The 57,810-nt window shown below is 37.3% G+C and overlaps 2 protein-coding genes across 3 annotated transcripts; both read left to right on the top strand.

Annotated features, from left to right (window-relative positions):
- The first annotated feature begins 7,584 nt into the window (after window positions 1–7,584).
- LOC116190482 (antifungal protein ginkbilobin-like protein) lies at window positions 7,585–8,708 on the top strand. 2 transcript variants are annotated; one of them, XM_031520166.1, is made up of 3 exons: window positions 7,585–7,759; window positions 7,871–7,997; window positions 8,252–8,708. In XM_031520166.1, the coding sequence occupies exons 1-3, from the start codon at window positions 7,612–7,614 to the stop codon at window positions 8,286–8,288; spliced, it is 312 nt and encodes a 103-aa protein (XP_031376026.1). In that variant the 5' UTR covers window positions 7,585–7,611; the 3' UTR covers window positions 8,289–8,708. The 2 variants fall into 2 exon arrangements, with proteins under 2 accessions (XP_031376026.1, XP_031376025.1); XM_031520165.1 differs by having other exon boundaries at window positions 7,585–7,997.
- A 10,206-nt stretch (window positions 8,709–18,914) lies between these two features.
- On the top strand, window positions 18,915–20,141 carry LOC116208028 (antifungal protein ginkbilobin-like protein). The gene is made up of 2 exons (XM_031541252.1): window positions 18,915–19,294; window positions 20,069–20,141. Exons 1-2 carry the CDS (start codon window positions 18,915–18,917, stop codon window positions 20,139–20,141), a joined length of 453 nt encoding a protein of 150 aa, XP_031397112.1.
- The last annotated feature ends 37,669 nt before the right edge of the window (window positions 20,142–57,810 follow it).

Here is a 57,810-nt window from a genome sequence, read left to right as displayed (position 1 = left end):
TTAAACGAGGTTAAAATAATCTTTTCAAGTTTATAATGTTTTAGTTGTTTCCTTTCCTTCCAAATCCTTCCAAATTGGGAGAATTAAGATCTTAATAAGAAAAGGCAAATGAAAGGATTATGTTTCTTTCCGTCTTCTTCCCATTTTCTAAAATTAGCCTATACAAACAAGGGAAAGTGCATCCCTCCCCTCCCCCCTTTCCCTCAATTTTTGGGAAACCAAACATAGTGTTAAAGTTAGCAAGGCCACTTACGACCTATTATATTCCGATTATAAGATTCTAATTAGAAATATTGAAAATTCAAATTAAGATTAGTAAGTAGAAAATAGCTTTTATATCACATGACATATCAATTAGTATTATTTTTTAGAAAATTTATATCATATAGAGCAACTTCGAGTTCATAATCTTTACATATAGAGTTTTTTTTTTTTGTATAAGCAACATATAAGTAGTTATTATTATAAGTTTCAACTATACTTTTTCATTATTATATAAACTAATACGAGAAATCAAAAGATTGATGAAATATCTTTTCGTCCCGTGTGGTGTTGCGTGGCTTGCGTCCTAGTACTAGTAATTTCTGTATCTCTTGTCTTTTATTATTATTAACAAACAAACATATACAGATAACACTTTTCTAGGAATCCATACCTACTTAAAAACTTTAGAGTTAAATGCACTTTGCCCCGAATTATTAGCTGAGTTTGGGTTTGCCCCTCCAACCTTTAAATTTTTGTAGAGTACCCACATCCTTATCAAGAAATAAATAAGGTATCCCATCAACCAAATTTCGACCAAAGTTTTGGCCAAAAGATGGCACTTGCCAGTCACATGTCATACTAGAAAGGGAAAAATCGTCTCGCCATGGACCATCACTTGAAAAACAAAAAAGAATAGAACAACGTGAAGAGGTATAAAACTTTGTGCAGAGTTAAGGTCAAGCACTTATGGGCCTTTTTGATAGATGGATATTGCCACTGGAAAACTGAAGGAGCACATAAAGCAACCTCATTGCAAGCTGGGAATTAGGCAAACGAGGAAATAATTAATTAAGCGACCCCGGACAAACATCACTTCAATGAAATTGTGATGACCTTCTCCTCGGTTTCAACTGACTGAGCAATAATTCGAAGAACGATTGAGCTAAAATCAACTCTGTTTGACGCATTATGCAACCTCAAATCAAGAGCAGCCATTGTCACTACGACCATGGAAAAGAAAGAAACAATGTAAAAAGATCAAGCATCGAGAAACCTGGAATCTTTGATAGAGCAATCGGAGCATCGGGAGAGAAGAAGAGTAAGGTGAGAACAGAGATCAGCGGACTTCACTCACTTGATACTAATTACCAGCTTGCACCTTGTTCTGCTCTTTTCGGTTTTTCAGGTGATAATCAATGGAGAGACGATATCGCCCTTTTAAATCTTACATTTGACTAGTATGTGACATATATTGGCCAGAATTTTGGTTGGAATTCGGTTGAAGGGGCATCTTGCTTATTTCCCTGTATGGTCGGGGAGTACTCCGCAAAAATTTTAAGGTCGGGGGGCAAACCTAAACTCAGCTCATAGGTCGGAAAGTAAAGTGTATTTAACTCGTAACTTTAATTCTTCTCTAGCATCAGTGAGATTAACCATCAGCACATTACCCATTTCCTCGCCGGGTTGGCATATAATTTTTTTTCCCCATTTTTAAATCTTAAAAACAAATTGGTAATCAATTGCTGGACAATTGACATAAATCCAAGGATAAAGCTTGAAATTAAACAAACAAAAGTTGGAGCATATCTCTATAATATCCACCTCCCTCCTCCTCTCATATATATATATATATATATATATATATATATCATATTTCTACCTCAAAAGCTCGAACTGTCCGGTGGGTATATATGTGTTTTTAGGTTCCATCACCTAAGAACTTAAGCCGGTGTCAACTTGCAGATATATTCACCAAGAGTTTGTCTTCTTATCCAAAGCCTGCCGACTGTGTTGAGTCGACCAACAACATATACAGAAAACATTTGAAATGAAACAAACAAAAGTCGGAGCAAATCTCAATAAAAATCGTATTGGACCGACGTGGTTTCCCCCTCCATATATAAAATTTAAAAGCATCAATATCTAACTCAAAGAGACTTAAAGGTACGGGAGAAAGAAAGAGGAAAAGGCGTGCCATGGGGTATTCTTCTAAGACCTGCAGCAATCATAATCGGATTACTCTGTATCTTGAACCGTGCTAGATATTCACTTGCAAAAAGACCGGATAATACATTCCTGTCTGGCATCTGCAATGGACGTCGATTTTCAGATAAGCAGTGGGGCAAGAATCGGGGCTATGTCCTCAAGCAATTAGAAAACGTCACCCCACAAGTTGGCTTCAGTTATTATGTGCAGTCCCCAGCATCCGACCATGTTGTCTACGGGCATGCAGCGTGCAATGGAGAACTTTCAAAGGATGAATGCTACGCGTGCCTAGACACCGCTTCATTAAGAGTAAAATTTCTGTGCCATAAAAAATGCACAGGGGCTCAAACTCATCTCCAGGATTGTAGATTGAGGTACGAGTTTTATGAGTTTGTCGATTCAAACTTAAGGTTGAACGGCCAATTAGAGAATGACATCAACTAGGGTGTGTTTGTTTTTTGAAAATTTTTCAACTCAACTCAACTTAACTCAACTCTATTTATCTTCAAGTCAACATCACAATCATTATTTTTTTATTTTTAAAATTTTTTAACCATTCAATTCAAATTATCTCAACTATTCATTACTTTTTCACAATTTAACAACACAATCATTACTTAATCATTACTTTCTCTCAATTATTTATTACTTTTTCATACTTTTTCTCATAATTCAACAATACAATCATTATAAATTAATTAAAATCAAAACTCAACTCAACTCAACTCTAAATTCAAACGCACTCCTAGTGTTCTTCTCCGTAGAAGTTACATCCTCTGTATGTACTCTTATTGAGCTTGAGCCCAGACAGAGCAGTCATCAAGTCTCGATGTATCATATTGCGTATCTGCATGCACGCATTAACTCTGTGGTGATGTATTCTCGATGAAGTTAATAAAGGGTATGAGTGCATTTCTTTTTTACAATGTACAAGTAAGAAGGGCAAGCCAAATGAAAATCTAATGAAAACGCATGTATCCATACTTATAATTACTAAATTTGCTATGTGCCGACGTTGGATCCGGCACTTGGGGTGCGAATATAATCGGGTTAGATTTGCCACTACCCATTTTATATTTGAGGAATCTAAGACCGGTTAGTGCCGATATTTTCTAATTCCAAAAACTTTCACAGACTTTTCATTATTTTTTGTTCGTATCATTCTCAAAATCTTTTCGTTATTATATCGGTGAATCATGAATTACCTCTATTGACCGAGACTAATCATTACTTGGATATTGCATTGGCTGTGACCTTTTCATGAATCGCAAACCCTTGCCCTATACGTACACTTCGCCCACTTATAGTTTGTCTGGATATCACTTTGCAAGGGAAAGGGAGAGGAGGGAAGGGGAGGCAAATGGGGGATTAAATTTTTATTGTTTGGGTAGACTAATAAAGGAGGAAAAGAGAGTAAAAGGAAAATTTACTTTGATCAATTGACTAATAATATGTCCTTTTTTTTAAAAAAATAGTCTTTTATATTAAACCAGGTTAAAATAATCTTTTTAAATTTATAATGTTTTAGTTGTCTCCTTTCCTTCCGAATCCTCCCAAATTGGGAAAATTAAGACCTTAATAAGAAAAAGGCAAATGAAAGATTATTTTTCCTTCCATCTTCTTCCCATTTTCTAAAATTAGCCTATACAAACATGGTTTCGTGCATCCTTCTCCTCCCCTCCCTTTCCCTCATTTCTTTTGCAAAACCAAACATAATGTTAAAGTTAGTGAGGCCACTTACGACCTATTATATTCCAATTATGGGATTCTAATTAGAAATATTTAAGGGTTAATTGCACTGGTGGTTCAAAAAAGTTTCATGAATATTTCAGGCTGGTCCAAAATATTTTTTTGGTAACTTGTTGGTACAAAAAGTTTCAAAACCGTTTCAATGTAATGCATTCCGTTAATTGCTCCTGACACCGTTAACATTTTGCTGACGTGGCGCGTCATCTGTGTCACTTTTATTACATGGAATCAATCATAGTGTGCCACGTCATTTAAAAAAACATAAAATTTGAAAAAGTCCAATAAAAATACAGAAAATAATAAAAAATACAAAAAAAAATATAGAAAAAAAAAAAATTATTTTTAAAATTTCTAAGTTTTGAAAATTTTAAAAATATTTTTTTATTATTTTAAAAGTTTTTAAAATAATTTTAAATTTTAAATTTAAAATGATTAAAATTATTTTAAATTTTAAAATTAAAAGTTTAAAATTGTTTTTAAAAGTTTTTAAAAGTTTTTAAAAGTTTTAAAAATAATTTTTTATTATTTTTACTTTTTTTGTATTTTTTTGTATTTTCTATATTTTTATTGGACTTTTTCAGATTTTATGTCATCTTAAATGACGTGGCGCACTATGATTGGTTCCACGAAAGAAAAGTGACACATAGGACGCGCTATGTTAGCAAAATATTAACGGCGTCATGGACAATTGACGGAATGCACTACATTGAAACGGTTTTGAAACTTTTTGTACCAACAAGTTACTAAAAAAACATTTTGGACCAACCCGAGATATTTATGAAACTTTTTGGACCACCGGTGCAATTAACCCAATATTTAAAATTCAAATTGAGACTAGAGAGTAGAAAATAGCTTTTATATCACATGACGTATCAATTAATTATTATTTTTTAGAATATTTTTACCATATATGGCAACTTCGAGTTCATAATCTTTACATATAAGTTTTTTTTCCTCTTTTTGTATAAGCAACATATAAGTAGTTTTTATTATAAATTTCAACTATAATTATTCGTTATTATATAAACTAATATGAGAAATCAAAAGATTGATGAAATATCTTTTCGTCCCGTGTGATGTTGCGCGGGTTGCATCCTAGTACTAGTAAGTTCTATATCTCTCGTCTTTTATTATTATCAACAAACAAGCATATACAGATAACACTTGTTTAGGAATCCATTCCTACTTAAAACCTTCAATTCTTCTCTAGCATCAACAAGATTACCCATCAGCACATTAACCATTTCCTCGACGGGTTGGCATATAATTTTTTTTTCGCATTTTTAAACCTTAAAAACAAATTGGTAATCAATTGCCGAACAATTGACAGAAAATCCAAGGATAAAGCTTGATTTTTTTTTGATAAGTAGGATAAAGCTTGAAATTACATTAAACAAACACAAGTTGGAGCATATCTCTATAAACATGACATTGGACCCACCGCCTTCCTCCTCCCATATATATATATATATATGTATGTAGGTCATATTTCTACCGCAAAAGAGACTAAAAGGTGCCGGAGAAAGAAAGAAGGTGGGGTTGCATTGCCATGGGTATGCTTGTGAGAGCTGCAGCAATCATAATCGGATTACTCTGTATCTTTGCTAGATGTGCACCTGCAAGAAAACCGGATCTTACTCCCCTGTCCCACGTCTGCAACGGACAACTATTTTCAAATAAGCAGTGGAGTAAGAATCGGGCCTATGTCATCAACCAATTAACAGACGTTACCCCAGAAGTCGGCTTCAATTATTATGTGCGGTCTCAAGCATCCGACCATATTGTTTACGGGCATGCAGCCTGCAATGGAGAACTTTCAAAGCATGACTGCCGCATTTGCCTAGAGTTCACTTTTGACCAGATATTTGATTACTGTTCTCAAAAATCCATAGGAGCTCAAGCTCATCTCAAGGATTGTAGATTAAGGTACGAGATTTATGAGTTTGTTGATTGAATTTTAAGCTCGAACGACCAATAAGAGAATGACATCACCTACCTGATGATGTTCTCCATTCTGTGTATGTAATTTGTATTGAGCTTGAGCCCAGACCGAGTGGCACAATCAAGCCTCGATGTATCGATTCGCATATGCGCACGTGCACGTTAACTATATGAAGTTAATAAAGGGTATGCGACTTTGCTAGTGAGAAGGGTACGTGCATTGCATGCGGACCTTTTATACAACTAAATAGTTATACGAGTTGAATGAGTATGTAATGAAGACGCATGTATTCATATTGATAATTATTAAATTTGCTACGTGCGGACGTTGGATCCAACACTTGGGACACGAATACTAATTGGGATGGAGTCGCCACAACTTATTTAATGTTTGAGGAACCTAAGGCCGGTTAGTCCGCTAAGACTAAGGTACCTGATACTATGCCCCCTAGATTTGAAAAAAAATAAATATCAAATTGGTCTCAAAATCAAAGAGATGGGCTGTTCTATTATGGGCGAGCTTCCCTCGGTCACCCGAGATTGGTACTCAGCTCGCCTAAAGTTTGCACTTTTTAATCATTGGTTGAGTTCACATCTCTCCTGTTCCTTTTCGACAGCGTGCGTGACTAAATCTCGAGTCTTTGTAAATGGACCCAAAATATGCACAATAAATATTTTTATATTAATTTTGTAGGTAGAATCTCTAATAAGTAACAGTAATCTTTTCAAGTTTATAATGTTTTAGTTGTTTCCTTTCCTTCCAAATCCTCCCAAATTGGGAGAATTAAGACCTTAATAAGAAAAGGCAAACGAAAGGATTATGTTTCCTTTCATCTTCTTCCCATTTTCTAAAATTAGCCTATACAAACAAGGGAAAGTGCATCCCTCCCCTTCCCTCTCTTTCCCTCAAAATTTTTTTTTTGGGGCAAAACCAAACATAACATTAAAGTTAGCAAGGCCACTTACGACCTATTATATTCCGATTACGGGATTCTAATTAGAAATATTTAAAATTCAAATTAAGACTAGTGAGTAGAAAATAGATTTTATATCACATGACGTATCAATTAGTATTATTTTTTAGAAAATTGATATCATATATAGCAACTTCGAGTTCATAATCTTTACATATAATTGTTTTTTTTCCTTTTTGTATAAGCAACATATATGTAGTTTTTATTATAAGTTTCAACTATAATTATTCGTTACTATATAAACTAATATGAGAAATCAAAAGATTGATGAAATATCTTTTTGTCCCGTGTGGCGTTGAGCAGGTTGCATCCTAGTACTAGTAAGTTCTATATCTCTTGTCTTTTATTATTATCAACAAACAAACATATACAGATAACACTTGTCTAGGAATCCATTCCCACTTAAAAACTTCAATTCTTCTCTAGCATCAGCGAGATTACCCATCAGCACATTGCCCATTTCCTCGCTGGGTTGGCATATAATTTTTTTCACATTTTTAAACCTTAAAAACAAATTGGTAATCAGTTGCCGAACAATTGACAGAAAATCCAAGGATAAAGCTTGAATTTTTTTTTGATAAGTAGAATTAAGCTTGAAATTAAACAAACAAAAGTTGGAGCCTATCTCTATAAACATGACATTGGACCCACCGCCTCCCTCCTCTCATATATATATATATATAATATATGTCATATTTCTACCGCAAAAGAGACTAAAAGGTGCCGGAGAAAGAAAGAAGGGCGGGGTTGCCTTGCCATGGGTATGCTTGTGAGAGCTGCAGCAATCATAATCGGATTACTCTGGTGTATCTTTAACGGTGCTAGATGTGCCCCTGCAAGAAGGCTGGATGAAACACTCCTGTCCTGCATCTGCAATGGACAACAATTTTCAGATGAGCAGTGGGGTAAGAATCGGGCCTATGTCCTCAAGCAATTAGTGAAAGTTACCCCAGAAGTCGGCTTCAATTATTATGTGCGGTCTCAAGCATCCGACCATATTGTTTACGGGCATGCAGCATGCAATGGAGAACGTTCAAAGCAATATTGCCAGGCTTGCCTAGACTTCTCTGTTGACCAGATACGTAATCAGTGTTCTCAAAAATCCATAGGAGCTCAAGTTCATCTCCGGGATTGTAGATTAAGGTACGAGATTTATGAGTTCGTTGATTGAAGGTTAAGCTCGAACGACCAATAAGAGAATGACATCACCTACTGATGTTCTCCATCCTCTGTATGTACTTTGTATTGAGCTTGAGCCCAGAGCGGCATAATCAAGTCTCGATGTATCGATTTGCGTATGTGCATGATAAGAGAGGATTTGTCCATGAAATGGGTAAAATTTAGACTCGGTTTTATGTTGTTTTCATGGTATCTGATGATTGGATGACGATTTCTAGGAAAACTTGTGCAAGAAAAGAATTGAAGGCAATTTGATGCATGTTCGGAATGAATTGGAGACCATTGAAGTATCAAGATGGAACTTGCAAGGATACAAGGACTTCTGGTTAGTGGTGCACCACGTGCACAACCGATTCGAGGGGGAGTTTAGAATCAATTCTCGATTTATTTGCAAATCTTAGGATTCCCTTTCAGTTACAATGGGAGTTTTTTAGAAAATCTTTTAAGATATGTCCATTATTTGTTTCCTATTTTTGAGGGAGATATAAAAACCTATGGATCATCTAGGTTTAGGGTCTTCTAGAAGTTTAGTTTTTCTGTGGAGAGAAACTTGGAGAGGAGGCTGGAGGCTGCGGAGTGTTCCTCCAACGATCATCAGTTTTCATGGATTCTTGTATAGCCATGCGTGGCTAATTCGTTTCGTTTGACATGAGAACGGAAACCTCACGGTTTGGTTGTGAGGAGCAGGTTTTAATATTTCGATTTCAACACTTATTTATTCTTGGATGTCATCGTTACAAGTATTCTCTCATGGTTGTGAATAGGATATTTGTAAATTAGCTTATCGACGACTACTATGGTGTTAGTAGAAATCGATTTGAAGCAAGACTAATTAGGAACAAACAGTAGTTACTGCCCTAATTGGTTAGAGAATAATAGGACGAGTCAATTAATTGATGAATCGATTAATCGCTCGGGTTAAGGCATCCTTGCGCTTAAAGCTGTCGCTTAGTTAATTAGGGAATCGGTTGATACCTTGTTAACTAGTTGATGAACTTACTAGTTAGACGGTATTTTGACTAGTTAGAATTTAGATGCTAGTTGATTCATTGTGGTCGCGGGAATCGAATCTTAGCTGCTGAAATTTACATTCTGATGCTTCTATGATCAACCAAACGCTAGGTGGTTTTTGAACTCAAGTCATATGTCTCTCGATTATTGATTACTCAATCTCCCTTGCACTTTTAAATTGTTTTTGTTGCAATTTAGTTTCTTAATTATCAAAATTCCCCTATCGTTACTTTGCAAGCTCATTGGTTTAGAGAATCTTTTAGCCTCCTTTGGGATTTCGACTCGGCTCTCATCCTTTTCTTACTACAAGTTTTGGGGAAACCGATATTATTTTGGGGGATTCGACAGGCCTTGCCAGTGCACGTGCGTGTTAACTATATGAAGTTAATAAAGGGTATGTGACTTTTGCTAGTGAGAAGGGTACGATCATTGCACGGTGACCTTTTATACGTCTAAATAGTTATACGAGTTGAAAGAATATCTAATGAAGACGCATGTATTCATATTGGTAATTATTAAATTTGCTACCTGCGGACATTGGATCTGGCACTTGGGACACGAATACTAATCGGGATGGAGTCGCCACAACCTATTTAATGTTTGAGGAACCTAAGGCCGATATAGTCCGCTGAGACTAAGGTACCTGATACTACGCCCCCTAAATATCAAATTGGTCTCCAAATCAAGGAGATAGGCAGTTCTATTATGGCCGGGCTTCCCTCGGTCACCCGAGATTGGTACTCAGCTTGCCTAAAGTTTGCACTTTTTAATCATTAGTTGAGTTGTTCACTTTTACATCTCTCACGTTCATAAATTCAGACTTTACGACGGCGTGCGTGGCTAAATCTCGAGTCTTTGTAAATGGACCCGAAATATGCACAATAAATATTTTTATATTAATTTTGTGGGTACAATCTCTAATAAATAATAGTAAAGCAAATATGTTCTAATAGTGAAAATAAAAATAAAAATTTGATTTCGAATTAATTATTAAATCAGAATATTTTTACAAAATTCATCACGTTAATACATTTTCAAATTAATTATTACCAAAAAGAGTGGAAATATATAAGATGAAATTGATAAAAATATTTAATATAAGAAATATTAGTTTAAAAATTAATTAAAAATATAGATGGGGTGATGGACGATGAAGTCAGGAGAAATGTTGGGAAGGGAGAGAGTGGGTTAGTGGGGGAGGGAAATTAGGATCAACTGGCCTATCAGCACGCGCGTTGCGCGAGACCTATTCTTAGTCATTTCGAAGAAATTTCTCTATCTTTAATTTGCAATGGTACTTGTTAAATCTTATTTTTAAAATTATTTCTTAATTAAACTGTAACTTAAAAGCAAAACTATTTTACCTAGTATTGAGAAGTTAAAATTGAATCATATTAAACAATTTTTCAAAAAATTTTCTGAAAATTAAAATGACTTCTTGTAATGAAGTTTTGATTTAAAATTTTGAAATTTTTTAATATTTATATTTTCAGAATCATAATTTTTTATGTAATATATGTATAATATCTATGATTTTCGTCCCTAGCAATTATCTCATAAAGTGAAGGTTACATAAACATTTGATGATGATGATGGTGATGATGGTGATAATATTGATAATAATATTATTATCTTGGGGCTGACAGCACCATTGACTGATACAAAGCTCGGTTGGTGGCTCAGGGGTTTCGGGGCTGTAGTCGGGTATTGATTACCGTGAGACTTTTAGCTCGGTTGTTAAGCCTTCGAGTATTCGTCTCATTCTTTCCTTTGTTCGCTCTTAACTCTTGAGATATTCAACAGTTGGATGTCAAAAACATGCGTTTCTCCATGGTCATTTACAGGAAGAGTGGCTACAAGAACCACGTAGTTCTGCTCCCTGTTCCCCACACACAATCATAAGATATTCGGGAGTATAAACCGGTAATTTCAGAAACTAAGCGGAGCGATCTCATTGGCAACAACAATCTCCACGAGCATTTGGGAACCTGATAAGCAGTATTCTCGAACTGCTCCTGAAAGCATAAATTCAGCAGGGACAAAATTCGTAGGACCATCTAGACTACTGCTATCACTCTGTTTTTCAGAATTTCTTGACATGTACCCTTCATGGCTGATTTTTCATTCCTCAAGTAGTGGACTAAAAGGCCATTTTTAAACCTTAAAAACAAATTAGTAATACTTTTTCAGGCCTTTCATGCTTAGAAAATCATTCATGAAGCGTATAAATCAAGTTCTGCAAAAAAAAGCTATAGCATAAGAGAAATTGATGCGTTTCACTGTCGACGACAGCAAGCTGCATTTCAAACCTTCGGGGACTCTCAACAAGAAAACAGATCTTGCACCGCAGAGTGCACTGACTTTTCCATCGCATAATCCATGGAAGATAATGATATGCTTATCCGTGAGAAGTACCGCCTGAGGTGTTCTAGTCCGGCTTATATATTTTACAATAAGCTGCAAGATATATCTCTTAATCGAGTAAACAGATTCACAGAATCTGTACATGATCCATGCACATTGATTAATTATAGTAATAATTGGCTGCAACGTGCGGAATGAGCAGAGCAGGTTAAGCTCATTGTTGTGATTCGCAGTTAGGCCAACTGCTTTGTATGTATTCAACTACCGAATACTTGAACCTCAAAGAGACTAAAAGGTACCCGATGAAGAAATTAAGAAGAAGGGTTTGCTATGGACATTCTTGCAAGAGCTGCAGCAATCGTAATCGGATTACTCTGTATCTTTAACCGTGCTCAATGTTTACCTGCAAGAAGACTGGATACCACACTGCTGTCCATAATCTGCAATGGACAGCAATTTTCAGATAAGCAGTGGGGTAAGAATCGGGACTATGTCCTCAAGCAATTAATAAATGTTACCCAGAAATTGGATTCAATTATTACGAGCGGCCTCAAGCATCCGACCATATTGTTTACGGGCATGCAGCATGCAATGGAGAACTTCCAAAGGGTGTATGCAACATTTGCCTAGACGACACCTTAGAAGAGTTACTATATCACTGTTCTGAAAAAAGCATAGGGGCTCAAGTTCATTACACTGATTGTAGATTAGGCTACGAGATTTATGAGTTTGTTGATTGAAACTTATGCTCGAACGATCGCCATTAAGAGAATGACATCACCATATGATGTTCTCCAAATAGAAGGCACATTGACGCAGCGTCCGCGCGAGGAACCTGTCACAGATCCGTTGATTTCGCAGAATATTAGAACTACGACATTGAATCTCCTATTGATTCTTCGAATACCTAGGAAATCGGCATCCAACTCGAATCAAATCCGAGAATGGGCGAAAGAAGAAGGTATCAGCAACAACGGGTTTTATTGCGGGACAGCTCATGATGTTCATATCGATCTATTATGCGCCTCTGCATCTAGCAGTGGGTAGACCTCATACAATAACTGTCCTAGCTCTACCCTATCTTTTGTTTCATTTCTTCTGGAACAATCACAAACACTTTTTTGATTATGGATCTACTACCAGAAATTCAATGTGTAATCTTAGCATTCAATGGATATTCCTGAATAATTCTCATAATTTCTATATCGAAAATATTTATACGTATTATTGTTTGGAATATTTTGAGTTTCTTTATGCTTAAGAATATTGAATTAATTCTTCTAGTAGCCCTTGGAATCTTGACTATGATTATTTATGTATCAAAGCCTGCCAACTGTGTTGAGTCGAGCAAGGATAATTATTCCTCAAAATTCTTCTTTGACTTATATCATTCTCTTGGTATCAGAGGGGGTTACATATCCGCGTGCATATGTGTAGACTCACACCATGCCATGACAAGAGTCGAGAGCAGACCAAAAGTGCGCCTCGTGTTAGTCCCCTCTCGCCCAATAACGGAAGAGCTGGAAGCTCGCTTGAGGCCAATTTTGAGGACAAGAGAGTTTAAGGGCACGTGAGATTTGTATGTCATTTGCCAGTGAAATTGACCACACGTTGCCACGTGCATGATGGCGGGTGTTGAGAGCTAATGGAGAAGTAGTCTCACACCGGAAAAACTAAAGCAATATAATCGGGCATATATGTGTGTGTGTGTGTGTTTTTTTTCGGTGGGTATATATGTGTTTTTAGGTTTCATCACCTACAACTTAAGATCGTGTCAACTTGCGGATATCTTCACCAAGAGTTTGTCTTCTTATCCAAAGCCTGCCGACTGTGTTGAGTCGACCAACAACATATACAGAAAACATTTGAAATGAAACAAACAAAACTCGGAGCAGATCTCAATAAACATCATATTGGACCAACGTGGTTGCCCCTTCCATATCTAAACTTTAAAAGCATCAGTTTCTAACAGAAAAGAGACTTAAAGGTACCGGAGAAAGAAAGAAGAAAAGGCGTGCCATGGGTATTCTTCTAAGACCTGCAGCAATTATAATCGGATTACTCTGTATCTTGAGCCGTGCTAGATATTCACTTGCAACAAGACCAGATATTACATACCTGTCCAGCATCTGCAATGGACAACTCTTTCCAAATAAGCACTGGGGTAAGAATAGGGGCTATGTCCTCAAGCAATTAGTAAAAGTTACCCCAGAAGTCGGCTTCAATTATTATGTGCGGTCTCAAGCATCCGACCATATTGTTTACGGGCATGCAGCATGCAATGGAGAACTTTCAAAGGATGAGTGCCATAGTTGCCTAGACAGCGCTTTTGAACATATACATCTTCGGTGTTCCAAAAAATCCATAGGAGCTCAAGCTCATCTCCAGGATTGCAGAATAAGGTACGAGATTTATGAGTTTGTTGATTGAAGCTTAAGCTTGAACGACCAATAAGAGAATGACATCACCTGATGATGTTCTCCATCCTCTGTATGTACTATGTATTGAGCTTGAGCCCAGACAGAGTGGCATAATCAAGTCTCGATGTATCAATTCGTGTAAGCGCACGCGCACATTAACTATATGAAGTTAATAAAGTGTATGTGACTTTTGCTAGTGAGAAGGGTACGTGCATTGCACGCGGACCTTTTATACGACTAAATAGTTATACGAGTTGAATGAATATCTAATGAAGATGCATGTATTCATATTGATAATTATTAAATTTGCTACCTGCGGACGTTGGATCCGACACTTGGGACACGAATACAAATCGGGATGGAGTCGACGCTTGGGACATGTAGCCTTTATGGTTGATTTTTCATTCCTCAAGTAGAGAATTAAAAGGCCATTTTTAAACCTTAAAAACAAAGTAGTAACCTTTTTTCTGGCCTTTCAGGCTTAGAAAATCATTCGTGAAGAGTATAAATCAAGTTCTGAAAAACAAAGCGATAACATAAGAGAAATTGATGCATTTCACTGTCGACAACGGCAAGCTGCATTTCAAACCTTCGGGGACTCTCAACAAGAAAACAGATCTTGCACCGCAGAGTGCACTGACTTTTCCATCGCATAATCCATGGAAGATAATGATATGCTTATCCGTGAGAAGTACCGCCTGAGGTGTTCTAGTCCGGCTTATATATTTTACAATAAGCTGCAAGATATATCCCTTAATCGAGTAAACAGATGCACAGAATCTGTACATGATCCTTGCACATTGATTAATTATAGTAATAATTGGCTGCAACGTGCAGAACGAGCAGAGCGGGATAAGCTCATTGTTTTGATTCGCAGTTAGGCAAATCTCTTTGTGTGTATTCAACTGCCGAATACTTGACAGAAAATCCAAGGATAAAGCTTGACATGAAACAAACAAAACTCGAAGCAAATCTCTATAAACATCATATTGGACCGACGTGGTTCCCGTTCCATAAATAAACTTCAAAGCATTAATTTCTACCTCAAAGAGACTAAAGGACACCTGAGGAAGAAATTAAGAAGGGTTTGCTATGGATATTCTTGTAAGAGATGCAGCAATCGTAATTGGATTGATCTGTATCTTTAACCGTGCTAGATGTTCACCTGCAAGAAGACCGGATACCACACTGCTGTCCATAATCTGCAATGGACAGCAATTTTCAGATAAGCAGTGGGGTAAGAATCGGGACTATGTCCTCAAGCAATTAATAAATGTTACCCAGAAGTTGGATTCAATTATTACGAGCAGCCTCAAGCATCCGACCATATTGTTTACGGGCATGCAGCATGCAATGGAGAACTTCCAAAGGATGCGTGCTACATTTGCCTAGACGACACCTTAGAAGAGTTACTATATCACTGTTCTGAAAAAAGTATAGGGGCTCAAGTTCATTACCCTGCTTGTAGATTAAGCTACGAGATTTATGAGTTTGTTGATTGAAACTTATGCTCGAACGATCGCCAGTAAGAGAATGACATCACCAGATGATGTTCTCCAAATAGAAGGCACATCCTCTGTATGTACTTTGTACTGAGCTCGAGCCCAGGCAGAGCGGTAATCAAGTCTCGATGATTTCGTGGAAGAAATTCTCATGAAATAAGAGCAGTCGGTCTATCTTGTTATTTACCTTTATAAAGGTTTTTTTTTTCTTTCACATTGAGTAGTATAGATATATGATCAAATTGAAGTGTATATATCAGATTCATAATAAGGGAAAAAGACTACGGCAGCTCACCCCAACTCTCTCAACCAATGAATCGTCCATGAGATCGACCTGAAGTGCTTCTCTTATTATTTTGGACATTCACTGGAAATATCTCATGAACAAGGACCAAATCAACGCTTCGGTAATTCTCAATACTCACCTGCATTCCCTCGAGATGGCTTTAGCTATATAATGGTAACTGATTTTACTGCGGGCTACAGATTTAGATTCTCCTCTGGTCATGGAGCCATTGGAATGTATGCCGGTGATTAGGAGAATGAGAACCAGCAACCAAGTTCCCGACAGAAACAGCAAGCGAAAAGCCCTTTAAACGAACATAAAGTTCACCAAAAATGAAATCTGGCCGATTGAACTAAAATGTAGCAGACTCATACACCCTTCTCATAATTTCTATATCGAAAATATTTCGACGTATCATTGTTTGGAATATTTTGAGTTTCTTTATGCTTAAGAATATTGAATTAATTCTTCTAGTAGCCCTTGGAATCTTGACTATGATTATTTATGTATCAAAGCCTGCCAACTGTGTTGAGTCGAGCAAGGATAATTATTCCTCAAAAATCTTCTTTGACTTATATTATTCTCCGGGTAGTAGAGAGGTTACACATCCGTGTGCACATGTGTAGACTCACACCATGCCATGACAAGAGTCGAGAGCGGGCCAAAAGGGTGCCTCGTGTTGGTCCTCTTTCACCCAATAATGGAAGAGTTGGAAGCTCGCAAGAGGCCAGTTTTGAGGACGAGAGTTTAAGAGCACGTGACATTTGTATGTCACTTGCCAGTGAAATTGATCACACGTTGCCACGTGCATGATGGCGGGTGTTGAGAGCTAATGGAGAAGTAGTCTCACAATGGAAAAACTAAAGCAATATAATCGGGCATATGTGTGTGTGTGTGTGTTTTTTTGGTGGGTATATATGTGTTTTTAGGTTCCATCACCTAACAACTTGAAGATATCGTGTCAACTTGCGGATATCTTCACCAAGAGTTTGTCTTCTTATCCAAAGCCTGCCGACTGTGTTGAGTCGACCAACAACATATACAGAAAACATTTGAAATGAAACGAACAAAACTCGGAGCAAATCTCAATAAACATCATATTGGACCGACGAGGTTTCCCCTTCCATATCTAAACTTTAAAAGCATCAATTTCTAACTGAAAAGAGACTTAAAGGTACCGGAGAAAGAAAGAAGAAAAGGCATGCCGTGGGTATTCTTCTAAGACCTGCAGCAATTGTAATCGGATTACTCTGTATCTTGAGCCGTGCTAGATATTCACTTGCAAAAAGACCGGATATTACAGTGCAGTCCAGCATCTGCAATGGACAGCGATTTTCTGATAAGCAGTGGAGGCAAGAATTGGGGCTATGTCCTCAAGCAATTAGAAAACGTCACCCCACAAGTTGGCTTCAATTATTACGCATGGTCTCTAGCATCCGACCATGTTGTCTACGGGCATGCAGCATGCAATGGAGAACTTTTAAAGGATGAATGCTTCGCGTGCCTAGACACCGTTGCAGATATTGTACTTCTCTGCCATAAAAAATGCGCAGGGGCTCAAACTCATCTCCAGGATTGTAGATTGAGGTACGAGTTTTATGAGTTTGTTGATTGAAACTTAAGGTTGAATGATCAATAAGAGAATGACATCACCTAATGTTCTTCTCCATAGAAGGCACATCCTCTGTATGTACTCTGTATTGAGCTTGAGCCCCGACAGAGAAGTGATCAAGTCTCGATGTATCATATTGTGTATGTGCACGCACGCGTTAACCATGTGATGATGTATTCTCGATGAAGTTAATGAAGGGTATGAGTATATTTCTTTTTTACAATGTACAAGTAAGAAGGGCAAACCAAATGAAAATCTAATGAAAACGCATGTATCCATACTAATAATTACTAAATCTGCTATGTGCCGACCTTGGATCCGGCACTTGAGGTGCGCATATAATCAGGTTGGAGTTGCCACTATCTATTATATGTTCGAGGAATCTAAGACCGGTTAGTCCTGAAGACTAAATAGTACGCGACTTCGCCCCCCTAGGTTTGAAAAAATCATCGAATCGGTCTCGAAATCAGAGAGATGGGTTCAACGGTTCTGTTACGGCTGGGATTTCCTCGGTTGGCTTGAGATTGGTACTTCGCTGGCCTAAGGTTATTCATTAGTTGAGTTATTCACTTTCACATCTCTCATGTTCACGAATTCAGACTTTTCGACGGTGTGCGTGGCTAAATCTCGAGTCTATATGAATGGACCAGAAATATATGCAATAAATAAATATTTTATATTAATTTTGTGGGTACAATCGTTAACAGAAAACTTGTAAATAAAAATACAAGTAAATGATTATCCTCTAATTTTCTTTCACTAGTGGGGTCTAGAGCGAGAGAGCTTGCCCAGCCTGTTCTTGGTCGAGGATGTTTCTTTCCCCTAAGAATGCACGATCAGTTGCAAGAATCTTTGGTGCCCTCCAACTGGGAAAATTTTCTTTTTCTTTTTTATTCTTTTTATAGTGTAATGTTTACAGAAAAGAAAACAAGGAAACTACGAAGAGATATCCAAGTTGATTGTTGATCTTATTGAAGCTTTCGACCAATTAGTTTATTTGGCAAAATGAAAATCCATAGATTTAAGGCTTCGTGTGTGCTTGATCTGATTCAATGGGCGACGAGGCGAATTTTCTCTTCACATGCTATCGGTAAATTTCGATTTTTTTTTTGTTAAGCTTTTTGAGGGATTTCCGTGGAAAAATCCCCGGAAACTTCTGAAAATTTTCCCTCGAAAATTCTTCAGAAACTTTGGACTGTGAAACTCGTTAGAAAATTTGTCGAATTTCCATTGTAATTTCGGATGAAACCTCTTCCCTCGAAAATCGTCGCGAAAATTAGACTATGCAGTGTTACTTTGATTATGTAGCACAATTATATATTTTAAAATAATAATAATTGCACTATATGCCTTCCCCTGCTATTAAGTAACAGCTATGTCTTAAGAATTGTCCCCTGGTGACCTCGTGATTACCATGTGCCTGGCCCTTTATGTAAGTTCCGTATGTATCCCAAGTCAATGTAACTATTTATGTATCTGTCTGCCGAACAATAGAAGAGAAAAGCCAAATGATTTATGTTAAACCAAGCAAAACAAAAGGCGAAGCTAATCCCAATGAAAATCAGATTGGAGCAAAGTGGTTCCCTCCTTGTATATATTTCTTTCCATACTTCAAAACTTTGATTTCTACCTCAAACACAAAGAGAATAAAGGATCGGTCACGGGAAGAAGAAGGCTTACCATTACATGGATTCTCTCGTAAGAGCTGCAGCAATCGTAGTCGGGCTACTCTGTATGTTTGACACTGCCAGCTATTCTACGGGTGCACCGGATTTAACGGTGCTGTCGAAAATCTGCAATGGCCAACAATTTCGTGATAAGAACACGCGTAAAAAGGTGGACAATGTCCTTGTTCAAGTAATAAATAATGCCCCAGATCATGGCTATAGTTATTACGCCTCGTCTGATCCATCAAACCCTACTGTGTATGGGCATGCAGCGTGCAATGGACAACTTCCAAAGGAAGACTGTGTATGGTGCCTAGTTGCCGCTAGCGATGAGCTATCACATGATTGTCCTAAAAATCCTGTAGGAGCTCAAGTTCATCTTCAGGATTGTAGATTAAGGTACGAGTTTTATCAATTTGAGGATTGACGAAAACTCAACCAACCAATAAGAGAATCGCATCACGCAACGATGTTCTTCCTTCCACGTACGACATGTACATCCTCAGTTTATGAAGAATTAATCTGTCAGATTCATACATCACCGTTGATTGGTTGGCCCGCTTATGAATTGTCCTTCCTGTCGCGTCCGCTGCCCCGTGTTTAAATAAATGTATGCATGTGCAAATTCTCAATAAAATTCCATATCAGGAAATGAACTGGTTTCGCTCATCAGTAGAGCAACTCTATGTATTGTTGGTTTGATTCCAATAAATGATATACTCATCTTCTCTCCCGCAACTTATAATATATCGGGCTGTCCCTTGAGTAATGAACTATAATAAAACTAGACGAACGGAGTCACAGACCGCGCTTATGCACGAGGCTACAATTGCTGTGATAATTAAAAATTAGTACTATAATCCTTGCATTATAACCTTTACAAAATTAATTTTATTTATTGTAAGAATATATTAATTCTCTCTAATTTAAAAAATCGTCAAATGAATATATTTTATTTCATAGATCCAACAGAAAATAAGAGTAAATGATATACCATATATTTCACATATTACGTAATTGTATGTTCGTAGATATCAATTGTTTTTATGAAAGTTTTAGTATCTATATAATAATATGAAATCATCTCCTCTCCCTCTAATTTATAGACAACACGTGTTACTTAGTTCAAGATGACGAGTCTTATGATTCCAATATATTTTTGTTTCTATGCAGGATAGTTGATGAAGACCTTTCCTACTTAAATTTCCCTCCTTCAGAGATTGTGGAGCCAAAAAATGAATTATGACTTTCACGAATAATCAAATTCAATTTATTATAAATATCACACATGCACATATATATAATTTATGACTTCTCATGAATTTGTCTTTTCAACTTCTAGAGCCGAGGTGGCGGTACAAAACTTTGCCAATTGCCACGTCCTCGTTAGTGGTGACACGAAAAGTTACACAATTAGAGATAAGTTCCGTCCTACGTGGCACATTCCGGCACGTCGTCGCTCTTTATATATATATATATATATATATATTTTATATAGATTTTTCAATTCTATGGTTGTTGTTGCATTCATATTAAAACATTTGCTAGAAGTATGAACTATATTATCCCTTTGCTGGTGTATGCTGATGGGATGGTGATTGCATTGGTTGTTCAGTTCGATCTAATATATTCGCGGTTAAACAAAAGAGTCCGAACACTACATTTGGGTTGGGGCACAAGGTTGCATCGGAAGCACACTTGTTGAGGAGAATAACCATTAATGCTCAATCTCTCGAATTGATTAGACATGGTTCATTAAATTTTTGGATATCAGGGTTCACAAAAAAAAAGGTCCATGAATCGAGGTGACGAACTTTACTTGCATTGCATATGTTTGAAAATTATTAAAAGCATTTTCTGATCATGATCAAGTCAACGCATAGGGGAGGAGTAGTCTCAGTTAATAGATTGTTGTAATCTTGTATTTCATCCAAAAAAACATCGAAATCATTTATAGGTGGTCCCGCAAGAGGGAAAAGGTACCCCACTGGCCCTATGATTTTAGGAAGGGACTTGAATTCATCTATCTATATATCTATATCTATATTTTTATATCTATATCTATATATTAAGTTAAAGGAGAATTTCAAATGGAAACTCTCCTTTAGCCACGTGTAATTCTAAGGTAATTTCTAATAAAATATTTAAAACTTCAGACTCCATTCTTTTTTCGTAACAAAAGAAAAACAATCGGTAAAATGGTAAGGTATGTAATTATATATAATAAAAATATAGATTAGGTTGTAGGCACTTTAAAAGGGACACGTTCTCATTCTTTATATATGCATGTTATGTTTATATCAATAAATTTATCCTATTTTCTATAAAACACACACTTGAAGTAGTAGTTTTCACTAAAAATGAATTTTCACTAAAAATGAATTTCCCAAAACATAATATTTTATTTTTACTTATGTTTCTTGAAAGGTCATGTGTTACTTATAAAAAATATGTATTATTTTCTTAATTTTATTAGGATTATTTTATATTTTCAATGTTCTAAATTTCACAATCTTCTATAAAAAAATCCTTTTATGTAGGACTATAACATATTTTATCATACATGTTTTCTAAATCAAATGCATAATACACCTTTATATTCTCACAAATTACTCCAAGATTTTTTCAAAACATGACTATGTCCTTAAATATGTACACGTAATTTATGAATATAAGCTAATGTAATTTTTGAGAATGTATTATTAATATTAACAAATAAAATCTAAAAATAGTCTTTAGATCCGTGCATTGCATAATAAAGGACAATTCTGAGTTAATTAACTTAATTTACATATATATTTAGCTAACAGAGGGTTTTGAGTTATTTTAGCCATGTGTCACTCCATGAGGCATTGTTAAGAAGATTTTTTAAAACTCTTTTCTCTCTTTTCTTATCACACTAGAAGAAAAAAAAAGGAACTTTTTCAAAAGGGATTGGCAGTCTCCTAAACTTGGTACTTAAGCATTAGATGAAATTTCAAGGAATTAACCTTTTTTTTTAACCCAAAAAAAGGAATTGACCTTTTTGACTTTTTCAACCAAATAATCTTTAGATGCTTACTTAATTATCTTTTTTCATTATCAAATTATTCTTTACATGATTCTTGCTCTAATAATCATCAAGGGAATATAATATGAAAATGTGAATTTTTTAAATTTAAAAACAACTAGCTAAAATGAAAATAATTTGCCTTCAACACATTAAATTAAAGTTACTTAAGTAAATGCAAAATTAGAGATGACAGAGGACTATATTTTGTCAAACAATCCTTAGTTTTATACAAACACGATAAGAACGTAAGTTTGTATTTTGATATTAAGTAAATGCAAAATGCTCCATATGTTTATGTTTTCCTTAAGTTTGTATTTTGATATTGCTGTGTCATTATTTAACTTTTAACCGAAACCTATTTTCTAACAAAATATTTAATTAATTTGACATGATTTTTCGCAAATATTATGATGTAGTTCTCAAATATATTAAGAGATACTGAAAATTAGTGAATATCATATATCTTAAATAAGAAAATACTAAAAATTTAACAAAATTGTAACAATTTTGAAACTTATATAACATTACTCCCGCGGCAGCACGCTGGCTTTTTTTTTTTTTTTTTTTTTTTTTTTTTTCTAGTTTCCTATATAATTCTAGTCAATGTCAATGTATATGTTTTTTCCTGCCGAACGATAGAACAGAAAAGCCAAAGGTAATGCTTTGAAATCTTAAACCAAACAAAACAAAAGTCGAAGCAAATCCCAATGAAAATCAGATCGTATATATTTCTTGCCATACTTAAACTTTCATTTCAACCTCAAACACAAAGAGATTAAAGGTCGAACACAGCAGGAAGAAGGCGGACCATGTATTCTCTTGTAAGAGCTGCAGCAATCATAATCGGGTTAATCTGTACCTTTAGTGCTGTTAGATATTCTACAGGTGCACCGGATTTAACATTGCTGTCGAGAACCTGCAATGGCCAAGAATTTCATGGTAAGAACAATCGTAAGAAGGTGGACAATGTCCTTGTTCAAGTAGTAAATAATGCCCCAGATCACGGCTATAATTATTACGACTCGTCTTCTTCATCATCGAAACCGATTGCATATGGGCATGCAGCATGCAATGGAAATCTTTCGAAGGACGACTGCATATGGTGTCTAGTTGTCGCTCGTGATGAGATAACACTTGGTTGTCGTCCTAAAAATCCCGTGGGAGCTCAAGTTCATTTCCAGGATTGTAGACTAAGGTACGAGTTTTACCAGTTTGAGGATTGACAAAAACTCAACCAACCAATAAGAGAATTACATCACGTAGTGATGTTCTCCTCATATGTGAGACATGTACGCCCTCTATACATGAATAATTAATCTATCATGTATCGCCGTTGATAGGTTGACTCTCTACAGGAGATCATGTCCTTCCTGTCGCGTCCGCTGTCCCGTGTTTAAATAAATGTATATGCATGATTCTCAATAAAATTCCATATCAGAAATGAACTGGTTTTGCTCATCAGTAGAGCAACTCTTCGTTTTATTGTTTGATTCCTATAAATTATATACTCAACCTCTCTCCCGCATGCAATGCTATATATGACTTATAATATATCGGGCTGTCCATTAAGTAATGAACCATAAGAAAATTTGCCCATTCGACTGTTGTTTAGATATATGATTTCGTGAATAATTCCTTTTTGTATAATTAGTGGATTGGAAATGCACGTTTGTTGTTTGTGGCAGTACTTATTAGTGCTTCATGCAGTGAGGATGATCTCGCTCATTAACTGATTTTTCAATCAGTAAAATAAAAAAAGATTAGCAATCCAACTGCTTCTGGCGTTTTATTAGTTGTCTAGTTGAGGCAAAAGATTAAGATTAACCATGAACTGTACTATAACTCGATAATTCTGAAGCATAAAGTGGCCGGTAACAAGAATTAGAAGGTAACGGAGCAACAAAAAAGGGAGAACTAGGCGTACCGTAGATCCTCTTGCAACAGCTGCAGCAATTGTAATCGAGCTGCTCTGTTTCTATAACAGTACCAGATGTTCTGCGGGTGCACCGAATTTAACAGCACTGTCGAAAATCTACAACGACACAGAATATACTAAAGAACAGTGGGATTTTAACGATAAGGGGCTGTGTGATCAACCATCTAATAGTTTATATGCATGCACCGAATGGTTTCGATTATCACGTGCAGTCTCCATCATTCATTGAAAGTGTCCACGGCCATGTGACGGAAAAACTTTCGGAGGTGGACTGCCACAATAGCTATTCTCCGACTGTCCTTTTAAGAGTAAGGGCTTAATTTCATCTCTAAGATTGTAGATTAGGGTATGAGATTTATCAGTTGGGAGATTGAAATTGAAACTTGACCGACGAGTAAGAGGGATGACATCACCGAACGCGATATTCTCTCTGTAAGACATGTACCTCGTGTTGAGCCTACCTATAGTAGCCCTGAAGTTCCGATGTATCCATTCCTGTATTTTGGCACGTGCTTTAACTGTATCATGTGATCTTGATGAAGTTACAGATAATGAAGTATATAAGGTACATTCTAGCAAATTTTTATGGATCTCCATAGCCTTCCCAACATCGACTATGTACCTTCCTGCTAAAGCAAACTAGAAATTGTTTTCCAGTGTGTACCCTGGTACTCAGTACTCGGAAGAACAATAGGTCGTGACTAATCCAACTCGAGTCAGGGCACTCCACTAAAGGATAAAGACCCTCCAGCATAGATTTTCTTCATTCACAAGACCGGACATTATTTTGTTACTGAAGATTTGCCTTCACAGCTTCACTCTTAAACCCATTAGTCTATTTAATTGGTATATTCATGATCAATGCACATCATCATACTTCTATCCTGGACCCTCGACAGAAAAGCTGTGATAGATTTATCCGTCATAAAGTTTGTGGAAGGTAATATAATGTCCCATGAGAAGTAACGCCTGCAGGTGTTCTTCTCCAGCGCATGGATTTTAGAATAATAGCTAGCTGCAAGATATATAAGAGTCGGATAGATGCACAGAATCTGTATCTGATCCATGCAGACCATCATGCTCAGTAATTGATTTTATAATTGGCTACTCATAAATTAGTTGTTTTGCTGCTCCAACGTGCCCAATGAGCTGGATAGGCTCATTGCTGTGATTTGCATTGTACTTAGACCAATTCCTATGTATGCCGGTTCTCCTGCCGAACACTTGACAGAAAAGCCAAGGGTAATGCTTTGAACTGAAACAAACAAAAGTTGGAGGAAATCCTAGTAAAACTCCGATTATACCAAAGTGGTTCTTCCCTCGTATATATCCTTAGGCTTTCATTTCTACCTCAACGAGAGACTATATAAAAGGTACCGGTTTAGGCTTTCATTTCTACCTCAACAGGAGACTATATGAAAGGTACCGGAGAAAGGAAGAAGAAGACTTACCATGGATGCTATGGTAAGAGCTGCAGCAATCGCAATCGGGCTACTTTGTATCTTTAGCAGTGCCATATGTTCATCGGATTTCACAGTGCTGTCGAAAATCTGCAATGGCCAAGAATTTTCATCCGAGGAGTGGGCTAAGAATCGGGGTTATGTCATCTCTCAATTGATACACATTACCCCAATAGTTGGCTTCGACTATTATGAGCGGTCTCCATCGTCTGACCATATTGTCTACGGGCACGCAGCATGCAATGGAAAACTTCCAAAGGCGGATTGCCAATGGTGCCTATAAGTCGCTTTGAACGAGCTATCATTTGGCTGTCCTAAATGCTAGCCTGTATCATCCTCAGTCACATCATCATTTACTTGAGGAATGTCACTCCTAGTCATAGTTTCTTCATACTCATCAGGTACCTCTTCCACTTGATGTTCTACATCAGTCGGTACAGGAATAGAGATCTCGTGAGGACTGCTTACTCTGGCCTTCTCTAACTTATGCAAATCCTTGATTGTCTGGTCCTCAAAGAACACAACATCCCTACTTCTGATGATCTTCCTGTTATCAGGATCCCAAAACCTGTACTCGAACTCTTCATGTGCATAACTCAAGAAGATGCATTATTTTGCCTTAGCATCGAGCTTTGATCTTTCACCTCGAGGAATGTGAACAGATGCCCTGCACCCGAAGACTTTAAGATGCTTGTACGATACTTCCTTGCCGGTCCATACCTGCTGGGTACATCTCCATCAAGTGCAACTGATGATGTAAGATTAATAAGCTCAACCGCTATCTTCATTGTCTAGCCCCAAAAAGGCTTAGACGGTTTCGCCTGAGAAAGCATATAACGAACCCTCTCAACAATCGTGCGGTTCATCTTCTCTGCAAGCCCATTCTGTTGTGGTGTCTTTGGTATTGTCTTTTCAAGTTTGATCCTGTGAGTCCTACAATAGTTCTCGAAAGGACCTATGTACTCACCACCATTATCAACTCTGACACATTTCAGCTTCATGCCCCGTTTCTCTTTCCATTGCTACATGGAAGTTCTTGAAAATCTCAGTCACCTAATCTTTAGTTCTCATAGGATAAACCCAAACCTTCATGAAGTGATCATCTATAAAGGCTACAAAATATAGAGCACCACCAAGAGATTTATTCGACATGAAACAAACATCAGCATGCACAAGATCAATTATATGATCGTATCTAGAGGGCCGACTTCTAACAAAAGAAACTCTCCTCTGCTTACCAGCTAAACAATGATCACAAGTGCTCAAGTGCATACCTTTGATGGGCAAAGACTGCTTTCTAGCAAAAATTTGAATACCTTTATCGCTGATATGCCCAAGTCTCCTATGCCATAGCTCGATAAGATAATCTTTAGTAACATTAACCTGACCGGAGTTGTGTCTCGCACGCAGCCTGTAAAGAGCGTCGGTCTTCTGACCCCATGCCACAATCAATGAACCCTTGGAGAGCTTTCATCTCTCACTGCTAAATTCGTTATCGTAGCCTTCATCATCAAGCTGACTCGTCGAGATTAGGTTAAGGTGAATTTCTGGACATGCCTCATCTTCTTTAGAAACAACTTGTAGCCAAGTTCGGTCTCTAGACATACATCACCAATACCGACAATTTTGCATGATTGTCAATTTCCCATTCTTACATAACCATAGTCCCCGGTAGTGTAAGATGAGAAGAAATCCCGATGAGGAGTCACATGAAATCAGACATCTGTGTCTGCAACCCAGGTAAAGCCCTGACGCATCAGATTCACATAGGCTTCAGCACAAACAATGTAGGTCGCTCCATCCGATGCCACTGTTGCAGTGCATCTTCCTTCTCACTCCTATTGTTGCTATTCTGATTCCTCTTCAGAGCTCTACACTCCCTTTTGTAGTGTCCTGCTTTTCTACAATGATAGCAAGTGACCCATTTCCTCATCTTCAACTTTGATCTACCCTTTCGATTTGTCACGTGAGTTATCATGCTTGGAAGATGAATTTCTGCTTTGACTTCTCCCCTATTGTTCAGTAACCAAAGTTTCAGATCGAATGGAAATCCCAGAGCCTTTCCTTCTAGTCTCCTCATTAAATAAACTGTCTATCACCATGGCCAACGATAGCTTTCCATTTGGTGCAGAGTTACTCAATGCAACCACAAGTGTGTCCCAATTATCCGGTAGAGTCCCTAAAAGTAGACAAGCCTGCAATTCATCAGGTAATACTATCTCCAAGTTCGTCAACTTGTTAATAATATCATGGAAATTACTCATGTGCACAACCATATCACCTCCATCCCGGTAGCAGATATGAACAAACTTCTTCACGAGAAAGGCTTTATTTTGCGGTGTCTTCCTCGCGTAGAGATTTGCTAACTTATCCCACAAAACTTTTGTATTTGTCTCCTGAGCAACACGATGATAAATACTATTGTCTATCCACTGCCGAATCAAACCAATAGTCTTCCGATTTGCGTGTTCCCAAGCCTTGTCATTCTTATCTTTTGGTTTCGCCGAATCCCTTTCAATGGGATCATACAAGTCCTTGCAAAATAGAAGATCCTCCATCCGAAACTGTCATATAGAGTAGTTGCTTGCATTCAACTTGAGCATAGATCCTGTAGACTCCTCCATCTCAAAAACACCGAAAACCTCAAACTTCACTAACTCGAGGCTTTGATACCACTTGTTGGGCAATGGTGTGCTCGGCCAAACAAAAACACAGTGATTAATCTTTCTCCCCAACTAGTGTAATCAAGATAGGGACCAATCAAATTAACCAACAAGCAATAAAGAAAAAAGAACACTAAGAATTTTATGTGGAAACCCCGATGTGGGGAAAAACCACGGGACCAACTCCAAATCAATGATCCACTATCAATGAAGATTACACAATGTTTTTCCTAAAGGGTAAACCCTTGGATCACCAACCTCAAGAGAACAAGCTCTTCGATCACCTAGACTTCAAATTCGTCGCCCACAAGGGTGGTTTACAAAGTCAGTTGAAATAGCACCTATAGAACTCTAAATAGAAATTCTGACCGTTAAGACTTAGCCCCACGTATGGTGAAGCTGCTGCCAAAGTTTCGTCTCGATCAGAGTACGTTTGATATTCCGATTGAGGTTTGATCTCTAGCTGGTCGTACAGAAAAACTGCCCTGCTGCTTCTCTGTAATCTGTCTTCTGCTGCTTCTCTGTACCGATCTGTTCTGCTGCTGTTTTCTGTTCAGATCTTCAGCCAATCAACCTCTGTTTTCCAGCCTCTGTTGAAGCTGAAATTAACCCTAACAAAAGTGAGTCATTGGGCCTATTAAAGCCCGATAAAAGTCCAACACGATTTGAGCCCAACTTTCTCCAAATTGGAAGGATACCCAACAGAATATAAATGAAGTTACCAGAATTTACTTGCATAAATAAATGCACTTCCTCCACACTTTTGGTCTGTCTTCTTTGATGAAAGATGAGTCAGAGCCACCTAAAAAAAGAAAAATTTACGGGATCGGACTTTCCTAGCATAATGCATAAATGGACTCCCGTTCAATACCAGACCCCCCCCCCCCCCCCCCCCCCCCCCCCCCCCCCCCCCCCCACCTCATTGTCTCCCCCATCAAACCCACTGAAACACAAAAGATGAAAAAAAATCAATCAAACATGATGAACACAGAATCTGTATAAGATCCACGTACACCATCATACTCAGTAATCGATTTTATAATCGGCTGCTCATTAATTAGACTGCTCCAACGTGCTGAACGAGCAGGACGAGCTCATTGTTGTGATTTGCAGGTAGACGAATTGCTATGTATACGTGGTTTCCTGCCGAATATTTGACAGAAAAGCCAAGGGAAATGCTTTGAACTGAAACAAACAAAAGTTGGAGGAAATCTCAAGAAAAACTCCGATTATACTAAAGTGGTTCTTCCCTCATATATATCCTTAGGCTTTCATTTCTACCTCAATGAGAGACTATATAAAAGGTACCGGTTTAGGCTTTCATTTCTACCTCAACTAGAGACTATATAAACGGTACCGGAGAAAGGAAGAAGGCTTACCATTGATGCTATGGTAAGAGCTGCAGCAATCGCAATCGGGCTACTCTGTATCTTTAGCAGTGCCATATGTTCTGCAGGTAAACCGGATTTTGGAGCGCTGTCGAAAATCTGCAATGGCATAGAATTTTCATCTAAGCAGTACACTGAGAATCGGGGTTATGTCCTCTCCCACTTGACACACAATACCCCAAAAGTTGGCTTCAACTATTATGAGCGGTCTCCATCGTCCGACCATATTATCTACGGGCATGCAGCATGCAACGGAAAACTTTCAAAGGGGGATTGCGGATGGTGCCTAGAAGCACTTGTCGGAATGCTATTCCAGGATTCACATGAGTGTCCTTTGCATACCATAGGGGCTCAAATTCATGTCCAGGACTGTAGGTTAAGGTTCGAGGTTTATGAGTTTGATGATTGAAACTTAAACTTGACCTACCAATAAGAATGACATCACGTAATGATGTTCTCTATGTAAGACAGGTCCTCTGTATGTACTATGTTTTGAGCCTGAGCTCATACGGAGAAGTAATTAATAATATGATGATGTACTCCCGACGAAGTTACAAATAAAAGACACGAGGGGGGGAACCAGAACCACTTTGGTCTAACAATTTTCGATGCCGATACATTTTCTATATGAAGATACATTCCAACAATTTTCTGTATGCACTAGATAGCTTCTATTGATACTAAAAGAAAAGAAAAAGGAAAAGAAGGAGCAAAATATTTCATGAAAAAGTAAGATAAAAAAATGTGGATATGATTTTCTTGTGGCCTACACTGTTTCAACAATAATTGGTTAGTCGACTATAAAATCCTCATTCCCTATTAAGCAAGTATATGAGCTAGTTCTTGATTCTTGATTTCATGATTCTTTCTTCCATCCAATTTATTTTCCGATTTTATTTCACCAATTATGTTTTTTGGTTTCCTAATTTTTCTTTTTGGGTAAGTAGGTTTCCTAATTTTATGATCCCATACTACAATAACTTACATTTGCTTTTATTTATTTATTATTTTTTAACGGGCTAGATTTCCAGCTTATATTTTTTCTTTTATAACTAGACAAGTTCATTGGACGCATATATATATATATATATATATATAGGTGTGAACTCTGGTATCCGGCCGGAAGTCCAATTGAGTCCCGACTAGTCCAATCGAGCCGAGTTGGCCTACTAAGAGATAAACTTCTCCCAACGTGAATTTTCTACATTCTCATAACTCTAACTCGAGACCTTGCTTAAGCGGAACAATCATCGAACTGTTTGAACCAATCCACATTGATTGGACGCATAAATATTTTTAACTTCATATGTTATGCTTAATTTATTTGAGCTAAATCACTATTTCTCTTCTTTGATCTATATATATATATATTATATAACCCAAACATAAATTAGTTTTCTCCGTTCTTTTTTTTTCTTTTCTAATCATTGATATTCTAATTTTTATAAATTCTAAGAATTTGATTAATGTAAACCCATATTTGGAAATTCTACGATGATTGACTAAATAATAGATATGATAATTGACTACATTTCTGCCATTAGATTTTCCTTAAAAGTGGCAGACGAGGAGGAGGGTGGGAGTGGACTCATGATCTCATTACCGCCCTCCAGTAATTGGTGGGGGGGAAAAAAATAACTGTTGGTGAAGGCAGATATATAATTCAATGTTGTCGTATAGTAATAGCTGGTCTTTGTCCCTTCATGCACAGGCAGACATTAGCGAGGATTGAATCCGAGACCTCTTGAAGTCGGCTGCATCTTGGCCACCGCACTAAGTCCCCTTCCTTGGAAAGTTAATATTTCAAAAATTAATGTAATTTCTCATAAAACATTCATTTCGTTCAAATTAATATTTGCATGGTCAAATCTCGATTAATGTGGGGGTGGAGGGGCGTCAAACCCTGAACCCACCTTAGAGTTGCTAGGTTCTATATTAATACTTACGTATACATGACTTAAGATTACTTTATATGGTTTATAAGAAGTATAATTCAGTATTAATGTCGTTCAGGTGAATTGTTTTACAAGAGTAAGGATGTGTTTATTTAGACTTAATTTTAACTGCTGAAAATTGAGTGCTTAATAGATTAACCAAAAATTGTGCAGTGGAGCAAATACTGAAAATTTGAAATTCGTGGGAGCTCTATTTACTTCACAGCCCCATACAAATTGTTTTTCACTTTTGCCCCAAGATTCAATATTTTATTATTTTTATAATTTCTAAAAATAAAAATATAATATTACGCCTGCAACCCATGCATCTACCTACTAGTACATACTAAATATTTGAAGTTCAATATTAAGTTTTTTTTTTTTTTTTTGGAATTGAACAAGTGTTTGATACTCAAATTTTGAATTGATTTCAATGATTTGATTAAATTTGATAGTTTCATGAATATACTACTAAAAAAAAAGAAGATCGCAATCACATTAATTTGTCGAAAGTTCTAAGAAACCAGATTCCTTCGTAAATCCTCTTATCAAAAAATTAGAATTTCGTTGTAGCGTTATTCTAATTATACGGTACAATCACATTATTAGAGTGAATATATTGCTCTATATGTATTTTCCTGCCGAACAGCATACATAAAAGCCAAAGGTAATGCTTTGAAATGTTAAACCAAACAAAACAAAAGTTGGAGAAGTTCCCAATGAAAATCAGATCGTATATATTTCTTTCCATACTTAAAAACTTTGATTTCTACCTCAAACACAAAGAGATTAAAGGATCGGACTCGGGAAGAAGGCGGCTTACCATTCCATGGATTCTCTTGTAAGAGCTGCAGCAATCGTAATCGGCTATATATGTATTTTCCTGCCGAACAGCATGCATAAAAGCCAAAGGTAATGCTTTGAAATGTTAAACCAAACAAAACAAAAGTTGGAGAAGTTCCCAATGAAAATCAGATGGTATATATTTCTTTCCATACTTAAAAAACTTTGATTTCTACCTCAAACACAAAGAGATTAAAGGATCGGATTCGGGAAGAAGGCGGCTTACCATTCCATGGATTCTCCTGTAAGAGCTGCAGCAATCGTAATTGGGTTACTCTGCACCATTGATAGTGCCAGATATTCTGTGGGTGTACCGGATTTGACAGTGCTGTCGAAAATCTGCAATGGCCAAGAATTTCCATATGAGAGCTTTCGTGTGGCGCTGGACATTGTCCTCGACCGCTTAATAAGTAATACCCCAGATTATGGCTTCAATTATTACGACTGGTCCGATAGCCCTTCCATATATGGGCACGCAGCATGCAACGGAAAACTTTCAAAGGATGACTGCCAGTTGTGCCTAACCATCGCTCGCGAACAGCTATCAGTCCACTGTCCTGAAAATCCCTATGGGGCTCAAGTTCATCTTCAGGACTGTAGAATGAGGTACGAGTTTTATGAGTTTGACGATTGAGGAAGCTCCACCAGCTAATAAGTGAATGACATCACGTAACGATGTTCTTCCCGTAAGACACGAAGCATTAATCTATCATATATATCACTGCTGGTTGGTTGGTTTCTCTAGCTATATGAAATGTTCTTCCTGTCGCGTGTCCTGTCATGTGTTTAAATAAATGTGTCCATGAGCTTATTCTCAATAAAATTCCATGTCGGGAAACAAAAGAGCTTTGCTCAGTAGACCAACTCTTTGTTGATTGGTTTGATTGCTATAAAATTTATATATTCAACCTCTCTCCCACACGTACCGCTATGACCTATAATACACGTATTCTCCTGTCCCCTTGTGTACATCTGCTTTCGTGGACAAATATATTTTGGATAAGTGAATGACATCATGTAACGATGAATAAGTGAATGACATCATGTAACGATGTTCTCCCTGGAAGACACGTCCTCTGTATACGAAGAATTAAAGGGTTTTTATCTAAAATGATCAATGGTTTACCCGTTTTATCAAATCTATCATATATTTTTTTTTGGTCAAACCTGGTTTATTTTTTGCATCAAATCTGCTTCGTCAACATTTAACGGCCGTGCTAACATGGCACGTGGAGAGATAGTGGGCCACACTTGCCACGTGGGGGCCACGTCAGCACGGCCGTTAAATGTCGACGGAAAATATAATGCCGTGATAAATTTGATGCAAAAAGTAAACCATGGGATAGATTTGATAAAAAAAAAGCATAAGATATATTTGACAAAACGGGTAAATCATGGGCCATTTTAGGTAAATTCTCCGAGAATTAATCTTATCATATATCACCGCAGCTTGGTTGGTTTCTGTAGCTATATGAAATGTCCTTCCCGTCGCGTCTCCTGTCATGTGTTTAAATAAATGTATCCATGTGCGTTTACTCAATAAAATTCCATATCCGGAAACAAACTGATTTTACTCAGTAGACCAACTCTATGCTTATTGGTTTGATTGCTATAAAATTTGGAAAATTCTACCAGAGACACTAAACAATGTCTCATGGTGGGACATATACTTCTTTCACCATTTAAGTATTAAAACTCACATTTTAACCCGCAATTTTTTCAATCTTGTTATAATATCATCGGGTCATATTCCAAAACAATCAAATATGTTGGATTGATGATGTGTCGAATGTAGACGCTGACACGTATCACAATTACTACCTGACCCTTTAACTGTTCCTACTCGAACCACGACAAGCCCGATCCGTCTTTTTTGAACCGAACAGTTTTTCAAGAAAACTGGCTTAACACAAAGCCGTTCATAATTAAATTGGCTCGGATTTATCAATATGATTCGTAGACTCGATTTAAACATTTATTCTTCTGAAACAGCATCATCAGCCATGGCATCCATCATCGCTGGAGAATAGAAAGACGGACTTAGGTTTTGGGGAATTACAACTGAATGAAACAATACATAATCAAGTGAATCAAACGAATGAATTTAGTCAACTTATGATTAAGTTTCATGAATGATTTATGTCTTGCCATGCTCCTTCGTGCTAAAGACGAACACAGTATGGCGGAATGCAAATCTATGAAACGACAACGAGATTGTTGAAAGGAAACAAGATTATTGCAATAAGGCTCAATATATTTTAAAGATGATGAACGCCGTCGTCGATGGCAACTTCCGATGAACAAACGGTTGCCTTTTCTTTTCAGTTGTCTAAATTTAACTTCTTAAAATTATGAAATTAAAAAATTAAATTAAATTTAGGAAAATAGGTAAAAAAATCCAAAGAACACGATACCTCTAATCGCTATTTACCTCCAACCGTAAAATAACTCGCTGTTATCCTTTTAGTTAGATTTGCTTAAGCGGATTATAGAATTGGCCAAGGTCAATATATAAATATACGAACTTATTAGTTTTTCATCACGGTCCTCTTCACCGATACTTTTGTTTTCCCTCCTAAAGAACTTTATATTCCTAAGACTATTTATAGCATAAATGAGCTTCGACAGACATGACAATTAGCTTGAGCCAATATAAAGAAACAAAATAAAAGTTAGTTTTGTTCCAAATATTTGTTTCTATCAAATGGTCGTCATCATTGCTACATGCATCAATAATTAAGACTATAAACAAGAATAGAATTTGAAGGCTGTCCTTGACAAGTCATTCAATCAACCAAAATCAGTATTGTTCGAAGTCTTTAACAATTACTCGTTGTTATTTCTTTAGTTAGATTTGTTTAAGCAAATTATAGAATTGGTCTAGGCCAATATATAAATATACGAACTTATTAGTTTTTCATCGAGATCCTATTCAGTGATACTTTTGCTTGTCCTCTTAAAGAAATTTATATCTCTAAGACTATTTATAGCACAAATGAGTTCTGACCGACATTATAATTAGCACGTGCCAATATAAATAAACAAAATAAAATTTACCTATATTCAAAATATTTATTTCTATCAAATGGTCGTCATCGTTGATGCATTCATCAATAGCCGAGACTATAAATAAGAATACAATATGAAGGTCAGCCTTGGCAAGTCATTCAATCAACCAAGATTATTTTTGCTCGAAGCCTTTAACATTAATTACTCGTTGTCATCCCTTAAGTTAGATTAGCTTAAGCGAATTATAGAATTAGCTCATGCCAATATATAAATATATGAATTATTAGTTTTTTATTAGGGTCCTTCTCACTGATACTTTTATTTTCCCTCCTAAGGAAATTTATTATATTCCTAAGACCATTTATAACACAAATGAGTTCTAGCAGATAAGACAGTTAACTTGAATCAATAATACAAAACGATTTTAGAAAGAAAAATTAATTCAATTAACGAACGAAATATCCTTGAAAAATATCAACTTACTAGAAAAAAATTGCAAAATATCCTCAATATCAAGGAATAATATAAGGAAATTATCGTTGCCAAAATGAAAAACTGATTGGAGGTCGGGGAAAAAAAAAGGAAAGAAAGATCAACATGGCCGGCCTCCAATGAACTCTCCGAGAATACTATGGAAAGCCTTGAGCCATGGTGCTTTTTGACGAAGTGAAGCAAAACATATCGCTAGGAATTGACCATCGTAATCGAAACTGGTTTCTCGTCGCAATGCCGGAACGTCTGGTAGGGGGCTCTTTCCATAGTGAAAGCATCGTGAAATTGATGAGGGAGTTGAAGTTTTAGTTTCGGTGAACAAAATTTCCAACTAGGTACAAAGAAATACAAAAATCGGTTGTTTGTGGAAATAATTTGATGATCGAAAAGGCCTAAACCTCTATATCAATTGTTAGATGGTGATTGAACGTAGTAATGGAAATTGAAAACGATAGAATGAACCAATGAAAAATCAAAGATACTTGTTAAAAAACGATAGACTAAACCAATGAAAAACTGAACAAACCGGTTGAATAAATAAGACCAAATCGAATTTGCAAAAAACCAAACTATCGGTTCAGCATTAGTCCGATTAATTAGGGTCATGTTTCACCCATTATCCGATTACATTTTGTCTCGCGTGTGGACAAGTGTGACGGCGTGATTAGGCCATGTGTCTGATGAGTGAGGGACGAGTACATATTATTGAAGGCAAAAACCGCTAAATGCATAGTTGAAGGACTACAATTTGCGGGGCAAAATATATAAATTATGAATGACCAATATTTCATGTTGGAATATTTAATGGATATGACTAGTGCTCCATCATAGGACATTATTTAGTGTCACATGCTAGAAGCACTTATAAAATTTATACGTTCAACCTCTCTCCCACATGTACTGCTGTGGCTCATAATGCCGCGAGTCTCTAAAAAGGATCTCAATCAATAATATTTTCATATGATAGAAGTGAAAGAAATGATATTAAAAATATTGGAAAGTATAAAATATTAACAAATTAACATCGCTTTATTTATTTTAAAATTGATATAGGACTCTAAATTCGAAATTGTCTTACTTTAATGAACACGTAGACGTGAAGAAAATAAATGAAAAACTTAATTAAATAACATGATAAGAAAGTATAAAATTGCAAAGGTTTATATGAAATATGAAATATAGAGATATAATTAATTTTATAAAAATTAAAATATTAATTCATGGTTTGTAGATATAACTATACCATACCTATTTGTATTACACATAGAATTGCCACTATATTTATTAGAATACAATTCTATTTAATTCCTCTGCATTAAGTATATCATATTTTTTGACATGTTACTATTGTAGCTTTTCTTACTATAATATATTTCATTTGATCCCGATAAAATATTTTGCTAGAATGTACTCAAATATTGTGAGGATTCTTTATTTTTCTGTAAAATTATGAGGACTCTTTTATTTAGTAATAAAAATGGGGTGCATTATAACTTTTGAAAATATGCACCATATTATAATAATGCAACAAACCTATCAATCAAAATATTAGGATTATTATAATTCTTATTAAGTGAAAATTTAATTGAAAACTCATCATTGACAACCCCGTTAATTTCACATTTTTTTCAAATATATCATATGCTTTAAAAATGACCTAAAATATCCCATGGTTTACATTTTTTTTAAATCTATCTCGTTGTTATATTTTCCGTTAATGAAACGTTAGTAGGCTCCAAATCTATCCCATGGTTTTAATTTTTTCTCAAATTTATCCTATTGTTTTAATTTTTTTCTCAAATCTATCCCGGGTAAAAAGGCCTCGGTGGCAAGACCGTTAAATATTGATGGAGATATAACGGCGGGATAGATTTGGAAAAAAAATGTAAATCATGGGATATTTTAGGTCATTTTTAAAGTATATGATAGATTTGAAAGAAGTGTTAAACCATGTGATATATTGGGTAAAAACCCCTAATTTTAAGTGGTATTCGAAATTCATTTAAAACATCTTACGACCACGATCAACTTAAGTGATGATTGTCAATAGGTTGGAGTAACCTTGCATTTCACCGAAAAATTGGTGGCTACCTAAAATAATTTTTTTTTATATTTAGGTAAATAAATTATTTATATATATATATATATATAAAAGCCTTAGATGAGATTTTATAAACTAATATAAAAAATCAAAATTAAAAAAAGAAAAAAATTATTAGCTTGACATGTGTCCAATTCAAGCAAGAGTTTTAGTTTTATTTATGGATATTCTCCTGTCCCATGTGTACACTTAATTTCGTGGACAAATAAATTTTTTTTTTGTATAGTCCTCTTTGATACGCGAAAAAGAGACGAAATGGAATGGGATCTGTATAGTGAAATGTGACGGTATTGTGTGAAAAATTTTGAATCATAGGGGATCAAACGTTTAGGGAGCTAGGGGAACTGCCCTCCTCCCTCGGTCCATCCTTATATCCAGGATTAAAGATATAGGTATGGGAATTATCAGTTAATTTGGTGATTGAAAGTTGAAACTCGACCCACCAATAAAAGGATGATAGCACGAAATGATATGATGCTTTCCCGTGTTATGTGCACATACGAAGAATTGTGTATGTTCGCATGTTCTTTAACTGTATGATGCATAATGCAGCCTTGGAGTAAATACACGATATCTTCCAGAATTTTTTTTTTCTGGGTATAAGAAGGAATCTTCATAACTTCGCGACATTGACTCTGTACCTCACAGTTCAAGCAGCCAACGATTATTTTACATTAGTGAAGATTTGCCTTCACACCTTCGCCTCTGAACCATAAACTAAACGATGATTATTACTCTTTTATAGCATGAACCTTGGTATTCGAAAATCCTAACGGGTCTTGGTTAATTCAGTTCGAGCAAGGTCGGTCCAATAATGGGTAAAGTTCTAGTAGCAACGGATTTTCTCCATTTACAAAGACTCCAAACCCGAGACCTTGCTTATAGAGAATAAACGCATCGCTTGAACCAACTCAGATTGGTTAAATGATTACTCTTTAAATTGGTATGATTCATGGCTATCGTAATTCTGTCCCGGAACCTTGACCGAAAATCTAGCCATAAATTCCGACAACGTAAATCAAATGAGCAAGCATCAATAGATTAAGATAAAACCCATGTGATATCCCCTTCTCATATATAATCAAACATGTGGATACAAAGGATTGCATATTTTACCAATCAAAGGTGCATAATAAGGAATTAACCATGCTTCCCATGGCTACTTTCATCAAAACTGATCCATTTATAGTTGTTGTGCTTATAACTGCGTGAGATGTTATGCCGATTCGGATCCAATGCTACTCTACAAAATCTGCAATTAACAGTCAACAGTTTTCTACGTAAAATTTGTCCGCTGAGCGTGTCGGCTATGTGCTCAAACATTTAGTCCATGTATGAATAGTGGTGATATTAACATCCCTCAAGAACCCTTCCTCAGTGAAAAGGTCAGTTTCAATCCCCCATTTTTCTTGTATGTAGCACTGCATACATGTTTTTTTTTTTAATCTAGTTTTAAGTGTTTTACTATGTATAGGAACCTCATTGAAAAGAGAAACTAATTTGAATCGAGAGTACGTATATTCACGTTACTCTTGATACAAATTGCGAATCACGTGGTCACTTGAGATCGAACACTTCTGTAGGCAACCGATTGGAACTCTTAGTAAAGGGGACCTTGCACCGTTATGTTGGATGTATTTGAGTGGACTTAAAAACGATCATACAAACCTCGGAATAAAATGAGACACGGACGACCGACAATGTAGCTAGTAATCAATCTCGTCTCCTCCTTGCCACCGTCTACTGCTGCATTTATTTATTTATTTATTTTGAATTTCTTATTCCGAGAATTAATAACAAAAAATAATTATACCTGCAAAATAATAAATTTCATATAAAATTAGGAAAATTTCACTGTATAAAAGTATTGCCAAATAAAATTACCCTTAAATTATTAATATAAAAACTATTCGTAAATTATTAGTTAGTTTGGAATAAAGAAAAATAGTGCTCTATTTCTACAATATTTTTGGAAGATTTTAGTATTTTAAGCACTAATGTTCGGTACTGCATGATTTCTCTAAATATTAAATTCTTGAGAAACAAAGTGTTGATATTTTAAAAAAATATTGAACTAAAGTGTTACATATTTTGAAAATTACAACACTCCTAGTACCAAAGAAGTATTGAAATTGGACCGTTCAATATCAAGTTACACCTATTTGGTACTTTTAGTTATGAAGATTGATATTTACATGTGCTTGCAAAGCATTGAATCTCTTAACCAAAATACTAAATATTTCAAAATTTAAGTATTTTCAAAATTTACTAGCAACTGCGATCAGGAGAGGAGACATGGATATGATTGTCACTAGCCGCCACTGTCCCACGTTCGAGTTCGCTACTCGATAGGCTGTAGCTGCCTCAGAGGTCGAGGACAGCCTCGCCCTACCCCTCCTCCCTTTTTTCCATCTCCTGGTCGGCAATCTCTCTTTGTATTTTTTTTTCCTGCTAGATGGCAATCTCTCTTTTATATATATATATATATATATATATAATATCCTTTTTCGAATAATAATAACTAGCAGGTGACCGGCTTCACAGCCACTTGCCGGTCACTAAGAAAACTACAAAAAAGGTGTAACAGTGACACTGAGTGTCATATATATTGTAGCAAGAGCGTTTGTCACTATATATGTATTTCCTTCTCGCTCTTGACGGAAAGGCCAATGGTAATGCTTTGAAATGTTCTACCAAATAGACAAAAGTTTTAGCAAACCCCAATAAAAATCAGATACAACCCAAGTGGATCCCCACTTCTATATATTTGATTCCATAATGCCTTGATTTCTACATCATGATTGATTAAAGGTACCAGGAAGAACGGGAAAGAAAAGAAGGCTTAGCATGGATGCTCTTGCAAGAGCTGCAACAATCGTAATCGGGTTACTCTGTATAATCAACAGCGCTAGATATTCTGCAGGTAAGGCAAATACAACACTTCTGTTGGAAATCTGCAACGGCGAAAAATTGCACGATGAGCAGTGGTTTGGCAGTCTGTTCTATGTCCAACGCCATTTAATAAACTATACCCCACACAGTAGTAGCCACGATTTATATGTGCAGTCTCCATCACCCGTTGTCTACGGGCATGCAGCATGCAATGGAATACTTTCGGAGGAGGGTTGCCGGTGGTGCCTAGTTGATGCACTCCACGTACGCTGTACTATAAAAGCCTCGGGGGCTCAAATTAAACTCCAAGATTGCAGATTACGGTGGGAGACTTACCAGTTTGAGGATTGAAACATAAACTCGACCGACCAATGAGAGGATGGCACCGCGTAATGAGATTCTGCATGTCATGTGAGACACCTGTCACCTACTTTATATCGAGACAAGTCATCAAGTTCCTATATATTAATTCGTGTGTGCGCTGTAACTGTTTGATGTGTTCTCTATGAAGTTACTGATAAAAAGGAAAGTAAGCCCACTAAAATGTGGCCATGCATAGTGCTGCCATATAGTGCAATAATATACGTTCCGCTCCTGGAACTTGTAATGATTAAAAAAAATAAATATGACTTTTGCTTTTTTTTAAAAAAAAATATTGGGCATGAACTTTATTTTTTTGGATAAAAAAAGGCACGAACATTGATTTTCTTGTCAAGTTTGGCATATGTGTCATTTTCCATCCATTTTGTTGACATAGTGGCAAATGATGCCTATGTGACAAATGGTATTAGGCCACGCTAGCAAAAATAATATAAAAAATAAAAAAGCTTTGATCGGAGCGGGGTGGGGGCTTCTGGCGACCTCAGTCCGGGGAGTGGATGGCTGGCAAGGGGTTCTCCCAAATTGAGGGAGTGGGGGACCCCTGCTCGCCTCCCTCCCCGAAGAAGATCGCCGGCAGGTTGTGACGGAGGTCGTTGGCAACCCTGCCCCTTCTCCGATCAAGGCTCTTTTTTTAAATTTTTTAATTATTTTTGTTGACGTGGCGTAACGCCGTGTACCACAACGTCAACAAAATGGACGGAAAATGACATTGATACCAAAGGTGACAATAAATCAAAATTCCTGTTTTTATCCAAAAAATAAAGTTCGCGTGAAAATTGAAAAAGGGCAAAGTTAATGCTTTTCTGAGTCATTAACCCTTTAATTTATATGTACTTTATCATTAGATATAATTAGTTATATCTTTTAGTTTCGATTTTTTTTTAAAAAAAAGTGAAAGAGAGCGAAAGAAGAAAAAGGAAAAAGAAGAAGAAAACCTTCCATGAAAACTTTCAATAAAATTCAGACTTACAAAACCAATTTTAGTTCCGGCCACCACGTCATATCATTTCCGAACTTAAGCTTTGATTTGCATGTGCAGTGATATGTAAACATTGTTGGGATCAAAAAAATGAACTAACCTCATTTACAAACTGCTTAAGCTGGTATCATATAGCTTGATGATCTCTCAAAAGCCAATCCGAAGAATCTGCAAGAAATCGAAAAACAAAAATGTGATCTTTTAGAAAGAATTGGATAAAGTATCATTTAAATAAGATAATACCTATGTGAAATCATTATTTCCCTTCGTGTACATAATCAAACCTGTGGAGACAGAGGAATTCGAAGGTGACCAATCAAAGTCGCCTAACAAGAAATTAAATATGCTTGGCATGGCTACTTTCATGAAAAATTCACATTTTGGAGTGTTGTTCTGTGTTTATAACAGCGTAAAATGCTACCCGGTTCTGAAGTTAGGACGCGGTACAAAATTTGTAATGGCGAAAAATTCCCTGGGAGCAGTTTGTATGCTGCGCATGCCGGTAATGTCCCCTAGAGTTTGGTCTCTGATACACCGAATCGTGGTTACAACTATTACTTGACGTCTCCCGGACCCAAATAATTCATCTTCGGGCATGGTGCATGCAATTGAGGACTTTCACATAAGGACCGTCACGACTGCTTATATCAACCAATGCTGGACACATTCAGTTACTGTGCCACGCTAACTACAGGAGTTCAAGTTCAGCTTGTCGATTGTAGAATACGGTATCAAATGTATCCATTTATAGATACGTGATAGACATAGTCAATCATTGTTACGTTCCCTATCTGTACACATTGGTGGATTCTAAATAAAATTTCCAAATTATCGGAAACGGGATATGCTCAGTAGAGCAAGTCTTGGTCCAGAATCTCCGAATGTTAATAATCATTGTGCATGGTCTATGATTAAAGTAATACATGTCTTGCCGTGCTATCTTTATGGAAGCTTCACTTCCAAGACGGCAAAATGTAGATGATACAACTATAACAGAGCCCATCTGTTCTGTATGATCATCCATTAGGTCGCAGTACTCATTTTTAAAAACTTTGGGGAAATCATATGCTTAGCAAGGGGGCTCATATTTTCCTATCATTGAAACTCGAAAGCACCTCAAACGGTGATCCGTTTTCTGGCCTAGTTTTCTTGTCTGTATCGAGCTATATATATGATGCAAACCATCTATAGGTCACCAAAGAGATCTTTTATGATGGAGGAATCCCTTGAAGCCTCAAAATGCACGCGTCCCGAAGGGCGTTTCATAATATAATTTTTCATCACAAAGTCCATCGAGATGAGGTTTATCCATAATCAAGTTTAGTGGAGTTATCTGCGCAACTCTGTGCAGTACATCTCACTGGCTACCTGGGGCTTGTGGCCCTTCGCGAGTTCCGCACTGGGAAATGTCGAGCCGACAATTCTTGTTTACATTCAAAATTTAGGATGAAGCAGTAGCAAAGTAAGTTCAGATCCTGTCTAGCTTTGCAGAGTATGGTTGCTCCAATGAAAGCTGCCCCGTCACGGTTGGGTGCACAGATTGAAACGTTAAAATATATTGATAGTTTGCAACGGCGAGAATTATCCTGCAAGTTTCATATTATCCAGTGATGATTGCCTTCATGGTCTGCTGCGTATTCTTGAACCCACTACACAACTGTTTTAATCAGGTATGAAGGATCTCCCTGGGCCCAAGATCCCGATCGACTAGGGGCTTGGAAGTACGCAATTAATGGGAGGCTTTCCAGGGATGAACGCAAGCAGTGCCTGATGGACGTTTTATAACTGCCCTTCAAGGCCTACCAGTCTTCAAATGAAGAAACTCAGGCAAGCACTTCTGGTGTCTTTGTTGATTCTCCTCGCAAGATTCTTGATGCCTAGAGGGCGCCCTTGAACTGCACATTGGATAGAGCTCCAAATCCTTTCAGCAGCACAAAAATATGCATAAAATTATTTTCTAATTTCTCCCATCATAGAATCAGAAGTTACCTTTTGGTATTTGTACATTAAATCTCATGCTCTACCGAGATGTCATTAAGGCCCATTATTCAATACTGTAGTAGATCACTTAGTCGGGCCAACAACAAAGATAGCACGTAATATATAACTAATTGATATATAAGTTGGACCACATTATTTAAAAAAAAAATTCAAGGTCATCTTCAACTGAGAAAGAAAAATACATTTATTGATGCTTCGCCTCCTAATGATCGAAGGTGGACTAAAAATACAATTAAGACTACTAAAGATTGAGGGATGGACTAAAAATAAAATAAATATTATAAACTTAAGATTACTAAAATATAAATGACGTTAATTCAGTGAACTAATGTAAATTTCATTCCTCTCTCTCTCTCTCTTTCTTTTCATCATATGCAACTGAGTGATTAAATAGGGGAGGTGGAAGAATAACCTTCATCAGGAATATTTGGTAATTTCAATTGTATAAAAGTGGTTTTAATCGTTCTAGTCTCGCTTAATTATAAATTTGATAATTTTTCTTGATAGGGAAACAAATATAATCAAATTAGTTTATTTTTCAAAATTAAAACGTTCGGTTTATTTTTCCTTTAGAACCTTTTATTTATTGGCTTCTACCGAGATGCCTCTGCCGTAACAGGAACAAGGCTTACGGAGTTGTTCGGCCATTTATGATATATAATTGTAAATAGAGAATTTGAACCAGCTTGACAACAACGCTAGGCAACTAGCCAGCCATTCTACCATTTATTTACCTCTCCAACGGCTGGCTGACCAATAATCAAAGCCTGACATACACAGTCGAAAACAATGATAACCATCGAAATTACAATGCGAGAGCAATGATGTCCGTAGCACTCAGGCGAGGGAGACGACAATGGGTAGGGGCCCCATGGCGGCCACCACGGCCACAGGCGAGGTCGCTGGCAACCACTTGGTCTGCCAGCGATCCCACTGGAGGGGATTGGCGGGGGGCCCAATAGGCCGTTAACCTATCAGGCTAAGTTGTCGGACTCAGATGATCACGCCTGAGGAAATAGAGAGACATGTCCCCCTTCACCTCTCTCTGTTTCAATAAAGAGAGAGGAAGGGGGCTCCCGTTTGGCTATTGCTCCTTGAGGTGTGGTCGCTGAAGGCTCCTTGTGTCTCCGATGACCTCGCCTAAGGGGCTTTGGCTTGGTCAGGAAGCTCCGAGATGATCTGATCCCAATGTTAAAGTGCAATTCACCAAAAAAAAAGAAAAGTTTAAAGTGTAAACCTTTAAAAAATAATTTTCCAAAGATGAAAAACGACACTGCTTTGCACAACCAATAGTTTAAAAAAAAAATCGCACTGTTAGCTCCATCTCAGTATCCATGTCATCGAAGTAAATTACGCAAATTTTTGGGCAAGTTATGCGAATTCCAAAGTCATTTACATAAATTTTAAAGAGTTTTACTTAATTTTTTAGTAAAATATATATTTTTTACTTAATTTTTTGGTAATTTACTTGATTGTATAGTGCAACCATTTTTGATTGATTGCACCATATATCCCCATTAGACAAAATATGGATGTTTAGACTTAAGTGCACAGGGGCAGAAATTTTTTGGTCCTCAACCTCAAATGTTGGCTCGATAAGTCTTCATGGACCAAAACACGTTTATATTCTTATAAATTACTCCAAGATTTTTTCAAAACATGACTATGTCCTTAAATGTGTACATGTATTTTATGAATATCAACACCTGGTTTTAGTCCACTGGCTTCAGGAGAGAACATCAACAGCAACCTGACTACAATCCTGGAACTGCAACAAAAAAGTATCAGGTTGACCTCAGGTTACCACTCACAACTGGGTCAACCATGTCAACTAGACGGCCACGGGGGTGATGCGCGGAAGATTGTAGCACAGGGAGAATTCGAAATCAGCAACCTGGCATGATCACGAGAGAGAGGGGCAAAATCATCATTTATGTCATCCATTGGAGGGAAGTATTTTTGACTAATTACTCGAGCATTCACGGCTTTTGAAATCAAGGCACTTCCTTAATTTAACCCTAATTTTTATTTTCGGGAAAATACTCTACGGGACGTTTTCAGATTTTACGTGCTTCAAGTTTGATTTTCAAATTTCGGAACAAAACTCGGGATCGGAAAATATATTTCTGCGTAATATTGATTCTCGAATTTTTCTGAATGCAGTAGTGACCCTGGATCATTTTTCTTATACCCGATTGAAAATGCTAGAATTTCAGGCCTCGCGTGCATTAATTTCGATTTTTTTTTCAAAATTTAGAACGGTACTCGGAACCAAAAATATTTTGTTGCATAATATTGATAATTGAATTTTTATGAACATAATGGCTGTCCCAGATTATTTTTCGGATGTCCGGTTGAAAAGACATGAATTTTCAGGCTCTAAATGCATCAATTTTAATTTTTCGGACACCTGATTTTAAAGATTGAATTTCGGAGATAATCGAGCAATTACGATCGACGTATGTCGGAGGGTCAAGTATTGATTCTTATCGAGATTCGGTCTCCATCAATGCAAATGGAACTCTCCATGGAGTCGATTATTCATCCAATTTCTCAATTTCGAAACATTCATTCGGAATTTCGATTAACGCTGAGAAGTCGAATTTCACCCTCTACGCCCGTACGGGTAAATAAATAGTTAAATAAATAAATTTTAAAAAAAGAGAGAGAAAAGCTGGCATAGGTCAGCCCCAAGTGGGCCGACCCCATGCAAATCTCGTTTGACCGATTTAATCTTCTGCTACCTTCTGCCTTCCTAGTTTTTCTATATTTTTCTTCTCTCTGCAACCTTCTTCTCCGCAGTATCCAACCAACCCCCCCCCCCCCCCCCCCCCCCCGATCACTTTTTCGATTCTTCTTTCCTTTTCTTTTCCTTCCCTTCTTCAATTTTCAAAAAGCCGAAACCTGCTCCTTCTGCTAATCTAGCTTGTGCTCGCACCCATTCCCTGTTGCTTCCTCGGTTGCACACGATCAGCCTTTTCTTCCGCTTCCCTGCGGTTGCCCTGGTGCTGGACAGACAGCAGACCCATGCCCTGCTTCTTCTCTTCTCCTCTCAACTGCCATACATCCCATCCCCGCCTACTCCCTGCATCTCCTTTGGATTTTCTCTGCATGCTCTCAGCTTCCTCAAGCTCTCCTTGGCGCCTCATTTATCTGAGACAACCTTCCTTCTCCTCGGCGGGCACAAAGACAATCACAATCGCCATTCTTCCATCTCCTCCTGATTAACCATCAGCCTCTCTCTCTTTCTCTCTGGCTCGGGCATGACAGAGAGCTCTCACTCACCAATCCGTCAATTACCATCACCTATCTTCCCCTCTCGGCTTCCGGCTCCTCTTCACGGAAAAAAAATAACAGCAGAGAAGAGACCAGCAGACAAAGAGGAAGCTGGGCTGGCTCGGCTTCTTTCAATTTCCTTGCAGCTTCTCCTATCTCCGAGTTTCTTCGGATCACATACCAGCTCATTCCCATCCTCTCTGCTCCTTCTACATCAGTTCATGGCCATCACCATTTCGCACCATCTTCCTCATCCTCATCTGCGCGCAAGACAGGCAATGGATAGCCCAGCATTCCACTCTCCAGCGCACTCTGACTTCGATTCCCGGCTTCTGCTGTTGTGCCTCGTTCAGGGCTCTCTGCTGAGCTGCCACTGGCTCCCGAGCCCCGAAACTGAGTTTCTCTCCCTCTTGCTCTCGTTCCATTCCACTTCCATTCCATTTCTCTTTATTTTTCATTCTTTGTCCGTTTCTTTTCCATTCCTGTTTGTGTTTTGGCAGAGCGCTGCGCCACCCCGTTGCTCCTCTCCTCGAGGCTGTGGTGAACTAGAACATATTGCTGCAGCTTGGGTTTGAGGCATTCTCGAAGTCGCGCGGTTCCCCTCGACAATGGCTCAGCAGAGGTAAAATTCTCAACCTTAGCGGCACGTCTACGGCTCCTTTTATCGGATGATTTAATGATTATGATCGTGATGATATAGTGCAGTGATGTTTTGATCGATAACAAGCATGAACCGGTTTAATGATTAAACTCGGACCTTTGAAAATGGCATGTGTAATAAAAACTGAGTCAAACACGAATTTAATGTTTAAAGGATTAGACCTCAAAATCGGTTGTTTTGTAATAGAAATGAATCAATGCGAATTCGGATTCCATGTGCATTCGGACTTCAAAAGGGTAAAACTGACCAAAAAAAAATCATTAAATCGGTTAAATTGATCCCGTTGAACTTAAAATCGATGAATCAAATGTTGACGTGATGTTGCATTCCATGTTTCGTGTGTTTGGATATGTACTTGTCGTTTTAATTAAAACCTCACATGAACCGGATTAATCACGTAACGTCAGTTTAAAATCAGATTTAATTCAAGAGCAGTCAAGATTAGAGCTTTTATCGGACAGTCCATCAATGAACCGACTCGATGGCTTGCAACCCTCAAACCAAAGCATTCGACAATATTTTTAACTAATAATTCCACACATGGGTAATCGAGACGCTCCATTCGGCTAATTAATCCACTTGGCTTTTTGTTAACTTGCATGAATTGGCTAATAACCGGTAACAGAGTTGATAAGTCATGAATTGGCAATTGTGCCCTTTTCAAAACACATATTTTCATAAATCATCGAAGCCCGCGGTCCGAGTAGCATTGACGTCTAAGGAGAACTCGTGTGTCCTGACTTGGGCCTTGACCTGATTTCAAGCGACTCAGCTCGGAATACGAGAGTTCTTCTTAGATTACTTCCGAGCAGATCGACCGGTCTTCTGACTGCCTCAGGATTTTCATATAGCCTTAGGGAATCCAGGGGATAGGTTGACACCGGCCACAAGTCAAGGTAGCCTGCACCGTGCAATTTCGCGTTTCGTAAAACAAATTTTTACATTTCAAGGGCAAGGTTATCTGTTCTTGACTTACAAACAACCCTAGGGTCAGAGTGGTCGAAGCACTCTGAGGTATGGGCAAAGATGGGACAGCCCACGCGAGCGCAGGTCTTATCTGCACGGCCCTTTTTACCCGATTCAGGTGTTTCTGTCATTCTAGCATAGTTTCGAGTATTTAGATTGGGCGTGTCTATCATAAAACACAATATTTGACTAATCACGCACCCGACATAATTGAACATTAGGAAACGGTTAGGTAGAACCTTAGGTTTTGGGTTTCAGGCAAAAACGTATTTTTGTCATAATTTGTTAAAGTCGCATTGTCACAATATAGAAAACTAGCAAACCCACACATTCGAGGCTTGACTACAGACATCATGTCTGTCAAGTCCTTCTTAAGCACTGCTGAATGCTACATATCCTCCCGGGGCGGCCCACGGTCGATTCACATCGTACATACGACCCTTGCTTTTTCTGTTTAGGGTAGAAACCTGTTTGCCAAGCAACCCCGACTCCTAATCTAATAAGTCACATAAACATGGCATCCACACGCAACTTGTCCGTGTTCATCTGTTTTTATCTGTTTTCATCTATTTTGTCTGTTTTTATTCGTTTTTATCTGTTTTTATTTGTCTTTGTTTGTTTTGTAACGGTTCAAGCCCGAACCCATAAGATACAGTTCACACGGGGTCCAATGGCCCAACCCTCGATCACGGGGTCCAACGCCCTCACACACTGAGTGTGCGCAACCTGAGTGTGGTATGGGATCTAGCCTCGAGTTACTGTTTCGACCCTAGTAGCATCTAAGCGGAGGATGACTCGGGTCGAGATGTGTGAAAGGGGTTAGACAATCACCTAGGAGCTCGACTAGTCCCACAACTATCTTGAGGACCATTTGGCCCTTCTGGGACCCGTTGGTTTAGTCGGACCCGATCCCCGGCTCTCATGAGCCCGCATCGCATTAATTTCAATTTTGATCTTTCCAGAACTCACGATGAGTATGAGCGGAATATTGGCCAAACGTGAGTCAACCGGGATCCATTTGTTGTAATTTGTATTTATTATTATTTGAGAATACATTGTGAGGTATTTATTTGTACATTCATTTATGTAACGATCTCGGTCAGCAAGCGTGGAGTCTAAGAGTCGGAACCGATCGAGTCAGTTTACGGGTCCCCGAGGCAAGCGGGACCGCACGAGTCACGGGCCCGGTCCACGCGGTAAACCGGCTATCATGGCCTGGTTAGACGAGATGTGAGGGCTGTGGACAGATCCCCTGACCTGAGGATTCGCTCCTTTGTCGATCTCCTAACCCGAATCGATCATTTCCACGAACTTACGATGTCAAAACGAGCAAGATGAACGAAACTTAATCAAGCTGTAAATAAACAAAAAACGACAAACCTTAGATAAATTAGAGTACCGATAGGGCGAGCGGGATATAAGCCTGCACGTAACAGAACCTTCAAATTCGGAACTCCAAGTTCCATAGACCATATGCCTTGGCAAATTAGGTGTATCCTTACCCCTAGACCTGGGAAACTCACCGGCCCTTGACTTTCGGGTCGTAAACAGATAGTGGCGATTCCATTTCATGTGTGTCCGTCACGAGTCCCTCAGGAAGGTGGACACTCCCAAGTTGTGTCAACAGCACGCATGTATGCGGGCCCCGACGAGACCAAATCCGGATCCGTACAATGAATATAAGCTACTGTAATTTTTGAGAATGTATTATTAATATTAACAAATAAAATCTAAAAATAGGCTTTAGATCTGTGCATCGCATAATAAAGGACAGTTCCGAGTAATTAACTTAATTTACATATATATTTAGCTAACAGAGAGTTTCGAGTTATTTTAGCCATGTGTCCATGAGGCATTGTTAAAAAGATGTTTTGAAACTCTTCTCTCTCTTTTCTTGTCACACTAGAAGGAAAAAAAAAAAAGAGGAACATTTTCAAAAGGAAATTTTTGGAGGTTGGCAGTCTCCTTAACTTGGTTCTTAAGCATTAGATGAAATTTCAAGGAATTAACCTTTTTTTACCCAAAAAAAAGGAATTAACCTTTTTGACTTTTTCAACCAAATAATCTTTAGATGCTTGCTTAATTATCTTTTTTCATTATCAAATTATTCTTTACATGATTCTTGCTCTAATAATAATCAAGAGAATGTAATATGAAAATGTGAATTTGCTAAATTAAAAAAAAACAGCTTTCTAAAATGAAAATAATTTGCCTTCAATAAATTAAATTAAAGTTAGTTAAGTAAATGCAAAATTAGAGATGAAAGAAGACTATAATATTTTGTCAAACAAATCCTTAGTTTTATACAAACACGATAAGAACATATATAAATACTCCATGAGTTTGTGTTTTCCTTGAATTTGTATTTTGATATTGCTGTGTCATTATTTAACTTTTAACTTAAACTTATTTTCTAACAAAATATTTAATTAATTTAACATGATTTTTTCTCAAATATTATGATGTAGTTCTTAAATTTATTAAGAAATACTGAAAATTAGTGAATACCATATATCTTAATTAAGAAGATACAAAAAAATTGTTTAATTTTAAAACTTATATTACATTACTCCCGCGGCAGCGCGCGGGCTTTTATTTCACATGAAGACTGTCGAGTCTGCTCAGCTGAAGCTTATGATGTACAATCAAAGTTTTGTTTCCTGAATACAGGAATTCAAGTTCAGCTTGTGGACTGTAGAATAAGGTATGAAGTCTATCGTTTTTGGGAGCCCTGATACAACGAATCCATCGTCACCCAATTCTCTTTGTGAATCGAAAAGTCCTTTATGAATGTTTTAATAAAATCCATATTATGGAAAGGGTTCCGCTCAGTAGAGCAACTCTTGGTCCAAAACCTCCTCTGTTTGTTGTTTCGGTTCCTGTCTAACTTATGTACTACTATGGTTCTAACATACTGGTCGTCCCTTGCGTAATAAAAATATATATGTCAATTTGAAAGTTTGTTCAGTTTGTTCCATACAACTTGGTTCAAGGGCATTGTGCACTCAAAGTTACAATTGCATATAGCTTCATTGTGAAGGATCGTCATACCCACTAGGAGCTTATGCGTGGCCCAGTTAAGGATGGACTCTATTGTTTCCACCCGAGAGACAGGTGCATCGATCGTCCTCAGGCTCATCTCTCTGTGTCTGGATCTTGTGTCTTATGGCATCGACACCTTGGTCACTCGTCTTTTCCCATTGTTCGTCGTGCATTACGCGCCTGATGTTCTCTGAATAATGATCACATTGGTTATATATGTCCTGCTTGTCAAGAAGGAAAGATAATAAATAGTTTTTTTCCACCTACTCTTCATAAAAGCACATCCTTATTTGAACTTGTTCATACTGACATTTGGGGTCCTACACCAATCACTTCTCATACCTGTCATCATTACTATATTCACTTTCTTGATGATTATAGTAAATACTCTTAGTTTTATGTTATCAAATCTCGATCTGATGTATTTAGTGTTTTTCGAGCATTTCGTGTTCAAATCGAGAATCTCTATGGACATCGAATCAAGTATTTTCAATTAGATGGTGCGAAGGAGTTTCTCTCTGTAGACTTCCAATATGAATTGCAGAACAATGGTATCTTCCATCATATTTTGTGTCCGCATGTTCCTCAACAAAACGGTTCTACTGAATGCAAACACCGTCACATCGTTGACATGGGCCTCACATTACTTTCTCACTCTTCCATTCCACCAAAATTTTGGGATTTTGCTTTCGAAACAGCGGTGTACCTTGTTAATAGGTTACCTACAAAATCCATCGAATTCAAATCTCCTTATGAAGTACTTCATGGTAGTCCACCCGATTACTCTACCTTACGGGTGTTTGGATGTCTCTGCTATCCATACTTACGTCCTTACACACGTCATAAGCTAGAGTCTCGGTCCCAACCCTATGTCCTCCTCGGATACCCTTACCACTATCAGGGTTATCGGTGTCTGAATCCTACTACTGGTCGCATCTTTCTATCTACTCAAGTTGTTTTCGATGAGTTTTCTTTTTCCCTTCAGGACAGATACACCTATCTCGGTAGATGCTAGTTGATCCTCTTCTAGCCCCACATTTGCTACTGGTATGTCTATTCCCTCCTCTTCAAGTATAACTTCCACTTCTATTCCTATTCCATCATCTGTATCTATGCGATTTCATGAGTGTAGTGGTTCTGCCACCTTACCCACTAAGTCACTTGTTCCTGCTCCTCAGATTCATGACCAGTCTGCAGATTCTAGAGTTCCGGTTGAGGATGCTATGGGTATTGATGTTGCACCTGCTACTTAGAACACTCACGGGATGATGACACGGTCTAAGGATGGTACTCTGCCTTCTCCTCGATTCTCTATATCTCGCCACCCTTCGGCTTTCTTTGTTTCTGCTGCTCTGTAGGAATCTCAAACAATTGTTCAAGCCTGCAAACACTCCACTTGGCGAGCAGCGATGGAGGAGGAGTATCCGGCATTACTCTAGAATCACACCTGGGATCTTGTCCCACCATCACCTACGCAGAATGTTGTTGGCTGCAAATGGATCTACCGCATCAAGCAGAAGGCTGATGGAACCATCAATCGCTATAAGGCTCGTTTGGTGGCAAAGGGCTTTAATCAGAGAGAAGGTGTCGATTATTCAGAGACATTCAGTCCAGTGATCAAGTCGGTTACTATTCGAACTGTTCTCTTTATTGCTATTTCTTCTCAGTGGCCGATTCGACAACTAGATGTGAAGAATGCATTTCTTTATGGGCTTCTTACTGAGTAGGTTTATATGACTCAACCTCTTGGCTTCATTGATACCTCACGCCCTGACTATGTCTGTCGTCTCCACCGATCTCTCTATGGGTTCAAGCAGCGCCCCCCCCTCGGGCCCCGGGCCTGGTTCCAAATTATAATAATAAAAAAAATTGAAAAACAAAGTGGAAGGGATCGAAAGGTCACTGGCAACCTCAGAAGTAGTGGAGGCTTCGTGCGACCACCACGCCACAAATAAATAAATAAAAAAGGAAAATGAAAACACAATTAGGAAGGAAGAAGGAGAAGGGCTGGTGGGGGGCCTCGCTGCAAGCCAACATCCTCCAAGTTGGGGTAGCCGATGACCAATGAGGTCGCCCGCAATCCTGATCGGGGCAATGTCCGTCGACGAGCCCCCAACCTTCACCACTTTGTTCCTTCCTCAATTTTCTATTTTTTAATTTTTAAAATAATATTATAAAAAACTATTCTTTGAATAGAAGATCTGAACGAAAAATTTAATTTTCAATGGAAGTGTCATAAAATTGAAAGGTTGAGCATAAACATGACGAAAAAAGAAAAATGAAAGTGGCAAAATAGTTAAAGGTATTAGGTCAATCGAAGCAAAGTAACAAAATTTTTCTTCAACTTTCTTTTTCTATAACCGAAAAAAGCAACAAAATTTGCTTTCTCATTATTTAGGGTTTCCAAGTGTATCAGGCTATCAGCACGTGCATCACATGCACATAGTTTTTTTGGGTTAATTGCCTAAAAGAACACAAACATTTCACATTTTATCAATTCTAACATGAACTTTTTTCTTGACCTAAAAATGCACAAATTAACAATTTGATATCAATTTTAGCACGCCTCAACTTTTTCATTAATTTAAACTAGAATCTATGGCCACACCCTCCGATCGAGGTAGCCGAGGTCACTGGCAAACTTATAGGGGTGGCGGCGGGACGGGATGAGGCCCTCATTGCCCGAATTTGAAAAAAGAAAAAGTAAAATCGAGAAAAGAATGAAGAGGGTGGGTGGTGGAAGTCTCATATGCGGCTACCATTCCCTAATTGGGGGGAGACCTTTGTAGTAATGGGCAACCCTGAATGGGCGGACGGTGCTTGTCATTGAAGCCCACCGATTGAAAAATGAAAGTCATACTAACATTGATATCAAATTGATAGTTTGTGTATTTTTAGGTGAAGAAAAAAGTTCGTGCTAAAATTGATAAAAAGTGAAAAGTTTGTGTTTTTTAGGCAATTAACCCGAGTTTTTTATAATTAATTTCTTCTTTTTTTTGGCTGAAAATTATTTAGCTAATGTTAACTCAATATAATTAGCACCATGCAGTAGACAATGAATTTTTTACTTCGAATTATAAAATACAACTTTCATGCAAGATACCACTTAACATTAAGGAATTATATGATTCCATACAAGATTGAAGATCTCCACTGGCTAGATTGTTAATTCGAAGCATACTTAGTTCACTCTAACTTGCGACACTCAGATTATAAATTTGATTTGATAAAAAACAATTTTTGTAAGTAGCATTAAGCTAAACAATTATTTACATAACTTGGAGGCAATTTACAGTTGAAACAACGATATTCTTTTGCAAAATGTAATACCGCATGCTAGAGAGCAGGGCATTGTAGTTAGACCAATTACTATGTATACCGGTTCTCCTGCCGAACACTTGACAGAAAAGCCAAGGGTAATGCTTTAAACTGAAACAAACAAAAGTTGGAGGAAATTCCAGTAAAACTCCGATTATACCAAAGTGGTTCTTCCCTCGTAAATATCCTTAGGCTTTCATTTCTACCTCAACGAGAGACTATATAACAGGTACCAGCTTAGGCTTTCATTTATACTTCAACGAGGGACTATATAAAAGGTACCTGAGAAAGGAAGAATAAGGCTTACCATGGATGCTATGGTAGGAGCTGCAGCAATTGCAATCGGGCTACTCTGTATCTTTAGCAGTGCCATATGTTCTGCAGGTGAACTGAATATGACAACGTTGTCGAGAATCTGCAGTGGCGTAGAATTTTCATCTAAGCAGTACACTGAGAATCTGGATTATGTCATCTCCCGCTTGAAAAACATTACCCCAAAAGTTGGCTTCAACTATTATGAGCGGTCTCCATCATCCGACCATATTATCTACGGGCACGCAGCATGCAACGGAAAACTTTCAAAGGGGGATTGCACATTGTGCCTAGAAGTTACTATCATAGAGCTACAACATTCGTGTCCTTTACATACCATAGGGGCTCAAATTCATTTCAATGATTGTAGGTTAAGGTACGAGGTTTACGAGTTTGATGATTGAAACTTAAACTCGACCTACCAATAAGAATGACATCAGGTAATGATGTTCTTTATGTAAGACAGGCCCTATGAATGTACTATGTTTTGAGCATGAGCCCATACGGAGTGGTAATTAACAATATGATCATGTACTCTCGACGAAGTTACAAATAAAAGACTTGAGGGAGCAACCAAAACCACTTCGGTCTAACAATTTTCTATGCTCACGCATTTTCTATATAAAGATACATTCCAACAATTTTCTGTATGCACTAGATAGCTTATATTGATACTAAATGAAAAGAAAAAGGAAAAGGAGCAAAATATTTCACGAAAAAGTAAGATAAAAAAAATGTGGATATGATTTTCTTGATTCTCGATTTCATGATTCTTTCTTCCATCCAATTTATTTTCCCATTTTATCTCACCGATTATGCTTTTGGTTCCCGAATTTTATGATCCCATAGTACAATAACTTATGTTTACCTTTTTCTTGTTTTTTTTAATGGGCTAGATTTCCGGCTTATATTTTTTCTTTTATAACCAGAGAAGTTCATTGGACTCATATATATTTTTAACTTCATATGTTATGCTTAGTTTATTTAAGAAATTCACATAATTAAGAAGGCAATCACGTTGTCTTTCCTTGGCTAGAGAATAGGGCGGCCCAAGAGATTCTGGGGCTTATGGAAAGCTTCGAAACCACAATAACATCCATTTCTTGTCTAGCTAGATCGTCCATCAGTTCGCAGTATTAATTCAAAACGTTAGGAATTAAATAAATTATAGATTATAAGAAATCAAACTCTGCTTCATTTCAATTTGACTAAGCTAGTTTTTATCTTGTCTGACGGGCTTTTGATTAACCAGTTTGATCAGGAACTTGGTTACTGATCCGGTACTCCTTCCTTTCTTTCAAATGCATTACCATGCTTCACTCTCGATCGGAACGTGAACTCGTGTACTTTTAGTTGAAACTTTATCCGGATCTATTAAGCACAATGATATTTTTGAAGCAATAATACTATATTGATAGACACAACATGCGTTCTTTGTGTGCCATGTATAACTTGGAGGTTTTGGGATCGCCAGCTTCTCTAAGATCGATGAGGGGCCCTGACATGGAACCTGGGATTAGTTACCCCGAAAACCGGAGTAATTAGGGAATCACCACTAACCATTTAGATCCTAAGTCCAATGCTGATTGGAAACCATATATGTTTGGTGACTGGGTCTCGAACTCGAAATGCAGATACCCATTCGGTTCCTTGTGTCCAAATTTGCCTATTTTATTGGTCTGCCAGGTTTAATTGCTGCCTTGTTACCAGTTCTGGTCTTTCTTGATTTTTAATCAAATAAATTGTTAAGGAAAATTTTGACTGACCCTTGATTTATGCGGTTCTCATGTTAAAATGCTTTATGAAACTGGAATAATCAATTAAGCTGATTTGAGACGAATTTCTAATTTTTACTCATTTTACACGTTATCACGTTTACAAAAATAAAAATGAGTTAGTTGGCAAATTAATCCATTATAAGTTCAGTTGGTTTTGATCCCTTGTTCACGTTCGTATGGATTATGACAAGTCATTAGAACCTTGTTTTGAATTGATTTCGACGTAGTTGATTTCTAATATACAGTTACATGTTTAAATGGTTTTGAACGAATATAATTAACCGAGTGATTTTAAAAATTTCACGTTAGCACGATTTAATCTACTTACACGTATTTCAACCAATTAACAAAGCAGAAGTTAAAGCCGATTGACTTTCTAATCACATTCATTTAGATTAACCCTAATTTGCACTTGCATGATTTAATCACTT

Source organism: Punica granatum, chromosome 1 (assembly GCF_007655135.1).
Source record: "Punica granatum isolate Tunisia-2019 chromosome 1, ASM765513v2, whole genome shotgun sequence".
In the NCBI taxonomy this organism is placed as follows: domain Eukaryota; kingdom Viridiplantae; phylum Streptophyta; class Magnoliopsida; order Myrtales; family Lythraceae; genus Punica; species Punica granatum.
The sequence above is the reverse complement of the archived record's forward strand: the minus strand, read 5'-3'. Positions and strand labels throughout refer to the sequence as shown.

What these genes read in the sequence shown, in the direction of transcription:
- LOC116190482 (XM_031520165.1), top strand. Translation starts at nt 7,612, where the DNA reads ATGGGTATGCTTGTGAGAGCTGCAGCAATCATAATCGGATTACTCTGG. An exon ending in CTCCGGGATTGTAGATTAAG is followed by an intron (nt 7,998 to 8,251) that starts GTACGAGATTTA and finishes GACGATTTCTAG; the next exon opens with GAAAACTTGTGCAAGAAAAG.
- LOC116208028 (XM_031541252.1), top strand. Translation starts at nt 18,915, where the DNA reads ATGGATTCTCTCGTAAGAGCTGCAGCAATCGTAGTCGGGCTACTCTGT. An exon ending in CTTCAGGATTGTAGATTAAG is followed by an intron (nt 19,295 to 20,068) that starts GTACGAGTTTTA and finishes GTTTCTATGCAG; the next exon opens with GATAGTTGATGAAGACCTTT.